The 72,089-nt window shown below is 37.1% G+C and overlaps 1 protein-coding gene across 1 annotated transcript; it reads right to left on the bottom strand.

The window, feature by feature from the left end:
• Positions 1-19,331: 19,331 nt before the first annotated feature.
• On the bottom strand, positions 19,332-71,696 carry ADAM7 (ADAM metallopeptidase domain 7). Its single transcript, XM_073230507.1, is given in 21 exon segments — positions 19,332-20,219; positions 20,581-20,692; positions 21,228-21,306; positions 22,592-22,672; positions 26,858-27,053; positions 28,021-28,123; positions 28,540-28,735; positions 29,728-29,817; positions 30,993-31,003; positions 31,269-31,432; positions 33,039-33,169; positions 34,559-34,643; positions 37,049-37,218; positions 44,552-44,623; positions 47,750-47,803; positions 49,126-49,318; positions 50,319-50,395; positions 58,968-59,045; positions 63,139-63,242; positions 70,400-70,450; positions 71,648-71,696. Coding segments are annotated over 21 exon segments (2,220 nt in total). The 3' UTR covers positions 19,332-20,095.
• Between the last annotated feature and the right edge of the window lie 393 nt (positions 71,697-72,089).

The following is a 72,089-nucleotide window of genomic DNA, read 5'->3' as shown; positions in this document are numbered from 1 at the left end:
AGAAAACCAGTTAGGTACCCTAAGCATTTGTGAAAACTTATTAATGAAATGATGGATATTGTCTAACTGAATTTGAATAGTTTGAGAAAAATCAGACAAATTAAAACAACACATTCCTGGGAACTGTTCACATCCCATGTGTTCTTTTAACAGTAGATAGTCTATAGTCGCATGATTTTGGAGCACTGCAACTTGCACTTCTCCTAATTCTTGGTTGAGTTCCGACAGTATAGATCCAGTCAAATTTGTTGTTTTACTGTATGCACAGGCCAGCTTAGATATCTCCTTGTCATTCCAATGGCGAGTCCAGGAACTGGTGGGATGAATGCAGCTACAACTGCAGCAGTGCCAGGATCTTTGTTGAAGTTTTTTGATGATCATCTTCTGGAATGACTCTTCCAGAGGATGTTGACGTTGGAAGTTCTTCTTCATAACGTATCTTAATTCATTTTCAGGGTAGCCAAATTAGGCTTTGATCCTCTGTATAAACACAAGCAAACCCTTTGCCCACACTTTGATATGACCTTTATACCATTGTGAAGAACCTATTGGAGATCACCACACAGGAACTGCTTTTTTTTCTTTTAAGAGAAAGGAATATTATCAGAAAAATGTACTTCCATTGCTGAACATCTGACACCCTTTGAAAGATCAAAATTAAGGATATGTAAAGCATGCCTTAATCGTTGATTTACAGTTAGTTTTATCCTATCAGGGAGTTATCCCCCTTTTCTTTCTCTCTCTTTTTTCTTTGTTATTATTAATCTACAATTACATGAAGAATATTATGTTTACTAGGCTCTCCCCTATACCAGGTCCCCCCCACAAACCCCATTACAGTCACTGTCCATCAGCATAGCAAAATGTTGTAGAATCACTACTTGTCATCTCTGTGTTGCACAGCCCTCCCCTTTCTCCCACCCCCCACATTATGCATGCTAATCATAATACCCCCTTTCTTCTTTCACCCCCTTATCCCTCCCTACCCACCCATCCTCCCCAGTCTCTTTCCCTTTGGTACCTGTTAGTCCATTCTTGGGTTCTGTGATTCTGCTGCTGTTTTGTTCCTTCAGTTTTTCCTTTGTTCTTATACTCCACAGATGAGTGAAATCATTTGATACTTGTCTTTCTCCACCTGGCTTATTTCACTGAGCATAATACCCTCTAGCTCCATCCATGTTGTTGCAAATAGTAGGATTTGTTTTCTTCTTATGGCTGAATAATATTCCATTGTGTATATGTACCACATCTTCTTTATCCATTCATCTACTGATGGACACTTAGGTTGCTTCCAATTCTTGGCTATTGTAAATAGTGCTGCGATAAACATAGGGGTGCATCTGTCTCTTTCAAGCTTGAGTGCTGCGTTCTTAGGGTAAATTCCTAGGAGTGGAATTCCTGGGTCAAATGGTAAGTCTATTTTGAGGAACCTCCATACTGCTTTCCACAATGGTTGACCTAATTTACATTCCCACCAGCAGTGTAGGAGGGTTCCCATTTCTCCACAACCTCATCAACATTTGTTGTTGTTTGTCCTTTGGATGGTAGCCATCCTTACTGGTGTGAGGTGATATCTCATTGTGGTTTTAATTTGCATTTCTCTGATAATTAGTGATGTGGAGTATCTTTTCATGTGTCTGTTCGCCATCTGAATTTCTATTTTGGAGAACTGTCTGTTCAGTTCCTCTGCCCATTTTTTAATTGGATTATTTGTTTTTTGTTTGTTGAGGTGGGTGAGCTCTTTATATATTTTGGATGTCAGGCCTTTATCGGATCTGTCATTTAAAATATATTCTCCCATACTGTAGGGTACTGTTTTGTTCTATTGATGGTGTCTTTTGCTGTACAGAAGATTTTCAGCTTAATATAGTCCCACTTTTTCATTTTTGCTTTTGTTTTCCTTGCCCAGGGAGATATGTTCAAGAAGAGGTCACTCATGTTTATGTCTAAGAGATTTTTCCTATGTTTTTTTCTAAGAGTTTTATGGTTTCATGACTTACATTCAGGCCTTTGATCCATTTTGAATTTACTTTTGTGTATGGGGTTAGACAGTGGTCCAGTTTCATTTTCTTACATGTAGCTGTCCAGTTTTGCCAGCACCATCTGTTGAAGAGACTGTCATTTCATCATTGTATGTCCATGGCTCCTTTATCAAATATTAATTGACCATATATGTTTGGGTTAATGTCTGGAGTCTCTAATCTGTTCCACTGTTCTTGTGCCAGTACCAAATTGTCTTGATTACTATGGCTTTGTAGTAGAGCTTGAAGTTGGGGAGTGAGATCCCCCCCACTTTATTCTTCCTTCTCAGGATTGCTTTGGCTATTCTGGGTCTTTGGTGTTTCCATATGAATTTATGAACTATTTGGTCCAATTTGTTGAAGAATATTGCTGGTAATTTGATAGGGATTGCATCAAATCTGTATATTGCTTTGAGCAGGATGGCCATTTTTACAATATTAATTCTTCCTAGCCAAGAGCATGGGATGAGTTTCCATTTGTTAGTGACCCCTTTAATTTTTCTTAAGAGTGTCTTGTAGTTTTCTGGGTATAGGTCTTTCACTTCTTTGGTTAGTTTTTTTCCTAGGTATTTTATTCTTTTTGATGCAATTGTGAATGGAGTTGTTTTCCTGATTTCTCTTTCTATTGGTTCATTGTTAGTGTATAGGAAAGCCACAGATTTCTGTGTGTTAATTTTGTACCCTGCAACTTTGCTGTATTCTGATATCAGTTCTAGTATTTTTGGGGTGGAGGCTTTAGGGTTTCTTATGTACAATATCATGTCATCTGCAAATAGTGACAGTTTAACTTCTTCTTTACCAATCTGGATTCCTTGTATTTCTTTGTTTTGTCTGATTGCCGTGGCTAGGACCTCCAGTACTATGTTAAACAACAGTGGGGAGAGTGGGCATCCCTGTCTTGTTCCCTATCTCAGAGGAAAAGCTTTCAGCTTCTCGCTGTTCAGTATAATGTTGGCTGTGGGTTTATTATAAGTGGCCTTTATTATGTTGAGGTACTTGCCCTCTATTCCCATTTTGCTGAGAGTTTTTATCATGAACTGATGTTGAATTTTGTCAAATGCTTTTTCAGCATCTATGGAGATGATCATGTGGTTTTTGTCCTTTTTGTTGATGTGGTGGATGATGTTGATGGATTTTCAAATGTTGTACCATCTTTGCATTCCTGGGATGAGTCCCACTTGGTCATGGTATATGATCCTTTTGATATATTTTTGAATTCGGTTTGCTAATATTTATTGAGTATTTTTGCATCTACATTCATCAGGAATATTGGTCTGTAATTTTCTTTTTTGGTGGGGTCTTTGCCTGGTTTTGGTAGTAGGGTGATGTAGGCTTCATGGAATGAGTTTGGGAGTATTCCTTCCTCTCCTATTTTTTGGAAAACTTTAAGGAGAATGGGTATTATGTCTTCTCTGTATGTCTGATAAAATTCTGAGGTAAATCCGTCTGGCCCGTGGGTTTTGTTCTTAGGTAGTTTTTGATTATCGTTTCAATTTCTTTGCTCGTAATTGGTTTAACTTTTGTGTTTCTTCCTTGGTCAGTCTTGGGAGGTTGTATTTTTCTAGGAAGTTGTCCATTTCTTCTAGGTTTCCTAGCTTGTTGGCATATAGGTTTTCATAGTAGTCTTTAATAATTCTTTGTATTTATGTGGAGTCTGTCATGATTTTTCCATTCTCATTTCTGATTCTGTTGATTTGTGTTGGTTCTCTTTTTCTCTTAATAAATTTGGCTAGAGGCTTATCTATTTTGTTTATTTTCTCAAAGAACCAGCTCTTGGTTTCATTGATTTTTGCTATTGTTTTATTCTTCTCAATTTTGTTTATTTCTTCTCTGATCTTTATTATGTCCCTCCTTCTGCTGACTTTAGGCCTCATTTGTTCTTCTTTTTCCAGTTTCGATAATTGTGATGTTAGACTATTCATTTGGGATTGTTCTTCCTTCTTCAAGTGTTCCTGGATCGCTATATACTTTCCTCTTAAGACTGCTTTTGGTGCGTCCCACAGAAGTTGGGGCTTTGTGTTGTTGTTGTCATTTGTTTCCATATATTCCTTAATCTCTATTTTAATTTTTTTGTTGATCCACTGATTATTTAGGAGTATGTTGTTAAGCCTCCATGTGTTTGTGAGCGTTTTTGTTTTCTTTGTAGAATTTATTTCTAGTTTTATACCTTTGTGGTCTGAAAAGTTGGTTGGTAGAATTTCAATCTTTCGGAATTTACTGAGGCTCTTTTTGTGAGCTAGTATGTGGTCTATTCTGGAGAATGTTCCATGTGCACTTGAGAAGAATGTGTATCCTGTTTCATTTGGATGTAGAGTTCTATAGATGTCTATAAGGTCCATCTGTTCTAGTGTGTTGTTCAGTGCCTCCGTGTCCTTACTTATTTTCTGCCCGGTGGATCTATCCTTTGGGGTGCGTGGTGTGTTGAAGTCTCCTAAAATGAATGCATTGCATTCTTTTTCCCCCTTTAGTTCTGTTAGTATTTGTTTCACAATTGCTGGTGCTCCTGTGTTTGGTGCATATATATTTAGAATGGTTATATCCTCTTGTTGGACTAAGCCCTTTATCATTATGTAGTGTTCTTCTTTATCTCTTGTTACTTTCTTTGTTTTGAAGTCTATTTTGTCTGATATTAGTACTACAACCCCTGCTTTCTTCTCTCTGTTGTTTGCCTGAAATATGTTTTTCTGTCCCTTGACTTTTAGTCTGTGCATGTCTTTGGGTTTGAGGTGAGTTTCTTATAAGCAGCATATAGAAGGGTCTTGCTTTTTTATCCATTCTATTACTCTGTGTCTTTTGATTGGTGCATTCAGTCCATTTACATTTAGGGTGACTATTGAAAGATATGTACTTATTGCCATTGTAGGCTTTAGATTCATGGTTACCAAAGGTTCAAGGTTAGCCTCTTTAGTATCTTACTGCCTAATTTAGCTCGCTTGTTGAGCTGTTATATACACTGTCTGGAGATTCTTTTCTTCTCTCCCTTCTTATTCCTCCTCCTCCATTCTTTTGTATGTTGGTTGTTTTATTCTGTGCTCTTTCATGTTTCCTTTAACTGCTTTTAGTGGATAGCCGATTTTATTTTTTGCCTTTAGTTAGTATTTGGTTGGTCTGCTTTCTTTGCTGTGATTTTATTTTCTCTGGTGACATCTGTTTAGTCATAGGAGTGCTCCCGTCTAGAACAGTCCCTCTAAAATACCCTGTAGAGGTGGTTTGTGAGAAGTAAATTGCCTCAACTTTTGCTTGTCTGGAAATTGTTTAATCCCTCCTTCATATTTAAATGATAATAGTGCTGGATACAGTATCCTTGGTTCAAGGCCCTTCTGTTTCATTGCATTAAATATATCATGCCATTCTCTTCTGGCCTGTAAGGTTTCTGTTGAGAAGTCTGATGATAGCCTGATGGGTTTTCCTTTATAGATGACCTTTTCCTCTCTAGCTGCCTTTAAAACTCTTTCCTTGTCCTTGATCTTTGCCATTTTAATTATTATGTGTCTTGGTGTTGTCCTCCTTAGGTCCTTTCTGTTGGGAGTTCTGTGTATTTCCTTGGTCTGTTCGATTATTTCCTCCCCCAGTTTGGGGAAGTTTTCAGCAATTATTTCTTCAAAGACACTTTCTATCCCTTTTTCTCTCTCTTCTTCTTCTTGTACCCCTATAATACAGATATTATTCCTTTTGGATTGGTCACACGGTTCTCTTAATATTGTTTCATTCCTGGAGATCCTTTTATCTCTCTCTATGTCACTTCTATGCATTCCTGTTCTCTGGTTTCTGTTCCATCAATGGCCTCTTGCATCTTATCCATTCTGCTTATAAATCCTTCCAGAGTTTGTTTCACTTCTGTAATCTCCTTCCTGTCATCTGTAATCTCCCTCCGGACTTAATCCCTTAGCTCTTGTATATTTCTCTGCATCTCCGTCAGCATGTTTATGATTTTTATTTTGACTTTTTTTTCAGGACGACTGGTTAGGTCTGTCTCCTTCTCTGGTGTTGTCTCTGTGATCTTGGTCTGCCTGTAATTTTGCTTTTTCATGGTGATAGAGATAGTTTGCAGGGCTGGCACGAGTGATGGCTGGAAGAACTTCCCTTCTTGTTGGTTTGTGGCCTTCCTCTCCTGTGAGAACAGGGACCTCTAGTGGCTTGTGCTGGGCAGCTGCATGCAGAAAGGGCTTCTGATTCTTGCAGGGCTTCTATGGAGTTTATCTCCACTGTTGCTGTGGGCTTGGCCTGCCTTGAGCTGCTGCTCCAATATGGTGGAGCCGTGTTGGAGGGGGAACGGCCAGGAGGCTATTTATCTCCATGAGGGGCCTCCGTGCTCCCTGCTGCCCAGGGGTTTAGAGTGCCCAGAGATCCCCAGATTCCCTGCTGCTGGACTAAGTGTCCCAGGATGCTTCTGTCCGGCTATGGGGTCCCTGTCCCTTTAAGACTTCCAAAAAGCACTCGCATTTCTTTGTCCCAGGTGCAACGTCTGCAGGGACCCGCACACAGGTCTTACTGTCCTGTTTCCCTAGTTTCCAGCACCCCACGCATGCACTGTGTCTGCACTCTGGTGTGGATGGCTGGGGCTGGGTGTTCAGCAGTCCTGGGCTCCCTCTCCCTCCCTGCTCTGACTCCTCTCCTCCCGCCGGGAGCTGGGGTGTGGGTCGCTCGGGTCCCGCTGGGCCGGGGCTTGTATTTTACCCCCTTCAGAGGCACTGGGTTCTCGCAGGTGTGGATGTGGTCTGGCTGTTGTCCTGTGTCTTCTGGTCTCTCTTTAGGAAGAGTTTTCTTTGTTGTATTTTCAAAAATATATGTGGTTTTGGGTGGAGATTTCTGCTGCTCTACTCACACCGCCATCTTGGCTCTGCCTCCACATTGATATTTTTAAATCACAATTTTTTAAAGAAAAATTTTTCTGAGTCATTTTTCTCAGTTTACTATTATCATATTAACTCACTCTACTTATTCTCCTAAGAGTTAGCTAAAAATACCTTAGGCTTAACTCATTATCTGTGGTCTCACCTGGTCCTCCCCTTTCACATTCTCTTTCTTGGTGAAAGAACCAATGAATCCTCCACTACGCAGAACAGAAACCAAGAAGCCAGTATCGACTTTTCCCTCTGCCCATCCCTGTCCCTCCCTCAGTGTGAAGCCACCCTCATCTCTCTGTTTCTACCATCCCTGGATTCCGTGAAGTTTGGCATCTTCTGATATGGAAAGTCCAGTGGTTTCTCTCTAATTCACCCATCATAATTATGACTGTCTTTTTCTCTCTCAAACACAAGTTTGATCATGTCACTCTCATTTGAATCCTTTAGTAAGCCCCATCGCATTTAAATAAGCACAGCATAGAATACCCCAGACAGCCTACCTTCATGTCACATCACACCTTCCTGCATACCCTATAATTCAGCTATCCTAACTCTTCACTATGAATGGACCCGTCAGACCCTGGACTCATGTGATTCTCCCTGGAATTCTAATTCTCCTCTTGGCAAACCTTTGTAGATTTGTTAAGATCTCAGAAAAAAAATTGCCTCTCTGAAGGCTTCTCCATTCTACCAAACTATATCTACCTCCCTTCCTTCCCCTGGGCAATCACACCACTTCCTCCTTTGTGTCATTCATTTCATTATTTTATGACCATCCATTGAGCAGCCTGTTTGCTTTCCCATGAGGAGAGTCCTCAGGTGGGGCTCTATGCATCTCTATATCTTCATGCACCCAGGACAATACCTCAAATACAGCAAGTATACAAAGCACATGCTGGATGATGGAGTAAATGGATATTAAGCAAGCAGAACCTAACTGGTAGTGATCCATATTTGTTATTTGTTCTGTTATTTTTATGCCATTTTTTCCCTCTGAAATCTACAAGTATTATTGGTCTCTGTTACTAGCTTTTGCTTGTTTGCCTTTAGAAGAGTCTCTGGCGGTCCTCATGAAAAAGATTATAGCTTTGGTTGTTCTGTGACCCCAGAAATGATGCTGTGTGGCCCTGTCATACTATAATCTTCTTCCTGAATGTTCTCTCACTTGAAGATCTGAGGGAATCCAGGCAGGAGCAGGACATTAGTTTGCGCTTGTGCCTGAGAGTTCATTTCTGAAGGTGGGATATTGGCCGGCACAGTGTCCAGCTGGAGATATTTGCAGCATAGGAACCTGTCAAACTATCTACACAGTAGTAACAAGATGGAAGGAACTGATTTATTTCTTTCATGAATTGCTTGGAAGCGCCTCAATATTGAGGCATCAAATTTACTCCATGTGCTATTTCGGAGATTATTTCTTCTTTCCCTCACAGCCTAAAGAGGAATTAGAAAAGAATCTTAAACAATGTCCTTCTTCAGAGAGAGCATCAGACACATTGCTGAGATCAAATTGATATCCAGTTCCTTTCCCGGTGGACCTGAGGAGGCATGCCCCTGGGTCAGAATTTTAGGGTTTGTTTGTTTTTTTCTTATAAATGTCAGCATCCCTGGGTCATCAACATGCATTTGAATATCAAGAGGCTGATGCAAGAGAAAGGAACACTTTAAATATGGAATGAGAATGATTTTAAATGCTGGAGGATTTGTCTAAAGTCACCTGTAGTTGCTTATCCATTGATGTCTCTGTGCAGTCCTATCAGAACAATAACAGACTTTGAACATTTTCTTCCATCTGCTCATTACTTTGAAAACATGAAGATGAGCCCCTGAAATTGATACCCTGCTGCTTTATGGAAGAAACCCAGGCCACTTTGCTGGCCAGCCCCTCTCTGAGGAAAAGCCACCTTTCCCAGGAATAAACTCTCTGGTCACTCGGTGGCCACCTGTAATGCCATTGTCACATTAGTGCATGACAGACCTCAAAGCTGGAGTGGGTACCAGTACAGGCCCTGGCTTTGATGTGAGGTGTAGGTTCAGATTTCTGCTCTACCACGGCCAAGCTGCATGTCTGGAGCTTCTTATCCCAATTCCTCGTCTGTAAAGTAAAACTGGCCCCGGAGCTTTTAGCAGGCGTCTGATGAGAAATGTGTGAAGGTGTAGCAGGTGCCTGAGTTTGAAAGGGGCAGTGCAGACACTCTCTCTTTCCTTATGTGTTAAAGGCGACCCCCCTGGTACACTCTTCATGCTACCGAAGCAGGGGAGAGGGCACAGCAGAGGGCTCTGCCTCCTCATTGACTCCTGCCTTCCCCCCAGCTACTGGCTGTTGTCAAGTGTGAATGATTCTGTCGGGTTTCCTTCCCTGCACACAGATGGTGGAGGCAGCCACAGACAGCTTTCCCAGGCACGCTAAACACAGCAAAACATCCCCCAGGTGGAGCCCAGTTCCGTTGAGAAAGCGTTTCCCAGAACCTGAGACAGTTGTAAAACACATTAAAAATTCCTGGATCACAAGCACCCCCTAGGGAGTGGCCAGGGGAGCGAAAAGGTGGTGAAATTTCAGGTGCTTCCCCTAAGCACAGCTCTGCTGCGGCCGGCAGCGCCTCAGCCAGGGTCTGGCTGAACAGGGAGCTGACTGCTGCCTGGCTTCCCTTTTCCTTCTTTGCTGTATAAACCCGTGCATCCTGGGTACTGGGGCCGTGGTGGCTGGGAAGTCTGGTGGGTGGAAAATGTGAATGGGAGTGAGACATGTCAAAGTCGCAATTACACAGGTCTGAATGGTCCACAGGCCTGTGCGTTTTTCCTATCAAAACTGTATTTACACCAGCAGCAATGGTAGCGATTGGAAACATACTCTTTGGGGGTAGACTTCCTGGGTTGATATCCTATTTAATCAGCTATCTCTCTTTCGGCAAATCATTTGACTCTTGACCTCAATTTTTTCAAATGTAAAATGAAGATAATAGTAGTTAACTTATAAGTTGTTTTAAGATAAATGAAATAATTCATATGAACATTCATTCATTAGAACAATGCCGGATGGCATACTCAATAAATGCTGTATTTGCTCTCCTTGTAGCAAATCACTGGTATCCTTGAGCAAGAGGCACTGGCTTTTGAATCCACTTGTCTAACATTCTCTAAGACAACTCTGGTACAATTTCTTCCCGGCTTGTACTCCTGCGATCCTAAAGGCTCCTTTTTCAATATCTTTTGTCCCTGGAGACCCCTGAGGTTTAAAGTTATACACGTCTTCTTTTCATGGCAATCAATATCCATTACATATAGCTCATGATTGCAGCTTTTCCTGGAGAAAGATGCTAATGGATTCTGTCAAGGCAGGAGATAGCCATTTCCCTACATAACAGCTCCTGATTTTCCTAAAAGCCTGACCTTCAGTTTGAAAGTGATCAGGAAGCTTCAATAAACTTAGAAGTTTAATCAATATTTCTCACTCCTTGCTGATGATTCGTAGGGATACATCAGTTGTCCACGGTCCACCACAAAGTCATGTAAGTCAAACAGGCTGCTGCTTTTCCTGAGAGATACTACCCGTTATGTGTCCCTGGGGAAAGGGGGACTCTTCAGGTTTCCATAGAATCAGTGGCTAATTTGCTGGCTTTATAAATACATAAATAAATACAAATAAAAACTAGTAAAAAACATCCACAGTAGTTTTCAGGATATTGGACTATTTGGGGCTTTTGACACATCAATTTCCAGATGACTGGACTTCAAAACAGAGAGTAAATAGAGTTTATGTTTTCGATTTAAAATCTCCATTCAAAGCTTTCAGGCTCTTTTTCTGTTTAGGGCATGGTCCCTGTATTTCTACCTCAGCCCACGACCCTGGTAGAGAAGGAAGTGGTCAAAGCTACATCTTTAATAACTGGGAATGGAGTTTCACAAAATGTCTTAGCAGGTGTATTTCAAGTCAGGGTTTTTGAGGGTCTCACGTTGTCTGACAAAGGGATGAATTCAACCAGCAGATTTGTTTGCTCTGTGGCCACCTGGTGGTCATTCTAGGAACTTCATGATGGTTTGTGGGGTGATCCTGCCACACATTTGTAGCTGAATAAGAAAGTGACTACCGTTCTTCAGAATGTGGCTTCCCAGTTTTAGCACATCCAATGTGCATTTTTTAATTCCATAATGTTTTGGCAGCACAGATGCCTTAACAAAAAGGCAAAATGGCTATGTGGAACCGGTTGATGTTTGAGAAAGCTGTACTGGGATTGCTGGTTTTGCTTTGTTTTATTTTAGATCACAATCACTGTATTTCCGGGAGAACTCATGTAAAAATATGCTTGCTGTTCCTGGCTCGGTAGCATTGAGGTAGCCAGTATGGAAGCCAGACTGTAGGTCTATCCATTCACAACAGGAGGACTTTCCTGTGTTCTAGGGAAAGGATTTAAATCTCCGCAGGTGACAAGGGTCAGAAGTATTAGGGCCACAAGTCACAACTGACTCCGTAACCAGGGAGAGAACGGGGTTCCTCTACAAGGGGACCGGTAGGAACACGCTGTGAAGAGGCCTTCTCATCTGTGGAAGCATTGGGCAGAAGAATCCCTACCAATGCAGCAGAGAATGGCCGCATTGGAAAGGGGTGTAGGTGGAGTCTCGAGGGCCGAGGGTGAGAAGTATGGGCAAGCATGGAGTCACCACCTGAAATAAAAAAGGGACTTAGTTGTCGCAAGGCTCTTGGGGTTATGCGAAGAACAGGGAAGCAGACTAGAAGTCAGGAGTGATTTTCCAGGCAGGAAGCAATAAAGCAGAAGGACTTAGGGAGTGACCACGATGTTTATAATTGGAGAAAGAGAAGAAATTGGGAAAAAAAATCCCTAGAAAATAGTCCTTAGTTGAATGTGGACCCTAAGGCAGAGCTGATGGTAAGTTTTCTGGAAGAGATGGGGAACACTAAGAAAAATAACAAATCAAGAGGGCAATCTTTTTAGAGGAAGAATAAAATATCACCAAAATGTATATTGTTCATCAACATATGTATTGTTCTGGTAAATACAAATATGTAACTGTCCCTTCATTTTGGACATCAAAGGGTTACTGTTTGCTTTAATGAGGGTAGTATATATGATCTGTAATTTCTCTTTTTTTTCACAAATTTACATAAATATTTAAACTAGCCTCTTTTGCTTTGAGTACACATTTATGAACACTATTTGGTAAAGGGATGGTTTTCATTAGAACAACAAATGCTTATTGAAGCTCACTAGGCATAAAGTGCTGAATCACTGGTGTCTTGATGCTCTGCCTCTGTCCTCTCATCGCCTAGTCAGCCTAGCAACAAAAATTCCCACAAGAACAGCCAGCTTGCTTTCTTGATGTGCGGCCTTTATTAAATCAGAAAATTTGCGCCTAGCGCTTGGAAACTTAATCTCAGTAAATGAAGAAGTGATTTCATGTAGCTTCAAAGGTTAACATAAAGAAAATAAAGAACACAAGGGAACACAGGGAGAAACATTGATATAAGAAATCACTGAAATCACCCCCAGGACAGCTCTGCACGTCATCACCTGACAGGGTGGAGGTGACACTGAAATTGCATAGTCATTGCACAACTCCATGTATGACAAAGATCTCACAGATCTTCATGGGAATTGTACTTCTTCTCAGCTGGAGTTAACTTTCTGAAGTTTTTGTCATCCTCTGACTTCTCTATCAGGTTTAAGGAATTCTAGAAATTTAGGAATTTAGAAATAAATTCTAGATATTCAGAATTACCAAGAGCATTTCATGATGCCATCACAACCTTAAGAATTATTCTGGGGTGAGGGTAACTATTCCTCTGACTCCTTCATTGACAGAAAATGAGCAAGCCAGCTGTCTATTTTTTTATTTAACCAGTGGAATCAGATGCCTTGCTGTAGGAAAGAATTTCATTTCAATAGGAATTAGTGGTAATTGGTAAATCCCATTCAAATTAAGGTAAGTAGTAGTATGCCCCCAAAGAAATAACTTTTATAAGCAGTGTTTTGCTTAGACTCTCAGGGTTGTAATTTACTATCCTTAAGGCTTTGACTCTTTTTGAAGTAACCAGATGTGTATTTTGTAGGAAAACACTTGAGCAAGTAGACTTTATTTTTCTATTTAGCTATAGAACATTTGAAAAGCAGTAGGAATCTGTGTGTGTGTGTGTGTGTGTGTGTGTGTTCACCTACGTTTCACACTACAGATTGTGAATTCTACAGGTAAATATTATAGAAAGAAGTTATTACTCTTCAACATTTTCTGTCTGGATAAACAGTGCTTGAAAAACTACCAGAAATTTCTGTAGCAAATAGCTAAGAAAGGTTGTGATGATCTCATATCCAGAATCTTCAACTTAGCCTTGCACGGCCATTTTGGGTCTCCAATTTCAAGTTCAAAAATAGAAATAGATGGTTAAAGATAATCTGTTCTCTGTAAAATCTATAAACATGTTGTATTTCAGTTGTTCGCTTATATTTATTAATTGCAATAACCTTTCTGGGTTCTGTTGTACTGCATTTGCTCACGTTTTTCCATATCTCCTTAGCTGTGGCCAATTAAAAAGCAGTTATAAAATGAATAGGCCTATCACAAAAGAAAAAAATCATTTGTTTTTCATTACAGGGGGCCACACAGTTTGCTTGCACTGACAAGTGTCTCTCTCTTCCCTGTTGTATGAGACAGGTTCATCGTCATGGGGTGGAAAGACCATTAGAAACGCCCCTCCTTTTTCATGCCCAAAGAGAAAAGTATAGGGCAGGCTCTCTTGTAAGAACGCTTTGTGCAGGGAAGCGCTTTGTAAGAGCTCGACAAAAATCAATGAAGCACTGAAAATGAAAACTCTGAAAAATGGCCAAACAATGCCATTTTTGTCTCCCTTTGACAAAACTCACATTTGGTAAGTTTTCTAACATGGACATAGTAATTCAAAAGTGAAATCATCCCTCAGATATAGTCAGCTACTGATTTGGTAAGTGAAAAGTTTGGTAAAACAATCATGAAACATGTGCTCCATGAGGAATGGTACCTTCTCTGGGATCACCACCAGTTCTATTCTATCCTTTGAAATCCTTCCTGAGAACCCATGGGTGTGGATCCTTTGGCCAACGCAAGTGTTGTTGCTATTTCTCAAATGCATTGAGACTCTGACACTGTTCAACCCTAGCTTGCTCTTTGGATCAAGTTGAACACTCTTAGACTGCAACCCGCTCTGCTGAATTGTCTGCTAGGAATTGTAGCGCATCAGAGAAAATGATTTCAACAACAGTGGATGCCCTCAGTCAATGAGTAGGTACAGAACACATAAGGATGCCGGCTTGTGAAAAATTAACAAACGGTGGTACCTTGTGTCATGAGAACCTACCGCTTTGTCATTTTCATTGGGATCTGTGATTCCTCTGGGGTCTTTACTTGAAGGTTTCTATAATAAAGAAATTTTGTTGTGTCAGGGACCACACCCGATGTGACCCATAGACACACACACACACACACATGAGAACATGCACACAGACCACCTCTTCTTGATCCATGAAAAATCTAAGACCGTTTGTAAATTGCTATAGGATGGGGATGGGAAACACTCCTGCTTAAGTATTACCAGGAACCATTTTTTCTTGTAAACCTTGTTCTGAATCTCTCCAGCAATATGTTTTTATAAGAGATTTCCAAACATTTTCCAAGAGTTAGGAATTTCTTAAAAAAATACCACTATTTAAATCCCAGTCAAACTGGTTTATAAAAATGGACTATATTGGTTGAAGGGGCATGGGAAGATAAGCTCTTTTGGCTCTACTCTGACCATCCAGAACATTCCGAGCCCCTTTTGTGTGATGGGAAGATTATGTGGAACACAAACCGACAATAATCTGAATCACACCCTTCTAGTCATTCATATGAAGCATTCTGAGAATTGCTGGTTTTCAAACATATAGTTGAGAATCTTGGTAATTTCAGCACCCAATTCTGAATAAGGGGTGCTCTATAGTGTGATACACGTGCAGATGCAGAGATGCTAGCAATTCGGGTGCTCCTGGAGATCCTGAACTCTCTCTTCTACTCAGTCTCTAATCCAGGTGTGGGCTAATGTGGCTCATTTGTTTCTCTCTCAGCACTGTTGATCAGGGAATACGCCTCTGCAGTCATGGAAAACCCTCAGGCTGACTGAGGCCTGGCTGGAAGCCATCCCTGGGTTCAGACCCTTGGGACCAAGGCCAGGTCAAGGGTGAAGTGAGTGAGGCATTCATCTAAGCATCATTTAAGGGGCAAACAACTCAGTGATCCTGATAAATAACATACAATGCATTGTTCTAAAAAATAAAAACTAATCCCCAAGAATTTGTGGTGACAATGTCACCATTTTTAACAAACAAAGGCTGTGTCTGACCGTGCCCTTGCATGACTCACTGGACCCTCACCCTCAACCCAGCCCTGCTGAGAGGGAGGAAGTGTCTCAAATCAGAGAAGCATGTTGCATTATTGGACTTTTTCAAGGAACCAATGATTGGTTCAGTGGCATCAAAGTTATTATTGAAATGGACACAGATTAACACAACCCACAGAAAGGAGGCAGGCGACTGTACCAACGTGATGTAATGCAGACTTGAAAAACTGGTTGGAAGTGTCTCCAAGCACTCTGAAGGTTTTCCCTAGTGAAGAGAGATACTATTAACCTGCAATTAATATTCAAGCAAGTATGGATATTCCCCAAGCCCCAAAAATAAAATTTCCAGCCTTCTCTGGAAAACAGTTCTAGGAAATATATAAATATTGAAACACATGGACACAATATTCTTTGCTATGAATCCCTGGGATTCCCTTGGAATGGATGGGTCTAAGAGTTCATCTGTAAAGCCCTAAAGCAAATATACTTACGAGAAGAATGGGAGTTTCTGTTTATGTTATGATATGAATGGCACAAGGCAAGTGTGTTAGCTTCCAAATCTTTGTATCTTTAATTGTCTGAATGCCTGAAATTCCACAATCAGCCACATCCCTTTGGACCCTGAAGATCTTTCAGGTTTTTGCAATTTACTGTTATAATAAAATATGCTTGGCTAAGGTTACCCTCTTTAAAGTGTTCTCTGTTCGTCCACGTCGGATGTTAATGCAAGTAGGAAAGTAACTGCACCAGCACAGGAGGCACAGTAACATGTATGCAGTGCTCTTTGCATATTGTGCCTAACACTGTGCTAAGTACATTTACATCCAGTTTCTTAGTTAAACCTCAAGTCAAATATACAAGATTGATATTAGCCTCACGTGGTCTTGTATCACCAAAGCTCAGTGTAAGCTTTAAAAAGTTATTGCATAATATCTTCCATCCGTTTGAGTGGACAATTGAGACTCGTTTTTATCATCGTGGGTCACCACTGACCTAAGAAAAGGTGCAAGTGGGAAAAGATGATCAACCATCACATAACCAAAGAAAGATTAACTATCCATCCCTACATACTCAGGTGAATTCAGTAGAAACATTTCTGCTATTAATGTCATATATCTGTTCTTGGGGAAAAGTTGGGGGTATTTTCTGCAATATTGTGCAGTTAATGATATTACTCCATGCACAGGGGGCATGGAGACTTGTCCCACGGGACACGGCAAGTTGGGGCAAAGCATTGAAAACTTCTGGAGCTGTGTAACCAGACCACCACTACCCAAATAAATCTACATTTAAAAATACTAGAACCATGATATTTCCATTGGCATTTGCAGCTAACAATGGTTGGTTGATACTTAGCCTCAACATCGAAGATGTATATTCATTCCCTCCTTCAAGACTTACGTCCTCCTGGGCAGTTTGCCTGGGACAGTCCTATCAAGAATGCTTTCTCCAACACTTCATGTCCTTTCAGAGGGAATGCCTTTGTAGTTTCCTATCTGCAAGCCCAGTTTTTTCAGTGAGCTGAATGTATTGGAAATCACAGCTGCTGTAGAGGGCACTAAACAAACCACTACTTGCAGGAATTTCTGTACTATTGTCAGTTTTTTATTAGGTCCTCAGACATTACTAAGGCTATAATTTTAATATACATTTTCCCCTAGTGTAAAATATACACAAAGAAATGCACAAGTATTCAGTGTACAGGTAGATGAATTTTCATGAGTATATCCATGTGTGTAACCAACTCCCGCATAGATCAAAAAATAAAATTTTATCTCCCATTCTGAAGATGTTCCCTTCTGCGTGGTAACTGCTACCCTGACTTCTAACACCAGAGATTAGCTTGGCTAGTGCTTCAAACATAAAGTGAGTTGTACAGCTCGCTTTCAGAATCGGCATCTTGCTTAACACTACGTTTGGGAGATTTATGCATGTTGCTGTAGAGATCAGTAGTTCACTTACTATTCTTTCTCTGTAGTGTTTCCATGGATGTATATGTAGCAATTTGTGCCTCCCTTCTAACTGATTTGTATGGTTTCCACATTTTGCAAGCTATACTGTTGGAACGATGTTGTAAATGTTTTCCAGTGCCCACGTATTACATGTTTTTGTTGGGTGTATTCATATGACAGAAATTGCTGGGTCATGGGGCATGTGTACAATCAGTTTTAATAAATAGTGACAATTTTCCCTAATGATTGTCCCATTTAAACACTCATTAACTGTGTATGAGAATTTTACTGCGAGTATCCCCACTAGTAATTTGTATCATTGCTCATTATTTACTTTGAATCATTTAACAGAGAGATACAATACAGTTAAATACAGTTAAAAAATGCACACAGAACAGATTGATGGCTTAATGAACCATTTAAGGTAAAAATCTTTGTAATTACGGCCTTGGTTAGGAAATAAAACTGCCACCTACTTATTTCCCCACTCCCCAAATTGGCCACATTATTGGCTGAAAATAATGACTGTTTCTTGCTGTCATTAAACCTTTACTCCCAAATATTTAACTTTCAACACTATAGTTTAATCTTGCACATTTTTTTTATTTTAATTTTTTATGAGGAAAAGATATATATATTTTTGTCCAAGTTGCAGTTTGAGTTAATTTTGTCTAAGATTCAAGGAATGGTGATTTTTAATTTTTATAAGAAAAGATACATACATTTTTGTCTCTATTGCAGTTTGAGTTAATTTTGTCTATGATTTGAAGCTCATCTTTGCACGTATGGATATTTAGTTGCCTTATCATCATTTTGAAAAGACTGTTCTTTCTCCACTAAATTGTCTTTGCATTTTTGTAAAACGTAATTGGCCATAACTATGGGGTTTATATACCTGCATTTATTTAGGTCTTTTAAACTTTTTCTCAGCAATGTATTACCATTTTCCATGAATAGTTCTGGTTCATATTTTGTTAGTTTTATTCCTAAATATTTCACATTTTGGGTGCTATTTCAAATTATATTCTGTATCATATCCACACTGTTGCTAGTATATGGGAATATAAATAGTTTTTGTTTATTGTTCTTGTAACCTGTATCTTCACTAAGTTCATGTACATCTTTTATAAAAAATCCTGCTGACATTTGATAAGGATTGTTTTGAATTTATAGATCTGTTTGGGGAGAATTGAAAATCCAAAATTTGTGAATCTTCTGACTTCATAAACATGTATTTCACACCATTTCTGTTGGCCTTCTTTAGTTTTTCTCATCATTGTTTTAGTTTCCTATGTATAGGCCTTGTATCTTTTGACAGATATTATCCCTAAGCATGTCATCAAGTAAAATAGTTAACATAAATGGTAGTATTGCTTTTTTCCTGATAGAAGAGGAAAAGCATTTAGTTTCTTTACCTGTCAATATCATATTAACTGTAAGTTTTTGGATAGATACTTTTGTCAGGTTCAGAAAATTCCCTTCTATTCCTAGTTTATCGAATTTTATCAGAAATAGATATCAGTTTTTTTCAAGTTTTTTTTTCCATCTATTGAGATGATCCTATGATTTTTCTCTTTTAGTGTGATAATACAGTGAATTAGCTTGATTGATTTTTTTTTCAATGTTAAATTTGCATGGGATAAACCCCCATGGTCACAATGCATTTTACTTTTTATGTATTATAAGATTCAATTGGCTAAAGTTTAATAATAATTTATGCATGTATATTTATTAGAAGTATTGGCAAATAGTTTTCTTTGTTGTAATGATTTAACATTATATGGGTAGGGAACAGAGGAATATTTTACTCATAAAATGAGTTAGAAATATCTGTTCGCTCCCAGCTTATGGGAGAGTTACTATAGAATTGGTTTTGGTATTATTTGATCATTAAATGTTTGGTAGAATTCACCAATAAGGCTATGTGGGTATAGTGTTTTCTTTGTGGAAATGCTTTTACTACAAATTCAGTTTCTTTATTAGATACAGAGCTATTCAAGGTATTTATTTCTTCATGTGTAAGCTTTGGTGATTTGTAACTTTCAAAAGGTTTCCTATTAAATGATACTGTTAAATATATATAATGTTTTTTTCATAATATTCAATTGTATATTTCATAAATATATAATCTATGATGTTACCTTTCCTGAAAGTCTGTGCCGACTCTCTTACCTTTTTCTGACCAGTCTGGCTAGAGATTTATAACACTTTTTAATCTCTTTTAAAGAACAGCTTTAGCTCTCACAGTTATTTGTTTCTTTTCTATTTCACCAGTGATCAGTTGAATTATTTTTTTCCTGCCCTCTGCTTATACTGAGTTTCACTTGCTTTCCTTTTTCTAGTTTCTTAAAGTGAAAGCTGAAGTTACTGATCAGATACATTTCTTTTTTCTAACATAAGCATTTAGAGCTATACATTTTCTTTTGATTACTGATTTCACTGCTTCCCACGAATTTTTTTATGTTGTTTCATTTCCTTTTAGTATAAAATACTTTCTGTTTTTTCCTTTGACTCATGATTTCCTTGGAATTTGTTATCTAATTTCCAATTGGGAATTTTCCCAATAGCTTTCTGTTACTGAGTTCTAATAGAATTTTATTTTTGAGAACAAATTGTGTAAGACCCTAATTCTCTTAAGTTTATTAAGACTTGGTTTATGTTTCAGGATGTATTTTATATTTGTAAATTTTTCCAATAGTACACAAATCAGTATTTATTGAACTAATATATTATATTCTGTTATGAAATAGTGTCTTGGTTTACTTGAGTCCTGCTATCCTCTCCTTTCCCACATGTAGATTGAAGGCTTCACTGGTGTGAAATCGTGTTAAACTGTTCTGCGTCTCCGACCTCACTTAGCTTAAGGCTTAGTTCCACTTCAAACACGTGTTACTTTTTTAATTGATGGATTAATTATTGCAAATGAAAATTTCTTACGTGTAAGGGATGAATATCAGGTAATATTGGTTCAGTCCTTGTCTGCTGCTCATCACCGAAGTATGATTTATTCTCTATTCCCTGTGTATCTCTAGGCGGGCTGTCAAGAAGGAAACTGAATAGGGACACAAGCTATGAGATAAGCCTGTTGTTAATGTTAAATCACCTAGAAGATTTTCAAAAGGCTGATATTCACGTTATTCCTTATAACAATTAAGTCTGAGGGAAGAACCAAAATTAGTACTTTTTGGGAAAATCCACTGTGATTCCAGAGTGCAACAAAGTTTGACAACCATTGGGTAAGCATTTGGATGAGACCAAAGTATGTTAAAAGTTCGATTTACTGCTCCTCTCACTTGGTCTTCAGCAAGAGGCTTATACTCCTCCCCCATCAAGCGCCATCTATGGCCACAAAGCTTGTACAGTCTTAGTAATGATCCCCTTAAACACAGAAAATACACGCATATCTCTGAACCTGCTTCAACTTAACACATTTTTGGTAACGAATTAATAACATGATAACACCAACCCCTATAATAACCAGGACAAGCACAACAACCAGGATGGAATTATCTGCAACATTAAAATACATGAGGTTCAGCCAGGACATTAATTTTAGGACAGTTGGAATATTAACACTTAACTGTTACAATCCTGCTTCTCCTTTCCTGAAAGGGCTTTAAACAAACCCTTTTGTCAGTTTATATCCCCGCCCCCTAATTATTTTATATAAAACAAAAGACCAAAACAGTATACAAATTATCTTCTGTGTTAACAATTGACACTCCACCCAAGATTCCTTTATGGTTAAGGGAACCATAATCAGCAGAAAAAGTTCTGATTGTCAATTTTTTACTGACTATGGAAAAGACCTTGTGTTATGGATTCATAGAAGAACTAACCCAAATTTAACTACAAGATGATTCATTAATTCTAAAGAGCTATTTATTAAATTAAAATTTTGTATTTAAATATGCAAAATGATAAAAAGCCCATACAAATCCATATGGAAACACAACGTATATGTAGTGGACTGAGAAAATAAAAAAAACTTTCTCCCTGGCTAGGCTTTTGATATATGCAAGACACTGTATTTGAGAATACTCACTGGTAACATTTAAGGTTTCTTCCAAGCCCATGGGTACCCGCTCTTCCTCACATTGGCACTCAAGGTCATGGCCATCCTCCTGGAAAAGCAGTTCATCATATAATTTTGTTAAATGACTGACATAAGCTGTGTTGTGCACCTCACTGGCTTAGTGCTATTTCTACATCAAACACACACATACACACTTATACACACATACACCTTTTACTGATTGACTGAACTGCATACAAAAATCCATGTTATTAGCAAAAAAAGTACAATCACCTTTGAAGATAGCTTTTGAACAAAAGAATGGTTCTAACAAATTCAAAACCAGATGAACATGACCGCTTGATTCATCTTTCCAGAAGGCATCGATACTATTAAATGAACAGCCCCTGCTAGAGCTGGACAGATCATAGCCAAAAAGCAGACTGTAACTAGGCTTAGTAATAATGCGATAATATTAATATGAGAAAAAAGTGATGTTTAGTTCATCAAAGAGTTCTATGTAATACATATGCTCTTGTGTTTAAGCTCAGTTTTTCCTTTCACAAAGCGATGTGAGCCAGTCTCCATCTGTAAAAGGGGTCACAGGAAGAGTACCCACCTTTTAAGGTTGTCACAAAGACTTTAAAATGTAGCATAAGGAAAAAGAAAGACGGCATTACGATTAGCATGTATAGTGCGTGGGGGGCACGGGGAGGGCTGCACAACACAGAGAAGACAAGTAGTGATTTTACAGCATCTTACTATGCAGATGGACAGTGACTGTAAGGGGTATGTGGGGGGGACTTGGTGAAGGGGGGAACCTAGTAAGCATAATGTTCTTTCTGTAATTGTAGATTAATGATACCAAAATAAAAAAAATGTAGCATAAATGTAAAGTACTCGAAAAAGTACTTGACACGTTCAACTTTATATAGTGTTACTGATTCACTGGTCTTAGGAAAGATGTTACACATAAATGTAAACTGCTAGTATTGAATGGTGTTAATTGAGTAAAAAAATCATTTTTTGTTGTTTTCTCAAAAGCTTTAGACTAGTGTTGACATACTACAAGTGACATTATAATAAATCCAACTTTAAATTTTATGTTTGAAATTCATATGTATATAAATTACTGAGTTTCTGGATTACCCAGTGAGTGATAAAATGTATACTTGCAATGATGGCAATATCTGTGTATAATACCTGGTTGGAATATTTAGATCAATTTTAGTGATACTACATGAAAAAATGGATCCCAAATGTTTATTTGTTTTAAAAATCACCATTTCCCCCTCCCCCCAAATCACACACACATACACACAGGCTCAGGAAATGAAGTCTTTGGTAAATAAGTGACTGGTAAGATATTAATGTAAAAGGGAACCAAATCTTACAGCATTTTCATTGCACTGAAAGGAGCAATTGGTTAAATCGTAGATCTTTTCCATATTCACACATTCACCATCGCTGCACACGTAGAAATGAAGTAACCAACATGAATTAGAATGGCTTGCTTTTAGAATTTACATGATTTTTCAATTGTGAAAAACCACATGTAGAATCTTCTGTGGAAGAAGAAATCCTCAGTGAATACTCAATGGACATTTGAAATTAATTTACTGTGCTACAAAAATACTTACATATAAATTCATTAATTATTAAAATGTCTATGCCCTTATTAATTCTTCAAATGTTAACCTATCAAAGAGTCTACACTTGTGTCTGCAATAATTCTATGATTTCTATCAGATTTTCTTTTGGCTTGATAAGGATCTATGCTTATTTTATCACAGTTGCTGGCTGGGCATTTTGTTAATATCAATTAATCTTCTTTATGCTTGGTACCTTTGTTTTAAATTGTGCTTGTCATTTTTGTAAATTTTATGACCCAAATTATTGTTGTTTTTGTTGTTTATGGTTATTGCCTGGCTTTTCTTAGCCCATTTGCTTAATTTTTAACTGTTTTTTTTAAATTCCATAAAAAGAGCACTTGTCTAGAAATTACTTTCCAACTCCATGGAGGCATAATTGAAAAATAAAAATTGTACATATTTAAAGTGTATTTTGTGATAATTGATAGACATTGTGAAATGATTATCACAACAACCTAATTAACATATCCATCACCTCAAATGCTTTTATGTGTGTGTGTATGTGTGGTGAGAACACTTAAAATCTACTCTCTCAGCAAATTTCAAGTATAGATTACGGTATTATTAATGATAGTCACTAAGCTCTACATTAGATCCCCAGAACATACCCATCTTATAACGAAGTTTGTACCTTTGATATTAACATCATCTCCATTTCCCTCACCCCTCATCCCCTAACAACTATCATTCAATGCTTTTTTTTTCTTAAATGACTCTGACTTTTAGACTCCATATATAAGTGAGATCATACAGTATTTGTCTTTCTGTGTCTGACTTATCAGCATAAATGAAATGCCCAGCAAGTTCATCTGTGTTGTCACAAAGACAGTATTTCCTTGTTTTTTTAAGGTTAAATAATACACATTATATATTGTATATATTAGATTCCATTATATATGTGTGATACATGACATATATAACATATACATCATACATGTATCACAATATACATATATATCAAAAATATATATAACATTGAGTTGTTTGAGTTACTTATAACTTTTATATATTAACCCTTTATAAGATACATGGTTTACAAATATTTTCTTCCTTTCATAGGTTGCCTATCATCCTGTTGATTGTTTTATTTGCTGTGAAAAAAATGTTTTAATTTCATTTGGTCCTATTTATTTATGTTTGCTTCTTTGCCTGTGCTTTTGGTGTGACATAACAAAAAAGTCATTGCAAAGACCAATGTCAAGGAGATTTTTTCCTTATGTTTTCTTTCAGGTATTTTACTGTTTTATACCTTACATTTAAGTCTTTAATCCATTTTGAGTCAATTTTGTCCATGGTGTAAGAAAAGGGCCCAATTTCCTTATGTGGCATGTGTATTTCCAGTATTCTCAACACTGCTTTTTAAGAGACTATCTTTTCTTCATTGTGTATTCTTGGTGCCCTTGTCAAAGATTAGTTGACTATATATATATGAGTTTATTTCTATCTGTTCCATTGGTCTATATGTCTATTTTTTAATGCCAACACCATATTGTTTTGTTTACTATTGCTTTGTAACATAGCCTGAAATAAGGAAGTGTGAGACCTCCATCCTTGTTCTTTTTAGCTCAAGATTGCTTTGGCTATTCTCAATCTTTTGTGGACCATACACATTTTAGGGTTGATTTTCCCATTTTTGCAAAGAATATCATTGAGATTTTGATAGGAATTACATTGAATATGTAGATCACTTTGGGTAGTATGGATTTTATAACAATATTAATTCTTCCAGTTCATGAACACAGGATATCTTTCAATTTATTTGTGTCCTCTGCGATTTCTTTCATCAAAGTCGTAATTGTTAGGGTGTGGCTCTTTCATGTTTTGGTTAAATTGATGACTAAGTATTTTATTATTTTTGAAGCTATTGTATATGGAGTTATTTATTTATTTATTTTTGGGTAGTTTGCTTATAGTGTACAGAAACAGAACTGATTTTTGTGTGCTTATTTTCTATCATACAACTTTTCTGAATTAATTTATTAGTTGTAAAAAATTCTTTTGAAGGCCTTTTGGGTTTTCTATGTATAAAATCATATCATCTGCAAACAGTGACTATTTACTTCTTCCTTTCTGAGCTGATGTCTTTTATTTCCTTTTCTTGACTAGTTGCTCTGACTCTGACTTCTAGTACTATGTCAAAAAAAAGTGGTGAGAGTTGGTACACTTTTCCTGTTACTGATCTTGGAAGAAAAGTTTTCAATCTCTCACCAGTGAGTATGATGTTAGCTGTGGGTTTGCCATACGTGGCTTTATTCTGTTAAGTTACACTCCTTTCATACCTATTTTGTGGAGAGTTTTTGTTAAGATTTGTTTTGTGGCCCACAATATTTGCTTTGTGGCCACAATATGACCTATCCTAGAGAATATTACAAGTGCACTTGAGAAGAATGTATATTCAGCTGTCACTGGATGGAATATTCTGTACCTATCTATTAGATCCGTTTAGTCTATAGGTTATTCAAGCCTGCTGTTTCCTTTTTGGATTTTCTGTTTAGATGTTGAAATAGAGTATCAGAGTCTCATACTATTAGTGTAGTGTTGTATTTTTCCTTTCTGCTTAATTGATACATGCTTTATGCATGTATATTTTGTATGCCTCTATCTAGATGTCAACATTCCCATAAAGGCATTTTCCCATGGATGGCTGCAATATTATTGTTGCTGTCGGGCAATGTGAACGGGGCACCTCCTATTCTATTATCTTGCTGATGTTACTCCCTGAAAATTCTTCTTCGCCACCAATTAAAGATGGTCTTAAAATTTAAATAGGGAAATTTTAGATTCATTCATATTTATTGTGATAAGTGTGACACATCAGCTTCCTTCATTTTATTATGTGATTTATAATGTTAGATATTTTAACTTACCATTTTTATATTTATCACATTTTCTGCAACTACCTTTTTCTAAGTTGAAAGCTATATGTTATTTTGTTAACATTGATTCAGTTTAAATTAAAATATTTGAATCCAAGGCATTCTGTCATTTTCAAGACTTGAAATACAGGTCTCTATTAAATTATAATTCCTTTCTGTACATTCTGTATTTTTGTCTTCCAATTTATTTCCCAAGCACATTATATGGATGACACTGTAATCTCTGTGGGTGGTGACACAGAGGAGAGGAAGCCATATCACAGGGAGAAACTATTCAATTTCAACAGAGTTGATTTGTTATAAAGTCTTATTACATGCTTTCCTTTTATTGTTGTGCTTACAAACCTTGATGAGCTGGCTGTTGTTTTCATTATACATTCTAAAATGTTTCTCTTAGAATGATAAACCCTCTCCAATCTGGCCACATTACACCTGATTAGCTTCATATTTTTGGAACATCCCAAAGTTCCAGTCACACTGAAATTGTCAGTCACCTGTGACAGACGCTTTGCATATTATATGGGCATGTCTTTCTGAAAAGATTTTTTCTCATTTTCTGTGCATTAAATATATTGTTCATCAAATCAACGCTGAAATGTCACTCTTTTAATGGAATTATAAGATACCATTCCATGTTCTTTAAGTGAGGTCAGCTGCTCTTCCTTCGGACTCAGACACACATGCGTCACCACACTAGGAAAGCACTTGTGTTGGATTATAACAACATAGTTAAACTAGTCTATTATCAAATTCTCAAGTACAGTCATCTTTACAGCATCTGTGCCCAGTATGGTGACTGGCATCATAGTATGTCCCAGTAAATATGGCTGAATGAATAAAATAAAGTGACTTCATAGTTAAATTAATTTTAAACATGATGTCTACAATTAGATGTCTATCTTTAATAATTACATACATCTGTAACCTTTACATATCATTTTGAATAACAAAGATGAGGCAAAATGAATATTTATTATGGTGTTACCGCTACTTCGCTCAATTAAAAAAAAAAGCCTGCCAAATTTTTTCTGCTTTCCCATATATAGGCCCTCTGGAACCAATTACAGAATTTAATGATGTTTCAACGTGGTGGAACCAAAAGTTTTAATAAAACAAAGGGCTTTCACCTTACCATTCCATCTCCACATTTTGTTCCAGCAGCAACCAGGCCAAAATCTCAATCTTTAGAATTGTGGTATAAAAACAAGGTTTTGCATTCAGTAGTGTCATTTTGCTTTGGAGCCGTCTTAAAATGATAAGTTTTTTCTTCTCCAAGGAGAGGGGAGTGTTGCCCTCCGGTGCGGTGTATCTTTCTACATTTGGCGTCTCTGAAGGAGAGGGAGAATATTCTCAAAATCAGGACAAAGAAATAGAACTTTAGAGACTGGGCTGGCAGTAAAGAGGCCTGGTCACTTTTTTCTAGACCCGGGCTTGTGAGCAGGCTGCAGAGAGGCCAGCGGAGGGAGGGTAACATGCTGGACAAAATCCTGACCCTGGGAATGGAGATGAGTAGGCAAAGAAGCAAAATGACCACATTTCTTCATGATAACTCTGTGATTCTCACAAATCAATATTAGCTCAAGTTTACAGAATAATATCTCTTAACAGTAATTTGCATTAGCATAACTTCCATCAGGACAGTAAGATTCCGTTCCTGTTCTTTCTTGCACAGAGCACATCAGTTGATTTTCACAACGTACCTAGGAGGTTGCTATTATTTTCACCCCCTTTGTGTAGGTTAGGCAGCAAGTGGAGTGCGGGAAGTTAGGTGACTGCCCATTTTCACCGAGCATTCAGGAACAAAGTTGACTTGACTGCAGGGATTTTGTTAATGATGGTTTCCCTCGAGATCCTGTTTTGTGGCACTCCCAAGCCTTGCGAATGTCAGTCACAGACCTGGAAGTATGGCTCAGCTCATGCTTTTCAAAGTCAGATTCAGAGTTTAATTCTTCCATTCTTCCTTCCAATTTCAACTTTCACCTTTCTTTTCCTGACTTCACTTCTTTTTCTTTCAGCTTTTTTTCTCCTTTTTTACTTATTTCCCCCCTCCTCTTATTTGCTCTGTTCTCCCTTTTTCGTAGCTTCTCTAGCTATTTCCTTTCCTAAGAATCTTCCATCTTTCCCAGCTTCCTCTTTATATTCCATGACCTTTAGCTGATAAATACAGTAACTAAATGCCATTCAACACTATCTGGAATGTTCCTTCTCATCCTACTCTCCTCAACAGAAAGAGGTCAGCAGCTGTCAGAACAAGCGATAGTCTGACGTTGCAAAACACTCTTACAAGGCACTTACTTCTCTTCACAGGGAATCAATCTGCTTTCCTTGTTTTTGTGGTATCCAGACTTATTTCCCCTTGTATTCATCTTGTAGCAGATCTCAGGACCATCTTTTGCCTCTGGGACCCAAAATGGGATGATAAAAGTAAAACAATGAGAACATGAATATTATGAATCAGAAAACACCTTATTTTTCTAATGTAATTAAACATTTCAGTATCATGTAGTGGTGGAGCAGAATGGGATAGTTTTTTAAACTATGTTGTTGTCTCAGGAGGATATTTTAGGAAGAAGTATGGATATAAAAAAGTAATACATGTACCTTAACCTACATACTAAGCTAGTCAGTTAATATTAGAGGTAATATCTATAAATATTGAAGGAAATACCCAGAGATATTTGTCATATCTTGAAAGGTAATATCTTGGAAGAATGCTACAAATGGCATTATCTTCCATTTTGGCCCCAAATTCTTACAGGATAATAACAAGACTAATGGTGACTCTATCAAGCATTCATTACAATTGGCTCTCACCATCATCAAATAATTCAGAGCACTGGCCATCCTGGGTGGGACATTTCCCCAAGAAGCAATAGCCTTCTGCATTCTTGCAAGGAAATCCATTTACTTGGAATTGGTCTTTAGGGCAGCCACAAGTGTGGCCTGTACACAGTTCAGGAAAGTCACATTCATCATGTGCCGGTCTGCGTATGGACCCTGCTTCTTTCATCTGTTGGAGAAAAGCAAACAGACTGATCTTGGACACAGATAGAATTCAGTAAGAGGAAGGGTGACCCACTCAATTTATCTAAAAAAGGTTAAGAATGGATCACGACTTCCTTCTCCATTCCACTGAGTATTATCATTCATAAATGCCTCGGCTTTTATACGATTTTAGGAACGACAAGACTGTGTTTTTGAAATTCAGTATTAGAAGAGCATTGGACAGAGTTAGAATGGACATGAAATGGAGAAATGAGCAAGTGCTCTGTTCACCTTCTCTTCTTCATCCCTGCCTCCAGGTCATTCCTTCCTTCTGCTTTCCACCCTCTGAAAACTGGAACACTTGCTTATCTATGATGAGGAGTCTCCACTCCCAAGAACTCAGATCTTTCCAGATGAAGTAGAGAAATACTCCAGCTTTCATTGCTGACATTCTCTCATTCAGCCATTCCATATGCATCTAATTGTGATGCATTTCTGAGTTTTAGAGAGATTTGATGAAGAGTAAGACATGTTTCCTTTCCTTTGTGAGTTCACCATCTCATAGGATGAAAGAAGTGTCCATAAACCCTTGGACAGAACCATTTGGATTTCCTGTTATCTTTCCTAGGAATGTATTTCCACGTACTAGGCGCTATCACGTTCCAATTCCAGTGTAATCCTTTTCCCTTTTAGTTCACTGTTGGGATGTCAGTTTTCCTCTTAACTGAGGTTAAATAGGTTAGTAATGATTTACAAAGGAATGCAAACAATGTTAGTCATATACTTTCATTCCCAAAAGACCAAGCACTGCTTACCTGCTTCCCCACATTCCAGACCACAGCACTGCTCAGCGCTTAGAAGTCAGAGCATCTCAGAAGAGCCTGGACTAAGCACAAGGAAGCCTAGCCCTAACCTGGGACTAGCGGTGTAGGGTTGTTCAGTGATAAGACAACTCTTTGGTCCTACTTAACACTTAAATTGAAAACAGAGAAATGCAGTCCTAGCAAAGGAGCTTACCTGACAAGATTCACAGCACTCTCCTTCTGTACAAGTAAATCCTGGCTTCAGCAAACATGTGTTTGCATCACAGCAAGGGTTAGTGCATTCCTGGCAATTAAAAAAATTAAGCATCAAAAATTAGTCTGTAGTTTGGCTCCTGTTTGAAGAGTTAATTTGTTATGATTCTGCATGACTCAGCATTACTTGTCTTCCAAAGTTAAAACCATGGTCCTTGGCTCTGATCTGTACACAAAGATAGTTGCTTGAAACTGGTATTTGGGACTTTTACTTTGCTTCCTCCCCTGTGGCTGTTCAGCACTTCACAGCAAATGAATTCTCACTGGCAACATGCAAAGTCCAGTTCGTAACCTTCTAGTCTCCTGAAGACTTCCATTCTCTGGGAAGGTCTGCCTGCCTTTCTATACTAAAGGTTCAATGTGAGAAAATACAACTTCTGAAGATCTGACTTTACATTTTTCTCAAGATGCTAAGTATTTCAGATAGACCTTTTTGTTTAATAATCATTAAATAATAACAGCAGGATGAATACTTAAGACCTATCTGCTCAAACAAATTGAAAATTGCCAAAAAAAACTGTCTGCATCCTGTCCTGTAAGGTACTTCATGTGTTAGAATGAAACTATAGAACCATCCCAAAGAATGCACACGGGCAAAAGCATCAATTTCAAGAGTTAATAACGTCTTCACATTTAAGCTGGGACATTTGAAAACTAGATGTGGTGGCCTCTGGACGTGCCATCATCCCCTTTCTGATCATGGACTCTCTTCACTGCCAGCCTGTTAGACGTTCATTGAATGGTGCAGCGTCTAGAGTGTTGATCCCAGAAGTGTTCACCGAGGACCAGGAGCATCGACACAGCCTTGCAGGTTGGAGAGAATGAAGGGTCGCAGCCCACCCCACGACCCACGAGTCAGAATCCCCAGGTGATTTTCTGTACTTGATAATTTGAGAAGTAGTTTGGATTCATACCTACAGGATGAGCTCTTAAGAGAAATAGCTTCTATGTTGGAGAAAAGCAGATTAAGAATTACTCTAAAATTTGCCTCAAAGGCTTATTCTAAATGTTCCAGAGACCAAGACTGCAATAAAAATGTGAAAGGTTAGAAAGTTTCTGCACAATTAAGACAGAGTTTTCTAATAACATGAGCCTACATGGGATATAGGCTAGTCTCATAAAGCTCTGAGAAAAGCTCCATTGACTAACTGGGAGGAATTCTGTTAGAACAGATTCCTTCTGTGATTTGAGAATAGATATAATGACACCTATGGGTCCTTCTTGCAAGAAGAGCTAATTAGTATGTGAACCAGGCAAATGTAGTACTGTGGACCTTGAGCAAGATGATTGATTACACATGATTCCCGACTTTGCAAGAAGCCTTGCAATGCGGCTGCACCAAATAAGGAAAATAAAATCACAGTTTTTAAAGCTTTGCATGGAATGCCATAGTTGACTAATGGTTACATCCCCACGTAGGTTCTAGTTGACCAAAAACGTTCCAATTTAGCAATAGCATTATCTGCAAATACCTGAGCAGGCCACAATCACACTCTTCTCCTTCATCCAACTTCTTGTTTCCACAATATGGGGAATCATTTAACTCATCAGAAAATGGAACATTGAACACGCATGTTGGCTTATAGTCCTTCAGGTGTTGCAAGTACCGGTCTCTATTGCATTTACTGAATTTTAGTGCAGGAATGCTAGAGATAAGATGGGTTCAGAATAAAGATTAATCATATTAATGCACAGTGGTAGGACAGCTGTGAGAGTTTTCTCAAGAATTTAGAAAGAATGAATATAAATGCTGAACTCCTAAAGTCCATTTGCTTCTCCTAATTTGGCCTCACTGTTCTAGCAAAGTAGTAACTGACCTCTTAATTACAGCAAATATCTCATTGAAACATAGCCAACACAGGCTATTTTAGCGAAAATACTCTGACTATATATCCTCTAGAAATTTCTGAAGCCCACCATTTAGACTGATTGTCTCTCCTTGCTGCTCCTGTATCACATATTATTGGTTCCTCTTTAAATAATCTATGTATTTGTTTATCATTATTCAATGTTACCAGTTTCTCAGTGCAGGCTCTGTACCATGTTCAATTTTCTTTTAATAAGCGCCAGTTAACACAGTGCTTGGTACAGAATAGTTCTCTATCAACATTTGTTGAAAAAAACTATTTATTGAATGATATCTTCACATGTCCTAGGAATGCAATATACTTCTAAAAAAAAGTTTAAAATATAAAAAAAACTGAAATTTGCCTCCCTTCCATCTTCCTTTTGTTCTGACTCCTTTTCCATTGTTACTGACACAATGACTGGATACAGATGGACTTTTAGAGTTTTGAAAACACTGCATTGGGATAGTGAGACCCTGAGAAAAATATTCCTGGTTATGTCGATAATGATGTAACATTAGTTATCAGTTACTGAGTTCTTACTCTATGCCAGTCACTGTGCTTGGGCTTTAGTTATTTTACTTTACTTAGTCAACATACATAGGTGTGTCTCTCTCTATATATACACCGATCATCAACAAATACCTCTTACTATATGCAGTGTGCCATGTATCCCCCTGCGAAGGAGTTTAAAGATGGTAAGACTTAGGACCTGACAGCAAGTAATTCACAGTGGGATGGGGAATGCCGGACGTTCTTTCCTTCTGTAACTATTTATGGTGTTCCTACTATTTTGATCGGTGGTATCGCAACCAACAAGCAGACAAAATCCTCTGACCTCATGAAGTTTATACTGTATTGGTGGAATAAAATAATACACAAGCTACCTTTGTGAAACACAGACTTTATTGGATAGTGATCGGTGGTAAGGAGGATTAAAAAAAGGAAAGGGGGAGCAGATAATACCAGGGTATGTGGATGACAGGACAGAATGGAAAAACTGGGTCAGGTGGCTGGGGAAGGCTTTGCTGAGAGTGACACTGGAGTAAAAATTTGAGAGAGAGGAAATTATAGCATATAACAAAGCCGATAAAACAAGGCATAAAGAATGTTTTCCTCTCTATAGCACCATGATGTAATTATTAATTGATCATCGTATACTTTTACAATATGTTCAGGTGGGGTTTTAGAAATTCTGTCATCATGTCACTAGGAGAAACACTATGAACTGATAAGATTTATCCCCAAAAGCAAACTTCTTACCATGTCTGATTTTGGAATAGACCTTCTGGAGTATATTAGGAAGATTTCCACATAATCACAATATATCCCTACAATATGGAGTTTTAATCAAAAGTCATTTCTAAAATATTTAAATGTATTCTCTGTACTGTTTGAGCCTCACCTTCCATCACTATTCATTGTGCATTTTTCCAAAGTACAAACACACGGATATTCATCATGCTTCATCCCAAGGTTATGCCCCAGCTGATGTGCCAGTCTGCTTGCAATTACAATTAGGTCAGGTAAAAGATCCTGATGCCAAAAAAGATGTGCATTAGACATGTCTGTAAGAGAGCAGTGTACTACCTAGTGCTTTGAGCTAGTAGTTGAGACCTGTGTCTGGTTAACTAGTACTCACCTGAGAGGCCGTGGACTTAGTTCCATCCCTCTCCTGCCCCTCAGTTTCTTTAATTATACAGTGAGGTTGCATAAATGACCTTTTAGATGTCTCTGACTAGCGTTTTGAATTCTTTTTCCTGCCACTCTTATAGTCATTGATAGATTTATAGAGACTCATTCTTGCAAATAGATAAAAAATTATTAACTAACGTCCTATGCAATAAAATAAACATAATTGATTGTTTTCTATATACTGAATATTCAAAGAGGGTAAACATAAAAATATGCAAGGTTTATGTTTTCAGTGTACAGTCTCACATTGCACAACAATGTTATATAAGAAGGTCAGTGATGTAAAATCCAAGGCAGAGTTGATTGTTAACTCTGTAGCTCTATTTCATGTTTTAATCTTTATGTTAGTGACAACAAAACAATTTCTGAAGAGGGTGGGATAATAACAGGTTGCCATATAGGTAAAATACCCCTAATTTGGTAATTTTATCTTACTCATTGGAAGTTTAAAATGTGTCCAGGGTGTGTTATAATATCATAACTGGAGTGGTGACAGCCTATATTAGATTAGTCTCTTTATTATACAAAATACATGTTATTAAAATACCATAGGCAAAGGAATAATCATAAAAAAACTGTATAATAAATAGGTCATGTAGCCATTTTAATAAATACTAGCTTTTAATTTCAGGGTCTTAACTAGACTGGGTTGAGCATAGCAACAAATAGGCAGAGACATTAAAGGAAATAAATCCAAATATCGATGTTCTCAAGACTGTCTTAGATAGGGTTACTTGGACATCATTTACTAGAAGCTTAGTGACTTGGGAGAGGATCAGCTAAACGAGGGGAGTCAGAAGCCTGAAGGTCTTATGTTTTCTGAAGATGAATGTCAAGGCTGTCTTGATACGCTTATTTTAAATAGTTCATGCACTTTCTTTTCAGTTCAAGAAAAATTATCCTCGCTACATCAACCATCAAGTTTTGTGTACTTTACATGTCCTTATAAATAACTGCAATATGCAAAAGGACATTATTGTATTTGTAGGTTGATCTGTACAGGATATTCTTTAAACTCTAAATAACACTGGTTTACCTTCATTATTCATCTACAGTTATTATAAAACATTTATTTCTCTTTTTAATAAAGGAAGCATGACAGTTTTAACATATGTTTTTGTAGGAATATATGACAGAATGCATACATGGTCTCTTTCAATAGGACACAGACAATTATGGAAATACAATTCAAACTTTTTGATTAAGCAATAAAAATAAAACATATCCCACCTTAAGAATACTGGAGGAATAATAGGGCAGGCATATACCCCCTGGATAAGAAGTTCCTTGGGCGTGTGTGCAGAGCCAGTTCCCACTATAAACAAGAAGCAAATACATTCTTCAATCTGAGGAAGTAGTTTAATTAGCCCAAAGATTAAATTGCAGCGAATCCCCACAAGGCTAATGCCCTTGCACATAAAAGTACCTTTTCTTTTTTCTAGAGTTCTGGTATTGAGGATGACCTTAGTATTAATCTCATTTTAAACCTGTGGTCTATTAGAAGCATTGACAAGTCAATAAAATCTTAAGTTGAAATCATAAAAAAAAACTTTCTAAGAAAAAGGTTAGAATCTCATTTTACTTGACTTTGCCCTACATTCAGCTTTGGATAAAACTACTTAAAAGACCAAAAAACATTAAATTAAAAAAGTGTTCAGAGGGGAAAATGCAACATACTGAATGGACTCAGTACCATAATTAACTAGCTGTGGTTGAAAAATCTGAGAAAAATAAAAATTAAGCCACCATAGAAACTCATAGTGGATTTGACAGCCATAATCAAACATTTAAATAAAGACTTGTTTGTGAAAACAGAACTATGCCTGGATTTTCTAAAAAGACAGAAATAGATGTGTGCATTAAAGGGATCCAAAACTGATATGCTTTCAAGAGTTGGACCACTTTTACGAGGGCAGTTGTGCGCTGGAGAAACACATCTGTGGTACGTCAGAGAGCATTCAAGTTCAGTAAAGTGGTCAGGCTAGAGAGTACCTTTTAGTCTTTACTATTTTGATCAACGAGATATGCTCTGTTTCTTTATTATTGAAATGTTCCTGTCCTACACCTTAAAGTCTCAGGATTTGATTATGCATCTTGGAGGAACTTGGAATTCTGGTCTTCCTAGACTCTGGAGATCTTGGGGAAACACAGCCTGTGGCGTGAAGTACCAGAAGCAAAGTTTGGATTCTGACTCTACTCACGTTCACTTAAAGCCCCAAATCACACCATGAGAATACATATAGTGTCTCATCATTACTGGAGCTATGTGAATATAGATGGGAAGACATACAAGAAACTCAGCATATGAGAAATCCCAAATATGATGTCCCATTAGACATTTGATGCAGTTTCCTCCCACTTTCCCTATTTGAAGACATACTATTGGTGTAAGAAACTACTGCTCAGAGGAAAAGACATTCGCAGAAGTGAAAGATTTTCCACTTATTCCCATTTAAATATTCCTAGACTAATTCATTAAGTATTTTACAACACAAGTCCAAAGAGTAGACCAAGAGGTTAATCTTGCCTACTATGAAGATTATGGTGATATGTTGCTTTTCCCCCTAAAATTTTGAGGCATACTAGTGTATGGTTATTTGAGCCCAAGCCAGATGCAATTATCCCCTTAGACAGATGTGCTATGGGCCATCCCAGATATGAAAATAAAAAATGATGTTACTTTGGAGGCGTGGTTCACTCCCATCAACCTGCCAAAGTGCTGGACTTCCAACCTCAGACTGGAAACCTCACTGTTCTGAGTTCAGACTGAAAGTTAACATTTAGATAATGCTAGAAAGTTCATTTGTATGCTGTATTTGCAGACCTTAGGCGAAAACCTGACGTGATAGGTAGGTGAAGTAGGGTAGGTAGAGTGGGCATCACTCTTATGTGTATATTAACTTTAAGGGCATCAGAACAGATGCTTAAAGACTCCATTGCTCCAAAATTGTTCTTTCGTAATTTAACACTTCGTAGGATAACAGCGCTATGTGAAACACAAAGTTGAAATTAGTTCAGCTCCATGTTTATTTATCATTTCCACATAGGCTGAGTGGTATGCTAGGCATTTTAAATAACAAAAATTACAAAAATGGCCCCTCTTTTTCAAAGACGTGGCAGGTTCCATTTCTCAGATTATCTGCTCCTGATGCTCTTGAAGTGGTGGTCGCTGAATGGGTGCACTTTGTTGAGGTTAATGTGTCCGACAATGAACTGCTTTCGCAGAAAGTGGAATACAGGAATGGCATAGCATAGAAGACTGAGGTGAGTTAATGTTGGATGCTGTCAGGTACAGTAAGTGGATTCTAAAAGTGCTGGGTCTACCTAATGATATTTTCAACCATGCCCTGGAATATGAATATACCAGATTTTTCCTTTCTAGATATTAATCACTATGAAAAAGAAAGACTAATGTTTTTGTATGTTGACAGATGCTTGGCAGATACTAACTACACTTATTGGGGTGAACATTTAATAATGCAGACAATTGTCAAATCACTATGTACCTGAAACCAATATATATTGTATATTAACTACACTTCAATGTAAAACATTTAGTAAGTTCATTTGGAAGTTATCTGTATAGCTAGATAGAACATTTTGTCCCTATGTTCTCGCCAAAAGTCAATTGCTTTAAAAAATATTTGGATCGTTGTACATTTATTTTGTTTTGTTTTCTAAGAATCCACCAATGTATGCAGGAAAACAGCAGTTACATACCTGAGTAACAGAGCATGATCAAAATTCTTCCTTTTTTTAAGGATCATTTCTTGCCAAGCTGAAAAACACAATAGGGTAGTTTCTATATTTGAATCTAGTTCTATTTTATTTCCATTTGTCCACATTTCAAGGCCAACCAATGTCACATGAATGTCCAAGGTTTTATAAATCTGGAGAAATAAATTTTTTATGAAGTCAAGTTGCAAAAGGATCCTTCATCATTACTATATTCATTTACATTAAAAAAAGGAATTTTAACATATGAGGTACCTAAGCAACATGTGCTGGTCTCATTTTACTAATGGTTATATTGAAGCAGAATACAAGGTGAATTGAATTATCCAGAATACAGGGTGAATTGCCACAATCAATAAAGAAACTGAGTCAACAGATGACTAAAGTTATCTGATTTCCCTTGAACTATGATAAATCTTACACACACTGAGCAGCAGAATATGTCTAAAATAAATAAGTGATGAAATTACCAGTAATGAAATTGAATTGGTAATAAAAAAAACTTCCAAGAAACAAAAGTTGGAGAATAAATTACTCATAGCTGAATTCTACCAAACACTTAAAGAAGAGCTAATATCCATCCTTATTAAAGTATTCCAAAAAGTGGAAGACGAGGGAACACTTCAAACCCATTCTATGAGGCCAGCATCACTCTAATACCAAAACCAGATAAAGACACTACAGAAAAAGAAAATTATAGACCAATATCACTGATGAACATAGATGCAAAAATTATCAACAATGTATTAGCAAATCAAGTTCAAAAATACATCAAAAGAATCATCCATCATAACCAAGTGGGATTTACTCCAGGGGTACAAGATGGTCCAATGTTTGTAAATCAATCAATATGGTATGCCACATTAATAACAACAAAAAAGGATAAATACCATATGATCATGTCAATAGATGCTGAAAAGCCTTTGAAAAGATTCAATATCCATTCATGATAAAAGCTCTTGAGAAATGGGTATAGTGGGAATGTACCTCAACATAATAAAGGCCAAATATGAACAAACCCACAGCTAACATCATATTCAGTTGCAAAAAGCTGAAATGAACAAGACAAGAATGTCCACTCTTACCACTTTTATTCAACATAGTACTGGAGGTCCTAGGCATGGTGATCAGACAAGATATAGAGATAAAAGGCATCCAAGTTGGTAAGGAATAAGTAAAATTGTAACTATTTGCAGATGACATGATACTATATATAGAAAATCCTAAAGACTTGACCAAAAACTATTAGAAATAACAACTGATTCAGCAAAGTTTCAGGATACAGAATTAATACACAGAAATCTGTTGTATTCTTACATACAAGGAACTAATGGAAAGATAAATCAGGAGAACAATTCCATTTACAACTGAATCAAAAAGAATAAAACACCTAGTAATAAACCTAACCAGGGGGATGAAAGATCCCTTTGTACAGATCTTTCACCTCTGTATCCTGAAAACTATGATACTGATGGGAGATTAAAGAGGATAAAAATAAATGCAACTCTATCCCATGCTTAGGGATAGGAAGAACTAATATTGAGAAAATAGCCATCCTGCTCAAAGCAATTTAGAGATTCAATGCAATCCCTATCAAAATACCATGCCATTTTCAATGAACTAGAGCAAATAATCCTAAATTCATATGGAACCATAAAAGACCCTGAATAACCAAAGCAATCCTGAGAAAGAAAAACAAAGCTGGGGTATTATGCTGTATTACAAAGCTACCATAACCAAAACAGTATGGTACCAGCACAAAAACAGACCCATAGATCAATGGAACATAATAGAGAGCCCAGATAAAAACCCCACACATACATGGTCAATATATGACAAAGAAGCCATGAATATACAATGGGAAAAAGACAGTCTACTCATTATCTGGGTTTGGGAGTACTGAACAGCTACATGCAAGTGAATGAAACTGGATTAATATCTAACTCCATACAGAAAAGGAAACTCAAAATGGTCTAAAGACCAAGATCAAGCTATGAAACCATAAAACTCTTATATGAGAACATAGGCAAAAATCTCCTGAACATATGTATGAGCAATTTTTTTCTGGCCACATCTCCCCAGGCAAGGGAAACCAAACAAAACATGAACAAGGGGTCTATATCAAACCAAAAAGCTTCTGTATAGCAAAGGACATCAATGAAACAAAAAGGCAACCTACAGTTGGGAGAATATATTCATAAATAATTTATCTATTAAGGGGTTAACATTCAAAATTTATAAAGAACTTATATTACTCAATACCAAAAAACAAATAACCTGGTTAAAAAATGGGCAGAGGACCCGAGCAGACATTTTTCCAAAGAAATACAAATGGCCAACAGACACATGAAGAGATGCTCCATATCACTAATCATCAGGGAAATGCAAATCCGAACCACCATGAGATATCACCTCACACCGATTAGCATGGCCACTCGCCAAAAGACAAGAAATAACAAGCGTTGGCAAGGATATGGAAAAAAGGGACCCCTCCTACACTGTTGGTGGGCATGTCAATTAGGGCAGTCACTGTGGAAAGCAGTATGGAGGTTCCTTAAAAAACTAAAAATAGAAACACCATATGCCCCAGTAATTCCACTTCTAGGAATTTACCCAAAGAAAACAAAATCTCTGATTTGAAAAGATATTTGCACCCCTATGTTTATTGCCATATTATTTAAATAGCCAAGATATGGAAGCAATCAAAATGTCCATTGATAGATGAATGGACAAAGAAGAAGTGGTACATATATACAATGGAGTATTGTTTAGCTATAAAAAAGAGAGATCCTGCCATTTGCAACAACATCGATGCATCTAGAGGGTATTATGCTCAGTGAAATAAGCCAGGCAAGGACAAATATGACTTCACTTATTTGTGGAATATAAAAACAAAACAAAGTGAACAAAATAGCAACAGACTCACAGACATTGAGAAGTGACTGGTGGTTACCATGGGGGAGGGTTTGGGATATGTGGTGGGGAGGGAGAAAGGGAGAAAGAGGCACTGAAATTCTCAAACATAATATACTTTGATCACAGGGATGGTAGTATATAGCTTGGAGAATATAGTCAAGGTTTCTTTAACATCTTTCTATGTTGGAAGATAATAACTGCACTAATTGTGGTGAGGATTTAATAATATGGGTAACTGGTGAACCACTGTGTTGTATACTTGAAACTAACATAAGATTATATCAGCTATCCAACTGAAAAAACTGCAAGACATTGAAGAAAGAAATCAAAAACTCAAATAAATGTAAAGGCATCCTGGTTTATGGATTGTTATAATTAATATTGCCAAAATGCCAATACTACCAAAAGCCATCTGTGGGTTCAATGCAATCCTTATCAAGATTCCAATGGCATTTTCTAAGAAAGTAGAAAAACACTCCTAAAATTTACATGGAACCACAAAAAGCTATACTGTAATGTCATGAAAACACTATGATAAAGGCATATAAACAGACAAAAAGACCAGTAGAATAGAATCAAGAACCCAGAAATAAACCAAAGCGTGTATGGTGAACTAATATTGATAAGGGAGTTAAGAACACTCAATGGAGAAAAGACAGTCTTATCAATAAGTGCTGTTGGGATAACTGGATATTCACAAGTAGAGAAATGAAACTGAACCCATATCTTACACCACATACAAAAATCAATTCAAAGTGGATTGAAAACTAAATGTGAAACTTCAGACCATGAAACTCTTAGAAGAAAACATAGGGACAAATCTCCTTGACATGGGTCCTGGTAATGATTTTTCTATATGACACCTAAAACACAAGCAACAAAATAAAAAATAACCAAGTGGGACTATCTCAAACTAAAAGCAGAGGAAACCATCAACAAGGTGAAAAGACAACCTATGGAAAAGGGAAAATATTTGTAAACCACAGTAAGTTTAGCTAGCATCCACCTTCTCATATAGCTAGCAAAAAAATATCTCTAAGGGATTAATATCCACAGCATATAGAGAACTCATATAATTTAACAGCACAAAAGCAAACAATCCAATTAAAATATAGGCAAAAAACTTTAATAGACATTTCTTTAAAGAAGATATACAAAAGGTGAACAGAGACATGAACAGATGCTCAAGATCACTAGTTACTAGCAATGAGCAAATTAAAACCACAATGAGGTATCACCTCATACCTGTTAGAATGGCCGTGATCACAAAGACATGTGTCTTGGACATGAATAAAAGGGAACTCTTGTGTACTGTAGGTAGGATTTTAAGTTGGCATAGACACTATGGAAAGCAGTATGGAAATTCATCAAAAAATTAAAAATAGAACTACCATATGATCCAGCAGTTCTACTTCTGAGACTATATCCAATGAAATGCAATGAAAACAGTGACTAGAAAAGATATGCACCCCATATTCATAGCAGCATGATTTACAAAGGCTAAGATATGGAAATCAATAAAGTGTTCCTCAACGGATGAATGGATAAATAAATTGTATATATGCAATGGAATATTACTCGGACATTAAAATATTAAATTTTGCATTTGCAGCAGCATGGATGGACCTTGAATGAATTATGCTAAGTCAAATAACTCAAAAAGAGAAAAACAAATACTGTATTATCTCACTTATCTGTGGAATCTAAAAAAAGAAAAAAAACATAGAAAATCAGACACGTTTGTCAGAGGTGGTAGGTGAGGATGGGAGATTTGGGAAAACATTGTCAATAGGCACACTCTTCCAGTTATAAGATGCATCAGTACTAGGGACACACGTACAACATGATGACTGTAGCTAACATTGCTGTATAATATATAGGAAAGTTCTTAAGAGAGTAAATCTCGAAGAGGCCTCATCACAAGGAAAATTTTCCCCCTTTGTTCTTTTGTTTTTTATTTTTATGGTAGCCATATGAGAAGATGGATGCTAGCTAAACTTACTGTATATGTAAATCAAACCATGCTGCTATATGCCTTAAGCTTATATAGTGATGTATGTCCATTATTTCTCAATAAAATTGGTAGGTGAAATCATTGTTAGAAAAACTAAAGAACTTATGGGGAAAATAGGGTGTAAGCCAAGTCACAAATAAACTTATGAAAATCCTTATCAAAAAGGTGTAAAGAAAAGAAACAGGACAAAACAGAGGTGACTATGAGACATAATTGTTCTACTCTACATTGTTCCTACCATTTAGAAAAGTAATGGGGAGGATTTTAATTTCCATAAACATAGATTTAAAGTTGGAAGTTGTGTTTCTGGTTAAGATGTACAAAGTTGGAAATAAAGTTGCTTCTACTCTAACAATAGAAAAAGACAAACAGAGAATCTACAAAATCATATTCTTTCTTGAAACTGTAAGAGAGCTGAGGTAACAGGGTAAATATGCTGAAATCTAAGGAAAGTTAGCCTCCTTCAAGGAGAGATGGTACTAGAACATCCCCAGTGGCAAAGCATGAGAAAAAAAATTGCTGGGTGTCTTACAAACCATAAGAATGCATGAAACCTTTTTAAGGAATTGCTAAAGGGTAAGTGTGGGGTAGAATGAGAGTATAGGACCCTCTCAGAGACCGAGACAGAAGAAATGTCACACTGATGCACAGAGTGTCCTCCATGGCTCTCCCCTGGATGCCCATAAGAATGATGGAGTTCAGAGCTGGAGACTGGTTGTGTCCTCCCTTGGTGGTACAGGCTTGAAGCCTGAGAGCAACTGCTGCTTTGGGAGCACATTAAAACACAGCAGACTCTTCTGTCCTGAGGAACAGTAGCCATAAGCTGCTCTATGAACTTCAGAAAACTTCCTTACACCTCTAGAATCCACATGAAGACGTACTGTGGATGAAAGAAGGGAACATAAAAACCTTCTATCCGTGGAAGAGAAGCAGAAGACTGTCCTGAGGCCAGAGCATTTGGGGTCTTCTATCACTGAAGGGGTAGCATGAACATTGAGAACTATCGACCCAAAGACCCATGGGCTGGGCTTTCCCAAGGCTGAGGATAGATCAAGATAACAGAAGCTGCTCTGGGTCTCCTACTAGGCTCGCAATCACTGCGTAACAAAGAAGAACAGGTTACTACTGACGAAGAGATAAGAATGTGAAGGGGGACATTCTTTGGCACTGGCCCTTGATAAAGACCAGAAGTTGAGAATATTTTCAGTGTTAAAAAATAAAGACATTAATGATGGTAAAACAGGTCAGTTCACCAAGAAGACAATAAATACTAAATGAGATTTCATCAACTTACGGTGCTGCAAAAATGCATGCAGCAATAGCTGATAGCATTGGAAGGACAGACAGAAAAATTCACTCTTATACTTGGAGATGTAAACACTCTTATGTCAGCAATTGTTAGCCAAAGTAGAAAGGTAATCATTAAGGAACACACCTGAAAAACACTATAAGCTGACTTCTATTTATAGAAAACTGATCAGCAATAGCAGAATACTTTTTTTTTTTAAGAACACATGAACATTATTCAATTACACAGAATCAGTGACATCAGATTCTGGAACATAAAACAAACCAACAAATTTAAAAGAATTGAAATCAAGAAAAGTGTATTATCTAATTCTAATAGAATTAAAATTAGCAATCAATAACATAAAGATATATAAAAAAATCCCCAAGTACTTGGAAATTAAATAACACACATATATAGCCCCTGAGCCAAAGAGAAAATCATAAGGGATATTAGAAATATTTTTTAAATAACTGAAAATTAAAAATAAAACATAGCCAAATTTGTGAGAATGAGATAAAGAAGCATACATGTAGCATATGACCCAGCATTCCCACTTCTTAGTCATTTACAAAAAATAAGTGAAAATTTACATTTACATGTATAGTTGTATGCAAATGTTTAAAGAAATCATATTCATTATAGTAAAAAACTGCAACAGGTCAAACATCCTTCAAATGGTGAATGACCGACCACTGTCGTAGAGGAGCTGTTCTGTACAGTCTCTTCCTTTGGGCCCACTTCACCCTGCTAACGGAGTTGGGTGACCTATAAGAGGTCAGCATAAGAAAGATGTGCAGCATGCACAGATGCTTTTTAAAAAGGTTACAGTTGATTGTATTTTAGACAAAATCATTTCAGTGTATTTTACTGAAATATTTCCCCTAATTTCTGTGTAAAAACATGGATAGTAAATTACAGCTATAAAGCCTGTTTGCTATGCAAGTTATGGAACAGTGATTTAAAATAGAGGATTTGATTTATGCATGGTGGGTTTTCATATATTTTTACATTACTTTATACATTTGGTGATTAGTGATCAATATTTGAAACTGAGTTAGATATTAAATGGCATTTACTTAGAAAACCAAACACTCAAAACTGTGGTTCACTTGTTTTAGGGAATTTTTCAATGATTTTTGCTAATTAGTCTACTTGGAGAATTTTTGTGTTTTGGGCTGTCTAAAGATGAGGAGCCCAGCAGAGATTTATCCTCAAAGTTTATTCCGATTTTTATTTTTAGCTTGATTCAAACTGTATCAGATCTTACCATGTTGACAAAATTGACCATACCCCAAATTCGGTTCCTCAGTTTACTGTAAGGATGATTATTCCTGCGACACTGGAAATAAAACATCAAATCAATATTAATTAATAATAGGACTTGAATAATAAAAGCTCAACAAAATGCTTCATTCATTATGAGATGTTTCAAAGAAAAAAGTTGACGTTCCTACCAGTGAGCTAAAAATCTGGGAAGCTTATGTAGAAATATATATATTTTTATATAAAATAACTAGACGCAATAGTTTCTCAAGACATATTTCAGCTTAGCACCACCTTAAGGTTTTCTTTATAACTTCATTTCCTTTTCACATTACACTGATTTATTAAACCAACTAAGTGTTATTTAGAGTCCATATTTATCATGTTTTTGGAACAAAACTTAAAGCTCCATAGGAAACATACTTTGCAAAAAACGGCAACTTTATCAGTCTTCCCATGTCTTCAGGGAACTAAGGTACATTTAGTCAAGAATCCTCTGGAACCCACCTGTGGATCCTGCTTCTCTCCAGAAAAAGGCTAAGATAGCCAAGCGGACTTTCCTATTCAGCCCATTTTGTCTTTTGTTCTCTTTCTAATGAATGGACTCCTTATTTGTGACTATCAGGACCGACTTCTTAGAATTAACCAAACTAGACCTGATAAAATATACCTAATAATAACAGAGAGCATACTGTAGGGATGAATGCACATGGTCAAGCTTCTTTCATAATAAAATAAAAAGAACATACCTTTTCTGAATCCTGCAAATATAGTCTAGCTACCATTCCATAGCTCTCCTGTGATCTTAAATATCTAACTACCTCAAAGACACATCATCAGAATCTCTTCAATTCTCGTTTCAACCACTCCTCAGTCCATTACCCATTGGTTTAACTGCCTTTATTGCATTGGAACTCTTCTTGGTAAGTCCTGAAATGTTCTCAAGTATCAAATCCATTCAACACTTTTTCCTCATCTTCCTGGTTGTCTCATCCACCTTCAATATTGACCATTTTCTCTTTCAAGAAATTTATCACCTTGATTTTTATTACCCTATACATTCTGAGTGTTTTATTCTGCTTCAGATCTTCTTTTCCATCAAACCCTTAAATGCTAGATGGCAAATGTATTTTTACACCAGGATCCCCATTGACCAATTGGTAGGGCTTGCCTAAAATACACAGTTGAAAGATTCTGAGGCTATCATAGGATCAGAAAGAAAGGGTATTTTATCAATCAGTGGTTTCCAACCTTGGGGGTAAGGAAGTGGGATGATTATAGAGGGTTTGAACTCTTATTGCCAACCCTTTATTAAATGGTTAGTGTTCCCCAGGATTCAGATATCTGTGTTCTGTGTGTCTTTCAAATTTCTCACTCTAGTTGTACACACCCATATCCTTACTCTATTTAGCTGTTTGTAACAAATTTTGCTAAAATTTGTCTTTATACTCATCTGAGCCTAATGTCTGTATTGCTGATAGATCATGGGCCATTTATTTTTAAAACTTTGTTATTATCGTTTTGGGGTTTCCTATTTCTTCTTGAGTCAGCCTGATAACTCAAAATTTTAAATTTATTGGCACAAGGTTGTACATATTATTTTAATGATGCTCAACCTGTATTAAATTTAGAGTTATGTTTTCATTTCATTTCTAATTTTACTTGTACCCCCATTTTTTCTTAAAAATTTTGTCAGAAGTTTTTCAGTTTCCTTAATGTTTCAGCATTTGGCTTTGTTGATCTACTCAATTGTTTCATTTTGGCTTGTATCTTTTATTTATTTTACTCAATAAAATTGTGCTCTTCTATTTTAAAAAAAATTTATTCTATGCTTCATTTTCTAACTTTTCCAGTTAGACTCTTAGTTCATTGATTTTTTCTTTTTTAATAGAAATGTTTGTCTATAAATGTCTTTCTAAATCTGCTATACCTAAATCTAAAATATTTTATTTATACTAATCTTTTATTTTTGCTGTTATAAATATTTCATAATTTCATATTTGATTTATTTAGTCAATTACTATTTGGAAATGTATTTTGCTTTTAGTTTCCAAACATATGATCTTTTACTGGCTTGGTTTAACAGTTTTTGTTAAAATTTCCAATTTGATTGTGGGGAAAAAAAAGTGATCTTCATGGATATCTATTACTATTTCTTTTTGCATCCTTTATGGCCAAATTTAAGCTTAATTTTTGAAAATGTTCTATCTGTAGGTGAAGAAAATATTGCCTATTATGTGTTTGCAGGATAGGGTGATGATTGATTAGATTACACCTGTATTTGTATGGCTCAAATATTTTCTACATTTGTTGAAGTTTTTTCCTGCTTGACCTGAAATTTTCGGCCAGAGGAGAACTAAAAAACCCACACTTTCCCTGACACCCTGTTACTTTCTGTTGGATATCTTTTTATACTCCGTTGTTAGGTGTATAATCTGAAATATCACTGGGTGATTTACAGTTAGTAGAGAGCTTATTCTTTTCAATGCCTTGGTGGATTATTCCTCATGTGATTAATTTTATTTTAGATTCTGAAAATGTCTTTATGGGGCCTTTGTGACTTGGGCTGCAGCTGTTTACCAAGTTTCTAATCAATGTTTATGTTGAAAGTTTTCATTGACATTTCTGTATCTGAAGAAAAGTATCATGCCCCATATCAATGCTTAGAATTTTTGCTTTTCCCATACATAATGTTTTCCCTGCCCAGCACTACAGGAAGACAGAGCATTTCCTTTCTCTTTGCAGTTTCAGTGGAGAGAACTTTACTAGTTCCCTTTTCAGGGTGGGGGCAGCCCTTTAATGGATCTGGGTGTTATATAATATATTCTATATAGTGTGTCACCAAGCCTTTGAATTTTTCTTACTTTTTTAACAGAAATTCTCTTCCTTATTTTTAGCCCTTGGAGATTTCCTGTGTGTCCTTCTGGGCTCAACTACAGATTGTAAACATATTCTCAATATTTTATATGTTGTTCATCATTTCCATATGTTTGTAATAGGGAACGGAAATTCTATTTTGGTTGAGTGTGCTGTATTATCAAAGGACCTTACCGTCTCTCATTTAAATCTATTTGTGGAATCTAAAAACGGAATGTTAAACTGAGAATGGACATCTGATTAAAATATTTTTTTCTCTTTGTTAGAATCACAGCTATAGTTTTGTAAGGATGAATAAAGAGCAAATGCTCATCTAAAAACTTACCATGTTATCATCAGCAACAATGAACAGTTTGACATATTTCTCTTTATGGAATATCTGAAAATTTATGGGAAATTTAATAAAGTAGGGTTAATAGTTCTCAATTTAGCATTTTAAGTTAAGATTTTCAAAGTAAGAAATATAAATATTACTGATACAGGAAAGTAAGGTATAGGAGTAAATCAAGTAATTCTAGGAATATATCTAAATAAAACTGTATTATTAAAACATGTGGCCCCATACATCAGATTTTAATAAACCTCCAAGTTTTATTGCATTCCATTTGTATTATATTCCATATTTGACTCTTCTTTTTCTCTTTGTTTAATCTCTCAGGTACAATATGAGTTAGAATAAAGAATCATGAGTCCAGTTTTTAACATTTAGTTATTTTTGTTTACAAAGTAAATGTTTGCTAAGTATTAAGCTCATGGAAAGAAGGCCCATCTAGAGTTGAGAGCAAAATGCAGGACTGGCTAATAGGACTGACTATATAGCCCTAAACCTCCCCCCATCTCCCAAACTCCCGCTTAGCAGTAATCTCAGTTCCAAGGCAGCATGTATAAAAGTTGCTAATTCCAGATCTTTTATTTATAAAATGTCCATACACTGTTTTCAGTTTTTAGAATCATGCATTGAGATACATGCATATTCTCTGAGTATAAACTGGAGGCATATTGTCCCCAAATTTGAAGAAGTCATCCTTTTGTAGACTAAGTAATCATTTATTTATTGATGGATGCAACTGAAAAACATCTGTGAGGCACATACTAAGTTTCAGACTCAGTCTAGGCCATGAATATGTGAAGAAGATGGACACCTTTGGACCTTACGGGCTAATGCTTTGTGGGGATTTATGGTGATATGAACTAGTTGTATAGAAAAAGCATAAAACACAAATGACTCTCACTGTGTGATCATTCCACCAGGAAATGAACTTGTTATTACTCTTAATTGTCCTTAAACGTGAGGATATTTGACCTGATGAAAAGGAGAGAAACTGGCTTATCACCCACTTCATTCCCCAAAAACTGGCAGAGAAGACAAGAAGAAACAGTATCTAGGGGAAATTTAAGACATTGTAAACTTCAGTCTTTCCAGCCACTAATGCCAAAAATCTGTCTGTAGGGTTATAGGTATCTCTGGTCCTTGAAATGGATGAGACAGACAGAATTACTGCAGGGGATGAACAGTTTTCTATATAGATAACAAAAACAGAGGTTTGACATTTCAGATTTTAAACCATAGTGAAGAGTCAGTCTCAGGTACCATGAAGTACACATCATTAGGTGGGCTCGTCATCTCTCACTTGAAATCAGAGAGGAAACCAGAGGCATTTTACCTAGGCGATAAAGATGATTTAAAAATAAGGCACTCACTTCCGCTTTGGAGTCTTCCATATATTTAGGGTTAGCCCTTGGAACAGTTGTCCTGGTAAAATTGAGCTCTGTACAAGAATAATTGGCAGCATACTGCATCTTTGGGTTATATTTGAACACCAAATGTTCTCCCTCATCTGAATATTTCACTGGTTGAATGAGATACCTTCAGTCACTCACCCTGAAGAACCCCCTGTGGAAATTGGGAATATAATATATAATCAAGATCTATTCCATATTACTACTGCATTACTACACAATACCACTCTGCTCCATTTTATTACTTTGTCTTTTGAACACAGGGAAACTATAAGGTCAAGTCCTCATGAACACTTAGCAGGTGTTCTAAGTAATAAGGGGAAGAGATGACAGGTGGCCTTTGGTTGAATTAGTAACTTTTGTAAGAGCAAACCTGTCTGGATTTTCAGAAGTTTGACAGCCTGATCTCTGATTTGAAGTCTATGTGAGGTAGCAACTCCCATTCGGAGTTGTGGACCCCTAGTAAGTCGCAGACTTCTTGTACAACTTCTGTGAATTTTTATGTCCATCATGCAATTATTGTAGAGTGCATATATGGAAGCACAAAATACTGTTCTGTGGGAATCTTGTCATTACAAGGGTTTGAAAATACTGGGAACTACTTAAGTAAAGTCCTTTTAAATGAAGAAATTCTTGCTTTGCCTCCCTGTATCCTTGAGCACAAGATCTATAGAGAACTTACACAGCCTTTACTAGTGACTTTTACTTTCTAGAGACTGGAAATACTGCCTGATTTAGTAAAAAGTATGAAGTGTTAAGGTATGGTGGGAATTCACAGGACTGGAAGTAAGGAGGCCTGGTTTTGGACTGAGTTCTATGATTAGTAGATGGAATGTTCGGGAGCAAGTCCCTGATTTCAGCATCCTGATGTAACACCAGGGGACAGGCCGAATGACTTCCAGTAGCTTCCAGCTCTGAATCCCTTGATCCAATGCTAAAAATTTTGTCTTGTATAGGGCTGTGTATTAGACATCTTTTTGTCAAAAATGAACATAAAACATAAACAGCAGGCTAGGGTGGATACACTGAAAATATACAGTAGTTTCTCCCATTAATTTTCCTCTTTACTACAGGTGTTGAAAGGAAAGAAGGGACTGTCCTTGAAAAATCCATGGGAAAATTCATAAAAGAAATAGAAATATACTGTCCATTACCTCAGACCATTACATGTGCTGATACTGACAGCAGAATCAAACTCATGTATGATGGATCCTTGATAAAAGCAGTGATCCTGAAATAGACGGAGAGGCTATTAACATAAATACATACATTGATATTATTTAAATATTAACAGCTAGATATTTCATGATCACAATATATTTTCATGATTTCACAATTGTCATTCTCACAAATTACATTTATATCCATTCAGGCATTCATTCACTGCACTCTTTCATTTGGAAATTTTTGAAATTCCATTAGAATACTTTTACTTTAATTTCACAATTATTTTGTGCAAAACAGTATATGGATTCTTCCCTGCCAAATTTAGCAGTCTGTTAGTTGATGGCACCAGCCTCAGAAATGGGCTCCTTTTCCTTGGAAATAATCTTCTTTTAACCCGTCCTAAAAACTCAAGCAAACTAACGCTCTTGAGTTATTGTTTTAATTTTTCTCCAGTTGCCTATGAAATCAAGCCAATAACTCAGTCGTCATTTTGATAATAACTCAGAAATTAAATCTCACTCTCCAGCCAGATCCCCTCCTGCCTCTCTGCTTTAATCAAGTTGGCCTCTTTCTTAGAGGCGCTCTGCCCGTGGTGATTCCACCAGGAAATGACTGCGTCACATTCATCTGTTCAACTCCCGCCATGTCTGACACTTTCCGTGGCCTTCCAAGGACCTCAGACCTTCACAGGGAACACCACCCACTGCATAAGGGAATGTTACCTAGCTTTCTTTCTTTTCTATTTTACAAAGATTGCGTGATGACTTAGATTTCGTAGTTGAGAGCTGCCTTAAATAGAGGAAATAAGTTTTAAAATACTTTTATTAGGAGAATAACGTCATCTTTGGTTAGAAGGCCGCAGAGTGCATGTTCTGAAAAGGGGAATAAGATGATCAAAGTAGAGCCTATATCTGCTTGCATAGTATTAATGATAAATGAACAAAGATTCATTTGGAGAGTGAAGGAAAGGCTTCGGTGGTGGTGCATCAGGACTGGGCAAGGGGTTGTCATTCACAAAGGGGTCAGCTAGATGAAGGCGTTGAAGTTGTTTCACGTCTTTGGGTTTTATCCATTTAGCTTTACAATCTCATCAGGGTGCCTCATACTTCTTCAGTGTCCTGCCTTATCCTTCCTCCAGATTTCACACCATTTTGGAGTATGAAAGTCAGTTGGCAAAGAAAAATACATTAGCAGTTATTGATTTGCTTAGGCCGTGATCAGCCTCTTTTAGAGTGCAGAGGGTCATGTTTGCCATTCTCGGATCAGTCAGTGACTGATTGAACACTTTCGGAAGCTGCTTGCAAAAGCTGGAAGGAGGTCTGGCAGTCCCACGAGGAAGGAAGTTTCAGAGAAGAGACACAGGAATCCCCCAAGACACCGTGGTCTGAGGATGGCTGCTGACTCCTCTCCTTCTGCGGAGTAGTACATCTCACTGTACTTTGAGGCTAGGAACTCCCTGTAAAAGAGGCCCAGAGAGGTAGTGAGATTTACTCATTTAAAAAAGTTAACAGGTAAAACCAGATAGTGAGAGAAAAGCCTCCAGGCTGCTGTTAAATCTCAGCAAGGTCCTCTGATGTTAAAAACAGAAACAGGCAAGCAAAATCAATCCCACTTACAAAAAAAAAAAAAAAAAAGTTTTTCTACCTAGATTTCATGGTTTGATAAAGACTGCAGAAGAGACAGAAAAAGATTCTGGCAGTTTTAGGAAGGCAGCATCTTGAGAAGAACCTGGAGAAAATATTGCCTGAGCATAAACCTCTTGCCCTAAGAGCCAAATTTAATGCCCCAAAATTGTGATAGGTACATCATATGTATCATCTACATGAATATATGCATCATGTATATTACATATATGTATATTTTAATCTAAATATAATATATATACATAATATATATCACATATACAGATACACATATTATCACATATATATCTGAACACATAGTAATTCAGTTGCTACATAGTTAAAGAAAAGCAATATGTATTAATCAGAGCAGATTTAGAAAACATAAAAGCACAAAAGAAATTGTCCTGAAATCCTACCATCAGAAGACAACCACTGCTAATATTTTCATGTAATTCCTTATAGTCTTTTCTCTGCACAAATAAAAGGATAATATTCTGAGTAATCAATAGAGTTGCTCTGCTTGCTCACATCCCCTGTATCAAAACCCACAGGTATCCTCAGACCCAGAACTAGGATTGTGTGTCTCCACTGCTTCTGGAGATGAATGCTGCAGAAGAACAGAAGAACAGGAAAGGAAGGTGTTGGCTTAATTTAAGCCTAAATAATAGACTATTGAAACTCATGACAGAAACACTCGGTTGAGAGTCAAGGCTTTTGAAATGCAAGAGTTGAGTTTTGTGTCTTTCCAAAGATTAATAATGAAGAGTTCAGGACAGTCTTATATAAATAAAAGACCAACAAAAGGAAAAGAGAAGCACAGACCAGGAAAAGAAGACTGGTGGGAAGGACTGCGTAGAGAAATTATGATGGCCGAAGGAGATGACGTTACCTGGAGTGAATGTAATTTCATACAGACATATCACATAAATAATAAACTTTTTGATGTGCCCAAGAAAGTACTGTCCCTAGAACCAGGGAAGGGGGGACTGAGTCATTTCCCTCAAAACTGTTAACTCTTCATTCAATGGCACATTAGAAGTTGCTAGGGGAAAGGAGCTTAGTTAATTGTTCACATTCATGCTGTCTGGTGAGGTGTCTGACTGCAGCCACAGGTGGCCAATTTCTTGTTCAGTCAGAGTAACACTCTGTGCTCTGAAATTTACTGAGCTCTATCTAATTGTGGATAATTCATGTTTTGTGTTCCATGAACACACCTTGCCTTCATTCTCAGTAACTTCAAATAACTAGGATTATATGTTCAGCATGGGACCAAGACACACATTTCAGCTCAGGCATTGAATCGGTGGGCATCACTTTTTTTCCCGCAGAACACTACATTGTAAAATTTTATTTTCTTATAAAACAAAGGGTTCTGCCCTTTTCAGTTTTGAGTACAAAGTACTAGTATCTTACTATAAAACATTTATTTTGAAATAACTATAGATTCATAGGTAGTTACAGAGATAGCATAGAGGCTGAAGTGTGTGCCCTTCACTCAGTTTCCCCAGTGGTTTCATCTTACATGATTATAGTACAAAATCAAAACCAGAAATAACACTGGAAAATGTGTATGTGTCATTCTATCATGTATGTAGATTTGTGTTTCACTACTACAATCAAGATGCAGAACTATTCTGTCACCAGAAAGATCTCCCTTTTGCTAACCATTTATAGCCATTTCCTTACCCACCCCCCACCGACATCATCCCTAATCCCTAGCAACGATAAAACTACGAATCTGTTTTCTAGCTCTGTACTTTTGTCATTTTGAGAACGTTACACCAATGCAATTATACAGTATGTGATTTTTTTTGAGATTGGCTTTTTTTGTCCTTCAGCATAATGTCTTTGTGATCCATCCAAGTCATTCATTTTACCGCTGAGTAGCATGATACAGATGCACCACAGTTTAACTGTTCGCCTGTTGAAGGCAATCTGAGTTGTTTCCAGTTCTGAGCTATCATGAATAAAACTGCAAGCACTTGTGTACAGCTTTTGGTGTGAACGTATGTTTTTGTTTCTCTGAGATAAATACTCAGGAGCACAACTGCTACATTTCACAGAGGTTACATGTTTCATTTTTTAAGAAATCACCGAATTGTTTGCCAGAGTGTTACATCATTTTATATTACCATCCGCAATGCATTAATGATCCACTTTCTCTGTATCCTTTGCCAACATTTGATGGTATAATATTTTTTAATTTTACCCATCCTGAGAGGTCTGTTGTGATATTCTGTTGTAGGGTTAAAATGCATTTTCTGAATGGCTAATGACGTTGAATAAATTTTTAAGTGCTTATTCATCATCTTTATATCCTCTTCGGTGAAATGTCTCCCGATGCTTTTTGCCCATTTTCCAATTGGATTGCTTGCCTTATTATTGTTGAGTTTTGAGAACTCTTTCCATACACTGGTCTTTTGTCAGTTTTGGTTTGCAAATGCTTCTTCCCAATCTGCAGCTTGTCTTTTCATCCTCATAAAAGGGGTTTTTGCAGAGCAAACACTGAATTTTGATGAAGTCCGATTTGTGAATTAGACCTTTTATTGATCTTGTTGCTAGTGTTAGGCCTAAGAATTCCTTGCCTAGCTCTAGATCCTGAAGATATTCTTGTATTATATCTAGATGCTATAGTTTTGCATTCTACATTGAAGGCCATGATCCATTTTGAGTCAATTTTGGCATAAGTTTGAGATGTAGGTTGAAGTTCTTTTTTAATTCTTTGATGTGGATAACCAATTGTTTCACACCATTTGGTGAAGAGATTATATTTTCTCCATTGATTTGCTTTAGAAACTTTGCCAAAAGTCAGTTGGCTCTATTTGTGTGGAACCATTTCTAAGTTCTTTATTTGAGTTCATTGATCTGTGTGTCTATTCCCCTGACAATATGACGTTGTGTTTCTATAATAGTTCTTAAGATTGGGTGAAGTGACTCCTCCCACTTTCTTGTTTTTTTTCAGATTTGTTTCAGCTACCCTAGTTCCTTTGTCTTTCCCTATAAATTTTAGAATAATCTTGTCTACACTTACAAAACCTCTTGCAGTGATTTTGATAGGAATTGTGATAACCCTATTTATCAGTTGGAGAGAACTGATATCTTTACTACGTTGAGTCTTCCAATCCATTAATACAGAATAAGACTCCATCTATTTACATCTTTTTGATGATTTTTCATCAGCATTTTGTACTATTCTGTATATGTCTTATATATACTTCTCAGGTTTATAACTGTTTTATTCCTTATTTAGCAGTTGCAATTGGTATTACTATATTTTAAATTTCAGTTTCTGTATGTTGATTGCTAGTATATAGAAATCCAATTGGTTTCTGTGTGATGATATAGGCTGTGACCTTGCTGAACTCACTATTGGGTTTTTTTTTATTTGTTTATTTTTTTGTATGGCAGATTCCTTGGGTTTTTCTATGTAAACTATGATCATGTCATCTGAAAATAAGGATTTTTTTCTGCTATTTTTCCAAATTATATGCCTTTCATTTCCTTTTCTTGTCTTGTAGCACCGACTAGATCTTCTAGACTGTGCCAATGATTAGCCATCCTGAGAGCAGGCATACTGGCCCAGTTCATGATTTTAGGAGGTAAACATTCAGTCGTTCATCATTAAGTATGATGTTAGCTATAGGGTTTTGTAACTATTCTTTATCAAGTTGAGTACATTCCCCTGTATTCCTAATTTCCTAAGAATTTTTAAATCATAAATGAGTGTTGAATTTTGTGCAAAGCTTTTATCTGCATCAGTTGATGTGATCATGTTCCACTTTGGTGTATCTATATTGTCTTTAAGCATATCTCTTTGTATAGGCTTCTTAATGTTTGCTCTAGATAATACAGTATATACATATAGTAAGTGTTTATATATATATATATATGTATACACTTATACACTATGGTATGTCCTGGAATGAGTTTGAGTTCAAGTTTATCCTATTTTGAGTTTATTCAGCTTCTTGTATCTGTAGGGTTACGGGGTTTTCTTTGCCAAATTTGGGAATTTTCAGTATCAAATTATTCCTTTGAATACTTTTTTAGCTCCATACTCTTTTTCCTTCTGGAACTCTAATGGTAGTAGTTTTACATCCTTTATTTTATTCTCATATATTCCTGAGAATGTCTGGTTTATTGCCAATTTTCTCTGTTATTTAGATTTTACAATTTTTATTCTTCTAGTTTCATTCATTATTTCTATTGTTATTTCCATCCTGATATTGAGTCCATCTATTGAGGTCTTCTTTTCTCAAGTATTTTACTTTTCAGTTCTAAAATTTACACTTGTGTCTTCTTATATCTTTTTTGTTTTTTGTTTTTCTTTTTGCTGAGATTTTCTGTTCATTTCCCACACATACAAACAAAATATCCCTAAGGTACAGAGTTTCATTTGTGAATTCTGCTAAACATAAAAAACAACATCCTTCATAATATACAGGAAGAGAAAACACTTCCCAACTTACCTTTTGAGGCCAACTTAACCCTAACAAAAAAAATCTGACATCATAAAAAACTAAAAATACAGAATAATATCTATCCATCAACATGGTTTCAAAAACCCTTAAGAAAATATTAGTAAACTGAATGCTGTAAAGAAGGTTTTGTCCCAGAGATGCAAGACGGTTTAATGTTTAAAATCAGTCCGTGTTAGAAAAAAACTTTCAGCAAACTTCTCATGTAATGATCTCAATCTAATAGAGTACACCAATGACAAATCTACTGGCAATATCATATTAAACATTCAATATTGAACATTTCCCCCTTAAGATCAGGATTAATGTAAGGCTGCCAACTCTTATTGCTACTCAATTTGTACTGAAGTTACTGGTCATTACAGTAAACTATAGAAGCAACAGGAATATTGACTGGAAAGAAAGAAGAAAATTGCCAATATTTGCTGATGTGAATCTCTATGTAATCTATAATACAATCAATACATTCATAATTTAAGTCCTCCCAGTAGAAAAGATGAAATAATAAAAAATAATTCTGCTCATGAGAGCCCCACAAACATTAAATAATGTAGAAATAAATTTTTAAAAACACATGCTAGACTGCTACACTAAAACTATAAAATATTATGATAATAATTAAAGAAAACCTAAATAAATACTGAGATACATGATGACTGTATATTATCGATAGCGATTCTCTCCAAATTGATGTATGAATTCATAAAATCCCAACAAAAATTCCAGAAGGCTTTTAAAAAATTAAAAATTAACAAGTGGATTTTAGGTGTTACAGAGAAATATAAAGGATCTAGAACTTCTACAAAATTCTGAAAAGAAGAACAAAATTAGAGAAGCTACCGAAACTGGCTTTCAGACTTTACTATAAAACTGCTGTAATCAAGACAAGGTGGCTGTGGTTTAAGGACTGAAAAGTAAATGAACAGAGTAGAGAGCTCAGCAATTTTCATTTAATTTTGTGAAAATAATCCAAACCAAACAAATACAATCGAACAAACTGGGCTGTGCATCCAGAAGAAAGAGAACCTTAACTCTTGGGCAAATTACCCAGACAGACAATTTCAAGATGGTAATAAACCAAAAGTGAAAGTGAGAACCAGGAAGACTAGAAGAAAACAGGTTGCAGAACAATAATCACAAAAGAAAAATTTGGTGAATTAAAATTTCTTCAAAGTTATGAAATTGTACTCTTTTACAAGACACAATTTAGAAAATGAATGAAAAAGTCGCAGATTGGAAGAAACCATCAACAAGAAATATATTCGACAAAGGGCTGCACTCTAGGATATATAAAGATCTCTAACTCAACAGAAAACAAATAACCCAGTTCGAAGTGGGTTAATATTTAAACAGACACCTTACAAGAGATATACAAGTGGTCAGTAATCACATGAAAAAGGTTTCAATAGAGAACTGCTAACTTACCCAAACTGAGATAGTATCAAACCTACCACTATGGCTAAAATTAGAAGTGGTGAATGCACCAAGTGAGAAGAGGACGTGGAACAACTGGGATGCTCATACATTGTTGGAGGTTATATAAAATTGCACAATTAATTTGGAAAACGAAAATGAAACTTTTCACCAAATAATGTATTATTAGTGTGCATTGTGACCCTGGACAAGTTACTATTTCAGCGAACCTATCATTCTTCTGCAGTAAAATGGAAATAAAACCATATTTGCTTCATATAGATATTGCAGGGATTGAGAGATACCGTTGAGGAAAGGCACACAGAAATTGCTTGATACATGTTAGTCTTCTATCCTAAAAATGTTAAAATATGCAGTCCGAATGAATGATCAATGTAAGTATGCTATTAAGTTACATGTGTCCAGTGGGGGATTCAGAGTGGAAGGAGGGATTTTTTTTTTTACATTTGTTTTGGATTGGTTTGGCTTTGTTCTTAGCTGATTGGCCAGAGTACCAATTCTTCAATAGACTTAGCCTCCCATTTTACTTAGCATTTGGCAGTTCATGATTTTAATGTTTGGGGCTGGGAGGCAAAGCTATTGTGTGCAGGAATGGCCCAAAGGAAAACAATGGAAATTCAACAATAGCAAATATTGTGGAGAGAGCTAATAAAGAAGTGAAGGCTTTAGACTTATCTAGCTTATAAATGTTAACTTGATGAAGTAAATTCTTCCCAATTCTTAGCTTACTCTCCAGCAGAACTTGGTTTGATTCTATTTTAAGTAATTTAGAAGTCACTTTAAAAGCCATGGTTTCCAAATGTTTTTTGTTCCACTGGCTCACAAAACAGTAATGCATGAACTCTTTTCTAGAGTGAGTATATGGAATTCAAAGAACTTCAAGTACCCTAAAAGGGGAGCAATGTAGGAAATAGAGAACAGTGACTATAACTGTTGGTAAGCCATTGAAATGAGATGGGCTTATATTAGAAGAGTAAGAATTCGAATTAGATATAGAAACAATGATTTGAGGAATTTGCTTCACTGACAGTTTTTACAAAAACTGGGATACTATAGACTAATAAATCCATGAGGTATTGAACTATATAACAGAACTTACCTTGATCTTGCAAAGGTGGAGTATTAAGCTTTTTTTATTTAGCTTTATTTCATACAACAGTTCTTCTTCATAAGTTTCCTGAAAAACAATATCCATCAAGTGATTTAAATGTGTGCTCATTTAGTATGTGTCGGGGTGGGGCATGGGTACATGTGTGTGGTGGGGGATTCCAGGTCATTCACAGCCCACCCAGCAGCCTAGCAGGCCTTACAGGCAAAATGATAAGTACTGATAACGCTGAATTTCTGAGAGCTAATATAGAGGATTTTGCTTTCAAATTATTTTTGTAATTAAAATTTTCAATGAGCTTTTTTTGTCCAGTTAGAATCAAATAAAATGAAAAAATGCATATTGTACCCTTATCCAAGATAATACAAATTACTATCATCCCTACAGTTCCACACCCGTCTCCCCCATGGATCTTCTGTTTATGTATTTTTAACAGTTTTGTGTATACAATTTTGCAGTCTACTTTTCACATGAAAATAAATTATAACCGCGATCATTTTCCTATTCCAATGTGTTCTTTCATAGTATGTATTTTATGGCTGACAAGCACAATGTGAATTTATTTAATTTACATCTATATGAGAAGTTTGATTTGAAGTATTCACTATAGTTAGACAGACTTTCTTGTCAACAATGTGGAAAAACATCTAAGCTTTTTGTAAATACTATCAAATAACCCTGAAGAAAGGACGTACGAAGTTTAGAGTGTCATCAGAAATTCATAGTGATTCTTGTATCTTATCATTAATAAAAGGTTTTCAAATCATGAAGTGATAACTTATTGTGATAAATTGTTTTTTTGAATGACCATTGGAATTAATATATCTCTTGTTATTTAGCATCTTTAGTTATTTATTTTATTTAGTTACTTCTCATTATTTATTTATTTACATGAATTTCTCATTTATGTCCTTCCACCATTTTCTTTACTGGGATTTCATTTCTTTATGGTTCATAAGAGTATTTTATAATTTAAGGATTCATAGTGGTTGGTCTCATATCCTCCACCTTTCTTTAGTTTATTGTTCATCACTTATTTAATAGCTGCTATTTTAAACCTAGTGATCATATGGAAAACATGATGGTGCACATGATAGAGGTAACTGCCCTCATGGAAGCGACAGCTGGGCAAAGAAGAAAATCAAGCCATGTAACTAAGTATTATAAACATCATACATAAGAGGCGAAATGCAGTGAATGAGTGAGGAACAGTCGGGGCGTGGGACGGCCCATGCAAAGCTGTGAGGGGGGGAAAGAGCTTGGCGTGTTTGAGGAAGACAGAGAAATGTAATGTTGCTGGAAAATCAAATGGAAGTTGAGCAGAAATGAGAAATGAAAAGGTAGGAAAAACTAAAGGGTGTGCAGCCTAGTCAGTCACTTACAAGGATTTGGACCTTATCCTGAGAGTAAAGAGAAGGGAAAGTTTTAGGTGGAATAGTGCAGAACTGGGAGTGGTATTGTACACGGCTGCCTCACCATGGGTAACGGATCAGCAAAAATCATGACCACAGGCAGGGAAAGTCCTGAAAGGCTGTTGGTGGGATACCGGTGATTTGGGCAGGGCAGTGGCAGCAGGCATATGGAAGGGTAATTTCCAAATTTCCTAGGATATTTGCACGCTAGAATCTACAAAGCTTAGAGCTTGCCTGGTAGGGGAGGCACAAGACAGGAGTCAAGAATCACAGCTTTTTGGTTTCACTGTGCCTCTACTGAAAAGAGGGTTTTTAAAACAGGGTAGCTTTGAGGGACAGAAAAGACAGTTTTGGATTTGTTAGTTGTGAGATGTGAATTAGTTGGGATGTTTTTTATTGTAAGCTTAACGTAATTAGGACTTTATTATGAAGACACAGAATCCACAGGTCGGCAAGAAACTAGGTACTCAAATAAGAAGGGTTGGATCTGATTTTCATACATGATGACCTGCATGTGTGTGTGGGTCTAACAGGATGGCATGATTGGACTTTTTTGGAATTTGCTTGAATATGGATTGTATATTAGCTAATAGTAAGAAACTATTGTTAATCCTGTTAAATATGATAAAACTATTTAAATCTTGTCATGTTTACTGTCTTTAATAAATGGACTTTTAAAATTTTTATACTTTTATTTTTTCATGTAAGTTTTAAATTTATTTTTATTTTAGAATCATTTTAAACTCACAGAGAAGTTGGAAAGAGGATTCCCATGTAGCCCACAACTCAGGTTTCCCTGTGTTAGCATCTTATATTACTATGGTGTATATGTCACAGCTAATGAACTAAAATTGATATCACCAATTAAGGTCTGCACTTATCCAGATTTCCTTAGTTTTTGCCTAATGTCCTTTTACTGTTTTCATGTCATATCTCCTAGGCTCCTCTGGACTATGACAGTTTCCCAGACTTTCCTTATTTTTGATGGGCTTGAGAGTTTTGAGGAGTACTGGTCAGGAATTTCGTACGCTACCCTTTAATTTAGATTTTTCTGATGTTTTTCTCTTGCTTAGATTGGGGCTATGGAGATTTGGGAGAAGACAACAAAATAAAGTACCGTTCTGATCATATTACATCTGCATGACTCATCACGATGATGCTAACCTTGTCACCTGGCTGAGGCAGCATGTGTCAGCATTTCCCCACCTTTTGCATATTCAACTCTTTGGTAGGAAGCCACGGTGCACAGCCCATGCTTTAAGGAGGGGAGTTATGCTCCATCTCCTGGGGAGGGGAGTGTCTACATCAAGGTTTTATTCTTCTGGATAGGAGATTTGTCTATTTTCCACCATTTATTTACTTATTCCATTATTTATATCACATGGGCTCATCGATATTAATTTATAATTTATGTTATGGTCCTAAACTCTATTATTAACTTTGTTTTTCAGATTGTCCCTTCTTTGACCAGTGGGAGCCATTCAGTGGGCTGCTGTGGTCTTTTGACATACACCCAGGAATACAGCTTGGCATTTTTTTATTTGTTTGAAAACTCCCTTACTTTCCAGGACTACAAGATGCTCCAAACTCATGCTGTATATTTCCTGCTCTCGTCCAGGCTCATCTGATATATTCATACTGGGACTTTTAAGATCAGTCTCTATTAAGTTTTGACATAATAGATGCAGAAGAGCCCACCAGATTTTGCACAATGGGTAGTAGAAAGCTGGTTTTGCCCTCTTACTGAGCCCTCTGACCTGCGACAAAAAAGGGTTTGGGAAGAAGAGAAAAGAATTGGAGATCAAGAGAAAAACTGTTTATATGGACGTTATAAAAGAAAAATGTTTAGATATTATTTCCAGATGGCAGAAGATGGAGACATGCTTTTTCATCATCTCAAGCCATGGGAAAAGAGGCCTCAAGGAGACCATTTGGAAAGTTGAAATGCGTCTTAATTATGACTGAGAAATTTACAAATGAGACCCTGGCAGGCTTGCTTCTCTCATGGAGAAGGCAGAAAATTCATTGCATTGGGACAGGTTTGCCGTCTCAAGGAGTTTTGGGACAAAGGGACAGTGTTCTCCTTAAGCCAAATTCAAAACCTAAGGCTCTGAAATGCAAGAGCCTGGACAGTTATTAAATGTCTTTAACATAATGGGAATGGAAAATAAGCTAATTTTGAAGCTTGCTCCCTATTATATGTTTTATGTATTTTCTACATAAAAATTTTCTGTTTGAAAATAAAATTCTGAATGTTTTAAATTTTCACATGCAAGTAAAGACCCTTCTAAGCAATAGGCCAAGCAGGCACTTCGTTCCGGTGCCAGCTGCACAGCTTGCTGCAGGTTCTGTAGGGCAAATTCGCCCGTATACCAGCTGCCTGGGAAAGCAAATGCTCAGAGATAACATCCCACAGGCACCAGCTCAGAACAACTGAGGTTGTCTTCAATCAGCCTGGAAAGCTGTTAGTGGGCCTCCTCACATAAACTGGAAAAGTTTTAGGGGCATCCCTTAAAACCTGAACCTTAGTCCTTTTTGTTTCCTAATTCATTGAAGTGTTGCTTTCACCTCCACAAACCCCTTGTTCCACCCACCCACCAACATGCTTTAAAATGAATGTGTCTGCAACACATCGCAGGTCCTCAAGAAAATTAGAGCTTCCTGTCTTGTTCGCTCCTGATTGGAGCCAGAGGTTGCTTTCCACAACCTGTGAAAGCAAGCAATCTTGCTTATCACATTATATCCTGTACCTGTAAGTCATCGCCACGGCTCTGCCAAACATCTCGCTTCTGTATCAGAGGAAGCCTTTTAGGATGAACCAGCTCTGGACCGAATATTCCAAGGATTACCTTTTCTAAAAGGAAACACAAGGGGGAGAAAACATGGGACATTAACCTTCAGCCACAGTGATTGAATACAAGAATTATTCTCACAAGAGTTCACTTGCTCCCAGTCAGCGGTCGCGTACAACGCTCTGAAATAGCATCCCCACTTCGGATGTGAGGAAATGGAGACCGATATTTCCAAAGCAGGAACCTATAAGCAAAACTGGAAAGTAGGCAAAGAAATCAGGCTCCTGCAGTTTCTTCCATCTTTTCTCCGTGTTTTGCAATCATCACTTTCGTCATCTTATTCTCATGCTTGTCTCTGGATTCTGCTACCTGTTCGAGCCTGCACTGTGAAGGATTGTTTCAATGTGTGTTACTGATTCATCTCCCAAGGACATTTGCTCTTGAAATCTTAACTCTCACAGCTAAACATAAGGCTTTCATTTGTTAAGGGGTATTAGGTCCTCTTGAATCAGTGGTAAATATAATCTATACATTTCCTATTAAATTGGTAGGTGTCTGCGAGGTGAGTTCTCCTTCCCTCACTAAAGAGAGATGCAGAGGAAACAGCATAGCATTTTGGAGTTTGTTCTTATTTGAATCAGTTTTATGTTTATTAGCCGTATGGCCATGAGTCGTATCTGTAGCTGTTAGTCTCAACATCCTTATCTATAAAGTGGAGACGATAATACAGAATTTTAAATATGCTAATAAGCAAGTGGCTAATGGCTAGTACCCTGTCTGTCACATTGCAGGTACTCAGTAATGTCCACCCCTTCCTCCCTCTTCCTGTAAATCCAAGCACTTAAGATCAAGATGGCCTTTCACAGAGTCAGAGAATCTCAAGATTAACCATAATCTAGTCCAAGTCCTATGCTATGTTCTCAGCAAAATCATCAATGGATATGGTTTTATCATTTACAATTTAAACTTTGTGACTAAAGAGATATTACCTTGTAGCATAACAACAAAACCATGATTTTAAAAAAATGTTAAGACATACCTTCAAACTGAGAAATGAATAAAATCAAGAAAAATAAATTCCTGGGAAACATTCTGGATGATTCTGGTAGAAGAAGGGCACAGGAGCTTGAGAAAAGACGTACAAGGTTCTTCGTCCCCCCTTCTACAGGCAGGACGAAGGACCTAACAGACAGGTAGGTGGTTGTGATCCAGCACAAGGAAGTGTCCCTTGATCATGTTACCCAATTTGTGAGGTTCTTCAGGCTAAAACCTGGAGGGTGGACATCGTGTACTAATTAAAGGCAACCAGTGAGGTGATGGCCTTGGGGCGGGCTGGGCAGAGACTCCCTGCCTCATGCCTAATATAAACATGATTCCAGATGTAGTAAAAATTCAGAAGAGAAAAAAATGTCTTAGAAAATATTTTTGAAGCATGTTTGTATAAACTTTGGTTGAAGAGGATCTTTCTGTGCAGAATGTCACACGTAGAAACTGTGAAGGAAAAGTCAATGAAACAAGATAGATAGATGTATTGAGAATGTTTTTTTTTTTTCTATAAAAGCCTGGACCTTGTGGGCCATGGGGAAAATGGCCTTTATAGTATTTTATGAAACACAAGATATTAATCCATATTCTACCCCCCTGCCCTGATCAAAGAGCCCAGAGAATCACTGGGGCAAGAGACGGATGTGAGGGAAAATAACTTTGTTTTTCTTCCCTGTTTCATTGAGATATAATTGGCATACAGTACTTCATAAGTTTAAGGTATAGAGCATAATGATTTGACTTACACACATTGTGAAATGATTATCACAATGACTTTAGTTAGCATCCATCATCTCATACATACTTGAAAAAAAGAAAAAGAAAAAGAAAAAAAAGCTTTTTTCTCTCATGATGAGAACTTTCAGGATCTATTCTCTTACTTAAAACTGGAAGCTTCTACCTTTTGACCAAACTTATTCATGAAAACTTATTTATGCTATAAATCACAAATTAATTTAAATTTAAACACAAACAAAAACTCCAGTAATATATGCAACATATATAATAAAAAGTGAGGGTAAATATCCTTATAACATAGAACCTATTCAAATCAATACAAAAGAAGAAATCACGACTAGGCAAATGTGCAAAGGACCTGTACAAACACATTTACATCTATGTGCTCTTGCACGTTAGGAGACACCCCTTACCTCCTCCCCTATTTCACATGGTTAATTATCCCTCTCTTATTCCCATACACTGAACCAATCAATGGTAACCGGAAGCTTTCTTTTGATATTTAAATAAGCTCAAGTCTCTCCCTTTCGAAAAAGTCCCACCCTCAGTCCTATAGTCCACAGGTCCTACCATCACCTGTCGCATTCTCTTTTTAGCTAAATGCCTCTCAAAGTTTATCTGCATTTCTTCTGGCCATTTTCTCACCTCCAGCTCATCCTAACACATTCCAGTCTGGCGTCTGCCTTCATTATTCCACTGGTATAGCTGACTAATGCTTCTAACAACTTCACAGTTTCTATATCCAAGGGATATTTTGGTCCCTCTTGCTACTTGCCTTGTCTATAGTATTTGGACCAGGAGACCACACCCTCACCCTTGAAAAATTCTATTTGGTTCCCCTGACACACAGTCTTAACATCTTCTTAGCTCTTTGGCAATGTGAGTGTGTATCTTCTTTTACGCAACCTTTAAATTTTGGAATTTTCAAGGTGTTATCCTATACCCTCTTTTTGTTTAACTGCATTCTGGTTCCAAAGCCATCTCATCTTCAGTTATGGTTTAAATGCCATCTCTAGGCTATGCCTCACATTTTATGTTTCTAACCATCTGAGCGATAGATCTTTACAGACAACTATCTTCTCAACATCTTCATTGGCAGGGCTCAAAGCCCCTGCAAACACAATAGGTACAGAACTTTAGAGTACTGTCTACCCCACCACCCCACCACACACACACCTTGTTCTCCTAGTTAATGATGCCATCAACTGTTCCACATTGTACATCTGAAACTCAGTAGTCATCATATCCCTCATCCTCAATCCATCACTAAGTACATTTATTTTATCCTCTAAAAATATCCCATCCATTTTTCTCCAGTTTTTCTGTCTCCATCCCTGTCCAAACTACCATTGACTTTCTTTGGTTACGCTCCAACAAGTGCGATCTTTTTGAAATACAAATCTGATCGTGACTTGTGCATGTTAAAAATGGTTCAATAGTTTTTCATTGGTGTTAGGATTAACACACTCACCTGGCTTTAAAGCTTCGAAAGGTAAATTGCCTGCTACATTTTAACTCTGTGGCGTAGGGCAAAGCACAAAACATTTCTGTCCTTCTGTTTGCTCATCTATAAAGTGGACATATTAATAACATGTATCTCGTAACGGTGGTGTGAGTGTGAAATGAATCTGCTGACCTCTGGTGTATTCACTCTCCACTTCTCATAGTGGATTATTTTTACACCATCAACTCTTTCCTCAAATCTCTAAATTTCGTCTTACTTACTCTCAGCTAATCAGTGCCTTTTCTATTTCACTGGAAAAAAGAGTCCATCAGAAAAAAAAAGTTTCATTTTCTCCCAGTATCACATCAACCTTACTTCAGTATGCAAGCGAATACAGATTAGTTCTCTCCTGTTTCTACGGATGTACTGCTCAGGCCTCTAAAGTCTACCCACGGTTAACAAATTGGATTCCATTCTGAAGCCATCACTCTGACAATTGTTCTCCTCTACTCTATTATCTCAAGTATATTTACAACCATTGATATTTACATAAGCTCAAGTCTCTCCCTTCGAGTTGAAGATGGGTGGGCATCCTCAGGCATTTGATCTGTCCCCAAGCAAATACTCATCCACATGCCAAGTGAAACATCAGCTTCACCCACACCCACAGTTGAAAAGAGCATTTTAAATTGGGTGATATGAACTATATTGAGACACTTTTGTTACAGTCAAAACTGAGGAACATAGAATAAAAAAATTTCAAAATACTAATTGTGGACTCTCAATGATTTAAACTGTCATGTTAAATGATACAGTTTTAAGGCATTTGTCTGATGTCTTTGAACAAGTTACGGCCAGGCCAACTGGCTGACATATCTAAAATATTAGAGATAAGCATTACCTATGGGTAACCCAGGTGAAACAGCATGAACTGTCAAAGAAGAAAAATGTTTGTGACTTAAGCCATATAATCAACAAATAGAAAGCAGAGCTTAAAAAATAATTTCTGCCTAGCTCTGTGTTCCCTTTGTTATACATTGGTTCTTCTTTTATGAGAAGGAAACAAGCTTTATTCTTTCTCATAATGACTCTATAATCAATCTTTCAAACTTACAGAATTTTACACCTCAATTCCAAAGTCTATCGAGTGACTAGTATAGAGAGTAGCACAATATTATAATATCAGTAGTCTATAATCTGTTCTCACTCACAAGTCACCTTTCTATTTAAACTAACAACATCACTAAAAGAATCAAAGTTTTTAAAAAACAAATACAGAACCCTGAAATATATTTCAATATCAAAGGAGCTCTGTGTAGTCCAAATGTAGTCCAAGAGCAGATATTGAAGAAGATAAAAGAAGTATGAGAATGTTCTGGTCCCTTCCTACTTCTTTACTGTAAATTAGTGAAGCATCCTGTCAAGGAGGGTCTCTAATCTACCCCCTCTTGGTTGCCGTGAGGGGTTCTGCGGTGGTAGATTCTTGTGTTCATTCCTTATCACCACTAGAATCAGCTGGCCTTTGCCAACCAGTTGACCAGATGTATCTGACTTGGACGCCTCCAGCTCTGCACAGACCTTGTCCGCTTATGACCTCCTCACAATCCAGATACCCTGTCAGCCTGGCTCTGCAGAGCCTCCTTCTCTCTCTCCTTTCCTCAGGGCTGCCCCCTCTCTCCTTGTGGCTGGGAGCATGGAGAGCTATCCCTCAGAGCTTCTTAAGGGCTTAAACTAGTGAATTTTCAATGTTGGAGGCCTGGGAAAGATGGGAGATGATAAAAGATAAGATTCTAAGTCAGAAACAGGAAGCAGCACACTCTGCAGACCCCAAATGCTTTCTTTTATACCACTTTTGTAAAGAGCAGCATGAAGAAAAAGGACAATAAATTCAAGGGAATGAAGAGAGGGAAGTGAATAAAGAAAACTATCTTACTTAAATGATAACAGTAAGAGCAAAAACTTCACATAGAAACACTGGAAAAAAATTAGCATTTTCTGTCTGACTTGAAAAGAAATATCATTACAGAGTACTCCCAAACCACGCGCCCTAATCAAGGAGGACCTTGTAATTCTCTTTGTAGAACCTAATTTCAGTCCATTAATTGGGTCCTGAATGCATTGAAACGAACACTACATTCAAAATCAGGAGCATTATGTTCTCCTGTAACTAATTCTACTACCTTTGCCAAGTCACTCATTTTTTGAGCCCCAGTGCCTTATTTGTATATTGGGATTGTTTGACCTCTAAGATATTTTTTAACATCAGTATGCCATGTTTCCTTCCAAGCTTTCATTGATTTTTCCCCTTTTTCTAAGCCCTTCTTCACTGTAAACAGAAATTTTGACTTGCCAGAATGACAAATTTGGTTTTTTATCACCTTTATATTTTCCATTTCTAACCACAGATTTATTGATTAATATGCATAGTAAATATGTAATAGATGCAACAAAATTATAAAATATTGACTTGCTCTGCCACCCAAAGGGACATGGTTATTCCTGGTGAATGGCAGACCCAGAATAAACAGAGCATGTTGTAATTTCACCTCTTAATTCTAATCATCACATTACTTGGCTATTCACATGGAACAAATCATTAAGATGCTTTCTACACAGGATCACTTTGCAGAGTAAGTCAGATCATGAATGGAGAGTGCAGTATACATATAAAACCATCAGTTTTGTTGGAGGGCTGACATGATTTCTCACCTTGAACAAAACTGATTCATAAGAATTTTAAGACAGCAAGAAAATTGAGAAATTCAGTAAGGCCAAAATGGTTTGAACAGTATTGACTTAAAGCCAAATGGTATCACGGTATGAAATGAAATGTAATATAACTAGACTTTCTCTTGTTGGGAAAGCTGGTCCAAGGTGACAGCATTTGTGCTTCTCTTCGTTAGTCCCATATTCTTACAGGACTCGCTCCCACCTGCTCCTGGCTCTTCAACAAGCTGTCATTTCCTCACCTTTAGACTATGACGTCACAGTGACTCCCTTGCTCTTACCTGCCCTTTCACCAGCCTCACTACTTTTCTGATCTCTCTGTGATAAAACCCTCTCAAGGGGTGATCTATAATCACTGCCCCTATCTTCATTCTCCCCTTAAGCCCCTCCAGTCAGAGACCAGAGACAGTCTCTTTTGTCTCCATCGTCCCTCTGAAATTACTCACCAAAGTCACCGATGACCTCCAGATTTTAAATTCAGTGGTCACCTCTCAGTCCTGATTTCATTTCCCTGTCATGGGTGATTGCTATTTGACCCCCTCTTTTTTTAACACTCTCCTTCCTTGACTTCCAGCCCTGCTTTTTCTCCCTCATTAGCTGCTCCTTCTTTCTCTTTACTCATTTCCCCTCACGCCCCAACCTTTAAACATTGGAAGGTCCCACAGCTCTTCCCTTGAGCTTACTCTCTTTTCTGTCTATACTTATTACCTTGGAGATCTCAATAAATCACGTGTTAAAAACCATTGCTATGCTATTGATTGCCTAACCATACGACCCAGAAATGTTTCCTTGACTTCGGCTGTCTATTTGGCATCTTCATTGTGGTGTCCAATGGGCATCACCAATTTAATATTTACTGAAACAAAACTACAGATCTTCATCCCCAAACGTCTTGCTAACCTCGCGAAGTGACAGTATTGTCAATCAATATAGCTGCTCAAGTCAATGACCACGGTGTGGTCCAGGGCACTGATCTCTCTCTCACACTCTGTACACAATCTGTCAAGAAATCTGGTCAGTTCTCCCTTCAAAATATACTCAGAATCTAACCCCTTCTCATCTCCTCCACTGCTACATCCGAGCAAATCACAATCATCTCACGTGCATTACTACAATGACTGCAATGACCACCTGACCAATGGTCTCACTGTTCTGTCCTAGTCTTTCCTCTAGCTCATAGTCTACTTTTCAAAAGAAGCCAGTAATCCTTTCAAAATGGAAGCAATGCCATGTCATTCTCTTGTTTAAAATCCTCCAGTGACTTACCATCTAACTGAGTGGAGGCGAAGTTCCTTGTGAGGATCTGCAAGTCCCTCCCTGTTACTCACGGACCTCATCATTTGCTCGCTTCAGCTGCTCTTCCTTCTTGCTGCATCCAGAATAAATACACCAACATGTCACTTCAGAGTGCCATCCCTTCTTTCAGTTCTTTCCTCAAACATCACCTTCTCCGCAAGACCCTCTGAGCTTACTCTATTTTAGATTGCACATCGCTTCATGCAATGTCTAAGCTCCCCTTACCCTCCTTCCCACTCGGCCAGTGGAGACTAAACCCCTGATCAGTGAAGACTTCCATTTTTGCATTTGTGTTTTCATCTATCTGCCTAAAATAGAATGTAATGTAGAGAATGTTGTTGGTTTCCAGTGCTATGTCCCCAGGGTCCAGAACAGGGCCTCCCACATAGTAGACTCTCAATAAATATTTTTAGTGTAAACTAACCGCTTATTGAAGGATAATGTTTGCACAGTTTATAGTTTTCTCCTGAGAATTACCAGTGAATGACTGAGACTCTGCCCTCCACTGCTTTTTGGAGGAGAATTTCCTCACTACATGGGTGGCCAAATGTAAGGAGACATACGGTATCATGTCCACACACTTTTTGCCAAATATTCTAAGAGCACCAACTAAAAAGGAGCAGGGAGTTGGCTTCCAGCCAGCAAGCCATGTGGTGGGTGGGCTGGCCTGCCCCGTTCATGGGGCCCTTGCCCTTTTAAGCAGCACTCTGTGTGAGTTCTCCTACGTACTGGCTCTCCTTTCATCTTCCTACAGTTTCAGCTAAAACATCTTTTTCAGGGTTGACCGAATAGAACTCATAGTATCCTTGTCAGTGTTCAGTGTTTTAATTGCATTCTCTCTTCCAGGCCACCCGTCTTCAGTTTGACAAATGGTAAATCACTCTCTGGGGTGAGGGGCCATTCCTGAGCCGATGCATCACGTACTTCACGATACCTCTGTTACCCACCTGTGCACACGCTGCTCCTCCTTCCCCTGCCTCCTAAAACTTGTCCTGTTCCTACCCTACCTACAGCCTGTATGTTGATGTGTGAGTGTTTTTCAGTGAGTTTTGTCTCTTTACTTTTCTTTGTACACTAGATGTAGAGAAGCCTGAGGCACTAAGTTTGTTTAGATCTTAAAAAAGAAAAGTGTTGTATCGGAAGTTGCATGCCCCTTTGCCTATTGTTGCTCTCGAATATTTGCCATACCAAGAACTGTTGGGAACATTTTTATTTTACCTTCTGAAATACACGCAAGCTCTTTGAAGACAGAGACCGCAGCTAACATCACGTTGTCCCCTACAGGGTCTAATAACTCCAGACCTTGCACACTGTTGGAACTCAGTAAATAACAGTTTAAGAAGTTGATTAATTTATGATAACTATTGCTGCACTCAGTTTATAGAAGAGACAGCAAACACAGATTTATTGTAACCAATAAAAAATTCTGCCACTACTCTTCTTTTCCTGAAAATTCAAGCTTCTCTGGGTCTCTGTTGGGCTATCCCAAGGCAATTTAAAAGCCTCAGAGTCACCTATGACAAAGAGCTGGTCATGGACCATCAAATATTAGGAGCCAAGGTCGCACTAATATTGCTAATAGCTTGGGAATCCATCATGCCTTTCTTCTGAGAGTAGGAATGGATGTGATAGCACCTCTACAGTCGCTGCCCATTCAGTG

Source organism: Manis javanica, chromosome 3 (assembly GCF_040802235.1).
Source record: "Manis javanica isolate MJ-LG chromosome 3, MJ_LKY, whole genome shotgun sequence".
Taxonomy (NCBI): domain Eukaryota; kingdom Metazoa; phylum Chordata; class Mammalia; order Pholidota; family Manidae; genus Manis; species Manis javanica.
Note: the sequence above shows the minus strand (reverse complement) of the source record. Positions and strands in the feature narration are given on the sequence as shown.